Here is a 72,089-nt window from a genome sequence, read left to right as displayed (position 1 = left end):
TCTTCTGTCCTTTTGTTCCTCAAACTTAGGAACTGAGTGACAAAATAGTTATCCCCACTGAACAACCTCACCTCCAATGCTTGGGTCTGATGGGTGATCTAGATCCCACTGACATAATAAACACCGAAACCAATAGGATTCTGTTTAGAGCTGGAAATTTTTCTCTAGATCTGTGCAAAGACACCTTCCGATCTTGGCCAAAACCCACTAAGGGATGGAAGGACTGGTTTCTGAGAGTTAGTGGGGCTAATGAGGTGTACTGGGGAGAGTGCAAAATAGACCAGTGTATCAGACTGTCTATTGTCGATATGGAGAAAAACGAGTCGATGATGATAGCAGCCGCATTCTTTTGGTCAGACACCTTCAATGCTTTCATGTTTGGTCACAACCCGGCTTCCTCCACACTTGCCGATGTTCTTATGCTCACTGGTCTAGACATCTCGACTGTCGATGATGGTAGCCTTATTAATCGGAAACTCGAGCATAGGGTAGATACCCGTAACATTGGCGGTTGGTTAGGATATATTCAGAAGTATCGGCAAACCGGATCGGTTGGCCAAAGAGAGCAGACCATTTTCTTAAATATGTGGCTGGACAAGTTTATCTTTTACGGCTGATCGGTAGGGCCAACTTGTGTTTACTTATCGACAGTCGAGCGACTAGCCAATGGTCACTGATTCCCCCTTCGCTGATACCTTCTGAGTTCCTCCTATCACCTCCTTCATCAAGTGGTCGAGAAGCTCTTGCTGGGTGATCCCATCGGTAATTTAGGAGGCCCTTGGTGGTTCGTCAACATGTAGCTCAACGCCCATATGCACAAGCGCCTACAGTGGAACTTCTTTGCATAGCAGTTTCCTCAGGACAATGCCGAGGATTATGAGTTGGCAGAAGATGAATCGGCAACTCGTTCGCCCCTCAATTATGGGGAAGCTATCATAGTCCTTCCTAGAACTGATGCGAATGAGAATCAGATCGGCCAATTCTTTCAAACTCTCTACAACGGTCTTTCCTAGGATCATCGGGCTTGGATGCCTTACGTAGACGAGGAGTCCAGATTCCCTCTCCTCTTTCATCCTGCCGATGAAGCACTTAACAAGTACAATGACCTGATGATGGCTATTATTACCCCAAGAGCAATTCCAGTGAACCCCTTTGGTGGTGGAAAGAGCACCAATACAACTTATGAATTCTACAATCCATCGACACTGTCTCGCCAATTAGCTTTTGGTCAACTGCCAATCAAACTTTGCTACACCGATGTGGTTAAGCCAAGGGAGACAATTACTAGTGGCCTTGAGTGGATCAGAGTAGCCCAGCTCCTACTAGATGCTGATATAGTAGATGTCGATCTATCGGCCTCGGTCCCAACTTCCTTCATCACTAAATCCTACAAGTTTTGGTGGGAGGAATGGAAAGAATAGTTGTTCACGGTATCGGCTGACATATACCGAAACATGATCAACCCCGAGCATGAAATTCCCGATAACATTGTAAGTTTCCTTCCGATACTTGATTCCTTCTTTACCTTTAATTTTATCGGCAACTCAATTCTTTATTTTGACAGGTCGATGACCTGGCACCATCGGTGAGGAAAAGCGGGCGACCGTTTGATTTTTGGCCAGAATCTCCAATTTCTCTAATCATCCACAACCCTACCGGTCTAGTAGCCTTGATGCCCCGGGGAGTTTGTTTCAAAAAGATGACCACCAAATGATCAAAGGCCGCTCCATCGGTTGCTGCTGCCACCCTAGCACAAGCTTTCAAGGTAAATCTTCAATGCTATACCGATTTCAACCTATACTTATATTATTTTTCTAGGGCGCATAGACTATAATGGGAACATCATCGGTAACTCTGCTCTACATCAGATACTTTTATTCTTAATGAATTTCAGAAACATTCTCCTGCTTTCACACTTAACTCACCAAACTTTACATTTCATAACAGCGAACCAGCGCATCGGCAAGGGTTCAAGATGTTCAACCATCAGTTGCCAATGCCCCCTAGTCAACAGTCGGCAAAGCCCAGTCCAAGAGAAAAGCTCCAACAAGCACTAAGACCCAGCCAAAACGGCACAAGGCAGCACCATCTTCCTCACCTCGTCCGGCACCCCAGATTCAAGCAGACCCGGCCGATGCACCTAAACAAACCACCGATCCATCTGATCAAGGTACGTCATCGGCCGTTGCGCCTGAGAAAACAATCATCGCTCCCTTTCAAGGTAAAATATCAATCCTTAGGTCATTGTCGATGAACTTTTTACAAGAACATCATCTTTAATATTTATCCGACTTTGTAGCTAATGATATTCCATCGGTAGACCCAGCCGATCAGGGCACAATCCAAGCCATATCACTCAGCCAAAGGCAGGAGATCGCCTTAAAGCAAGTAAGTCATCCAATTTTATCAACTCTGTATTATTCATCCGTGACTCTATTTGACTCACTTTCTTCTTTGCTTTTAGGAACAAGACTCCCTTGATAGCTTGTTTTCTTTCGTCATCGACATTTTCAATGATGAAGGAGAAGGGGCAAGTTATTCTTTGGCACTTGGAATTGCATCAGCAGAGATTAAATCCAAGTTAGAAGACCTGTTGGGCCTACTACAAGAAGACACAACTCAGCTGTTAGACGACTCTGACCCGGCTAAGTCTATTTTCAAAACTCTTCGTGGTCAGATCCTTGACGATGCTCTTCCAAGCTGCCCACCTAGAGAGTCACCAGCTCCAGTACCAAAAAGCTGTTCAACGCCTTGCTGATAGAGCTGCCTATGCCCCACTTAAAGAGAAAATGTTGTAGGTAAAGCATGCTGTCGATGAGAAGCACAAGAGCATCGACACTTTGCAATCCTCAGGCACCGAATTAAAGCAGAAAATTTCTGATCTATCGGCAAAGAGAGAGGCTCTACTCGCTGAACATAAACAAGTTGAAGAAGCGTTAATCCAGGCCAAGCAAGAAGAAATCCAACTACCCGATGTGCTCAAAAATCTCTAGCAGGAAAGGGATGCCCAAGCTCGCAAGGCACTGCAGATGAAGAAGAAGCTAAAACCAGTAGAAGGCTCAGCTGATGAAGACACCCGAGAGATAGAGGAAGCCAACCAGATTCGCCTGCATGCAATATTGGCTATCCAAGCTCTGTTAAATTTGTAAACCTCTCCATCGGCAACACATTTTACCAGTTCTCTTGAAAACACTAGTATTTGATCTAGCCGATAGGATTGTTATCAGCACATAAACTTCTTATGCATCGACCCAGACACTAGGGTAGTACCTTTTTAAATACTTTCCATTTAATGCCCTGGGAAATTCAACTCCTTCAAGAGTCTCTAGAATATATGCATTGCTAGGAGCGGAACGATTTAACCGATAAGGACCCTCCCAATTAGGAGACCATTTTCCAAATTTCGATCTTTTAGTCCCAATCGGTAGAATTAATTTCATAACTAAATCACCATCGGTGAACTCCTTGGCCTTTACCCTTTTATCATACCATCTAGCTACTCTCTTCTTATTCTCTTCTATATTTACCAAAGCCTTAATCCGATAACGTGCCAAATCCTTCAACTCATCTTTCATTAGAGTAACATAATCATCGGCAGCTAATTGATCTTGAGAAAATATCCGCCTAGAGCTAGCTTTGATTTCCCAAGGTAACACAGCGTCATGCCCATATACCAACTGATAAGGCGATACTTTAGTTGCACCATGACACGGCATCTGATACGACCACAGAGCTTCATTTAACACTGTATGCCATCGTTTAGTGTTTCCTTCAATCTTTCGCTTGATGAGCTTAATGATTCCTTTATTAGAAGCTTCGGCCTGCCCATTTGCTTGAGCATAATAAGGAGAAGAATTCAACACCTTAATTCCCATACCGATTGCAAATTCATCAAACTCTCCCGATGTAAACATAGTACCCTAATCGGTAGTGATTCTTTGAGGAATACCAAATCAGTAAACAATATGCTCCTTAACAAAATCAATCATGTTAGCCGATCTCACCTTCTTTAAAGGAATAGCTTCAACTCATTTAGTAAAATAATCAGTAGCGACAAGAATAAACTTATGTCCCTTGCTACATGGCGGAAAAATCTGACCGATGAGATCAATAGCCCATCCTCGGAACGACCAAGGCTTGATAATAGGATTCATAGCCGATGTGGGTGCTCTCTGAATATTACAAAACTTTTGAAATCCTTGACACCCTTTGAAATACTTGAAACAATCTTCAAGAATAGTCGGCCAATAATACCCATTTCATCTAATCATCCATTTCATTTTAAAAGCTGACTATGTGCTCCACATACTTTGTCATGGATTTCACCCATCAAAGTTTTGGATTCATCATCACAGTACGATAACATAACTCGTCATCAAGGAGTACATACTTGGTGGCTTGACACCTAACGCGTCTCTCAACTTTCTTAGATGGATCTCTTAAATAATCAATGATTTCCTTTCTCCAATCATCGGCATTGATTGTTGATAAAAACACATTCTAGATTGGTTGATACCCCGAAGCATGTTCAGCCAATCGATTAGCTTCCTCATTATGTAATCAGGGAACATGTTCTAAATGGAAATCTTTAAATTCCCTCAATAACTGCAAACTTCTTTCATAATATGATATTAAAATTTCACTTCGGCATTCATAAACTCTAGTCAACTGATTTATAACAAGCATAGAATCAAAAGATTTCAACAGTATCGGCACGAACTTCCCTCAATAATTCTAATCCTTTGACCAGAGTTTGGTACTCAGTTTGATTGTTTGTCAATGTAGCAACCATTGGCAAAGAAAACTCATACTTCTTTTCTCGAGGAGAAATAAACACTATACCGATACCTGCTCCTTGATCGCATGTAGATCCATCAAAGAAAAGCATCCAAGTAGCATCCTCCAAAGAACCCACCGAACCATAATGTTGGGTAATAAAATCGGCCATAACCTGTCCCCTAACTGCTTTAGCCGATTCATAACATAGATTAAGTTCTGACAATGCCAGTATCCATTTACCGATTCTACCACTCATAATCAGCATCGACAACATGTCTCTGACTATGTCATCTTTGCACATGACAGTACATTCAGCCGATAACAAATAATGCCTTAATTTAGTACAAGAAAAGTACAGACTTAAACATAATTTCTCAATAGACGAATACCTCGTCTCGGCATCTACCAACCTTCTACTTAAGTAATAAATCACACGGTCTTTCCCTTCAAATTCTTGGATGAGAGCTGAACCGATAACTGCATCATCGGTCGATAAGTATAATCTGAAGGGTTTCCCATGCTGAGGTGGAACTAATACTGGAGGTTTCATTAAATAATTCTTAATTTTATCTAAAGCCAACTGTTGTTCTTTTCCCCACACAAACTCTTGATCAGCTTTTAATTTGAGCAAAGGACTAAAGGCCTTGATCTTACTCGATAGGTTGGATATAAATCGCCTAATAAAATTAATCTTGCTGATCAGAGATTGAAGTTCAATTTTATCGACAGGAGGAACTGTAACACTCCTAGTGTTAGCTTGCATGTTAATCATGAGCATTGCATCCACACAAGCATCATCATGCTCATTCATAACCATCCATCATGATCACATGTCATCTTATGTATGCCAAGTATGATTAAATTGCTTGTGTGACTTAATTTGAGTGACTATATTGGGTGACCAATGCATGTAAGTGTACAATCTCTTCCAAAATACTTTAATCATGTTTAGAATAACATTTTGAACAAAGTTTATGTGGGAGGTTTTGTCCAAAAATGTCCCTAAGTCATGGTTAGCCCTAGGTTGACCTAATTGACCCCCTAGACCTCTTTTCAAAGATGTTTATGAAACTGGTGTTAGAGACCTTGCATGTAAATGACACCTAAAGCACAGTTGTAGTCAATTTCATAAGCTACAAAAGTTATGTTGATGACTTTTTATGAAAAATGCTTTGAACACATTCAAAATTAGCTCACAAGGAAAAAATCAGGGCTGTTTCCACACTTAGCCAAATTTGCCTAAGTCAGAATCGACACAGTTTCGAGGTAGGGTACTTGGGAGCTTTGTGGTTTGAAATCCAGGCCAAACTAGACTTTGATCCTGTAAGCATACTTGTAGATCTAGTGTAGCTCTACCCAATGGAACAAATCTGAGCCAAAACCGTCGAGTAGATCAAGAGTAAAACGTCGACGAACTTCGGGATTCAGTCGCTGCAATCGGGCGATTCAGTGAACGGTTCAGTTTGGACAGAGCTCACCCGCCGCCGCGTGTCCGGCCACCTGTCGGCCGTACGCCATCGACGGCCCCTCCTGTCAGCTCCAACAACGTCCACAAGCTGCCACGCACCGGGTGGACGCCTCAGACGCGACCTCCACTCGCTCAGAGCGCTCCATTTTGCTCTGCCATCGCCTCGGCGAGCTCTCCCGGCCGTTCCACCGCATCTCCGGCCAAGCCAGTCCGCCCAGATATCCGCCTCGACGTCCTCTACCTCGACATCCACTTGTTTCCCGCAGCCGAGCACTGGTGAGGCCGCATTGCCAACTCCGTCGTGAGCTCCACCTCGCCGGAGTTCGCAGAGATCACCGGTAACGTGGCCAGACCTCTCTGGTCCACCTCTGGCCGTGATTCTTCTTCCTATAGCTTCGCCTTGAGTCACTCTTGCTCGTCCGCAACCTCTACTGCGTCGCCGTTGCCCAGATTTGCCGGCGTACCGCCCGCAGTGCCGCCGAGCCGCCATTCACGCCGGCGAGCCCCCTAGGGTCCAGTAGAGCGCGGGTAAAGTAGGTCAACGAGTTCGCCTTGAGGAGAGGAACACGTAGATACCCTTGGTTTCCCCGGAGACTTCGCCGTCGTCGAGCTTCGCCGGCGACGAGCTTCTCCCCTGTCTCTGTGTCGCTGTAAAGCGGGTCCCACTGACCAGTGGGTCCCCCTGTCAGTCTCTCTCCCTCGCAACCTTGGTTTTCTTTTTTGCAGATCCTGTGTTGTTTTTATAAAATCCATATCTCAAGTTTTACAGATCCAAATGGAGTAATTCCAATTTTTCTAGGTTCATGTGTTGATCTAGTTTTTATTAGAAATATGGAACATGCCTTGTCTTTGTAGAAATAAATAGATATGATTTAATCTTGATTAAATGGGAGGTAATTATCTTGTGATCTGTGGATCTGCTGGCCATGAAAATTTAGGATGTTGTTACTTATGACATGAATAGGCTCTGATAATTTTGTCATGATTTTTGTATGTATGTCAGTGAAGTAATAAATATTTCTTTTTTAAAGAGGAGATTGTTGTAGTATTTTTAGTAAATAAACTATAACTCCTTTTATGGTGAAACTTGCTGAGTATTTTACTCATGTGTAAACAAAGCTAGGAAAAATCTGAAATCTGTTGTTTGACACATTTTAATAAGGTTTCACAATTATGCCTTTAATGCCATTGCTAGCTTGTTATTTTTGTATCTCACAATCTGCATGTTCAAGTGCCCTGAAATGTTTACAGTGAACTGGTGGTAGTCTAATTAGCTCGCTGTAATTTTCTTATGATTTTTGGAGCACTTGTGTTATATGATCATTAAATCACCTTAATAATTAAATAAATAGAAAAGGTGATAATAGAAATGAGTTTAGACCTTGACGTGATATTTTCTGGTGTTTCTTAGACGTGTTCTATCCACTGGTGCATTTGGTTTGAACCAATGTTACATTCTTAATATGTGTAAGATATTATTTTTGCTATTTATGTCTTTCCTAGTGTATTTCTGTGTGGCTGATAGAAATTGATTAAGAACTACTTGTTTTCTAGGAAACTTGTCTACAACAAACTTGTAGCTAACTTACTTATCTACTTCGTGTCCATGTTTCATGACTTTTGGCAGAGTAGTTTAAAAGCTATAACTGTTGCAAGTAGCTGCTGCGAAGTGCTTGCTCTCTGGATTTTCCAGAACAGCCAGCACACTTTGTCTGTTTCACCCTGTTTTCGTTGGGAATCTTTCTGAAGTGTCTAAAGATGTTTTGTAGAAAATTTGCTAAGCTTTCCAGAAAGTGTCTATTTGCTTAGTTTGGCCACCTGATGCTTAAGTTATAGCTGAAACTTGTGACTAGTTGATCTGTCCATGAAATCAGTGACTAAATAGGAGTAGCTAAGGTTGATTAACTTGTCTAGTTAGCCTCTCTACCGGAGAAGAAGTATGCACTTACTTGTTATTCTGTGATTCACATAATTTTAGAAGTTTATGCTCATGTCTATACCTTGTTATGTGTTCCTTGGCTCAGCATCATGACATATTGCATCCTATGTGCATTCCCTATGTTTATCACTTGTCATGCATACATAGGTGCACCCAAAGGAGTGACGGTATTGGAGTACGAACTGACCGAGCCGGAGGAACAACAAGGGGAGCCACCTCAAGGAGCTGAGGAGGAGGACTTGCCAGAGTGTCCCGACCACCACCCGTCCACTTACGTCGAAGGCAAGCCCCGGAGCATTATAAGCCTCCTACTATTTTTGTTATCATGTCCTGCTATCATTTGACTATGGTTATGTATTGTTGCATTAAATGTTAGGTGTTGATATGACACCCTTGCTGCATGATGACTACCTTGTCCACCTTATACATTGCCTAAGTAGGTCTAGGATCGAAATGATGCTTAGCCATGCTTAGCTCGGTAGAAGCCGGGTGATTTCCTGTCACCTGCGAGAGATAGGTGGATACTGAATCACAGTTGGCTGTATTTGCTATCGTGGAAATAACCATGTGCTAATAATAAACTTGTGACCGGGCGGGATGACGATAGTGCAGCAACAAGGCATGGAGGTCTTGGGTGTGAATCTATCCCCGTCTGCATTGTTTAAGGACCGATACACTGTATGTCCTCGTGTCATGTTGAACGCATGCCTAAGACTTAGCTGGCTGGATAATTCGTTCCGACCGCAAAGCCTACGAGTGCATCTCCGGCCGGATACCCCGTTCGGTTTAAGTGCGCACCCCGGTTGGTAGCAAGGATGTGCGGGGAGTCAATGGCGTAAGACCGAGGTGTCAGGTTAGAGTCCTGACCCTGGCAGATTGACGGTCACTGGGGGTGCGGCGCTGTACGGACCCGAGAATGGGTCCGGAGTTGTGCTAAAGGTGATCTGAGCTGCTCTCATGAAGTATGCTCGGGTGAGTGCTAGGAATACTCCTCCAGCTGGATAGGAATCGATTCGAATCGCCGTCTCTCCCGGATAGTGAGAACTTGACTCGAGCAGCGGCAATGTAGAACTCACTTAATAAACTTGATGGTTATGATGAGAATGTTGATAGCTAAGCGATAATCTGGATATGGTTATTATTGTGATGCTTAAATACTAAAGTGTGTGATTAGGACATGTGCTAATCTAGTGGATAGTTGTTAAGTAATGAACCTGCTGCTGAAATGTTATAAATGTGTAACTTACAACTAAAGCTTTTTATGCAAAAAGGTGAGTCAAACCAGTCCACAAAGATCAGCCTTGCATACTCCTTGGTGTCACTTTATTTTTGGTTTATGACGGGTAAGTCTAGCTGAGTACATTCTCGTACTCAAGGTTTTATTTACTCTTGTTGCAGATGATGTCGTTTACCACGGCTACTGTGCTAACTGTCATCATCCGGCCGCGGACGATGAGTAGATCATGGGCATGATCACCTCCTTTATCTTCGGTTGGGCTTTTGTGGGTTGACTATGAATCTGTCATGTAATTAAATTGAGTGTGTGTTGGTTTCAAAACTACTTTGCTTCCGCTACTAAACTGGTTTGTAATAACTTTAATTGAACTCTGATGTGTTGTAAAACTAGTTTTGTGATGAATGTATGTAATCTGTGATGGCGGTGCTTGATCATGTACGGTCTTGGTTGTATGTTGGTTGAATCGAGGTCTGTTGAGATTTCGTTGGACTACCGGGTTTATATGGGTTCAAGTCCATTGGCTTGACTGCTTTGTGGTCGCTAATTTACTTGAATTCTTATAAATTGGACGGTTCTGTTACAGCTGGCATCGGAGCAAGATTAATCATTTAACCATCATAGATGTAGTTAAAAACAAATGAATTTGATTTTCCCAAACTAATTGGCAAATTAGACTATGCATAGGGCTGTTTTAAAAATGTTTCAATAACCTATACCATGCCAGTGGTCATACCCGTTATGCCTATTTAAGGATATTTAGGTGGCTTAATATTACTAACATGGGGGTTTTTCCTTTTCGTCGTCCATATGGCGTGCAATAATATGGATGCCACTTACTTAAGTGGTAATGAATGGATCATATACCTCGACGCCATGGTAAGCAATGATTGTTTTCTTTCGTCGTCCATACGGCCTGAAATTGTATGGATGCCACTTGCTTGAGTGGTAATGTATGGATCTATGTGCCTCTACGCTACGGTAAGTGTGAGCTGTGAGAGCATGACCGTCCAACCGTCGGTCTTGGGGATTGTTAGTTGTGGATACTGGAATATTTACATGTTGCACACATGTATTTATGAAGGTACTTAATTGTTGGTAGTAGGTGCAGCCACATATACATGTTCGATGTGTATATGGGTGTATCCCAAATGGGTAGTGTGCTGCGATATATGTTCGGGGATATATATCGGAGTACCTAGCTTGAATACAGATGATTGGATTTTCATTTCTGCTTATATACTCTTGTGGGGTTGGGCTGAAATGAAATTTTCTGCAGGTACACTAACAACGAAACGTGTAGACCGTGTAGTTGCGTATAAAGAGTGCACGTATGTATGCCACCGACTATACCGTTTGAACTTTCTTCTAGGAATGAGAAGGACGTACGGAACGTGCATGCATCATGAATCATTCATACATTCCTTATGCACTACTCAATTCTTATAATTCTGAAACTATATCTAATTATGTTCCCTTGTAATTAATCTCCCTTACTCAAGTTGTGGTCTTTCCTACAGATGGCAGCCCCACATGCAAGTGAGACTTTTCTAGACATGTTTGGCACTCCTACCTTGTTGTGGAGGGTGCTAAGTTCAGTGGGATACGAGGAACCGCCTCAATACACTTGGACAGAGGCCGAGCATGCAGGATCCTTACCTTGGGTAGATGTCCAAATTACAGTTCCCCCTTGTCCAAACAACCCACAGTGGCTAGGATGGATAGTAGAGTCCGATGGTCAAACTCCTTGGGAGGGTGCCCAAGTAGCAGCTTTAGAAGTACTATTGGAAATATGCCAAGACTATGGGGATGAGCTAATTAATGGCCCAGCTGGATCTTTTCCTAGAGTGAGTGTGACTGACACTTTTGTATCCCAGATAGGAACTGAGCCTCTAGAGACGAGAGAGACCATATTAGGATATAGCTCTAGCCCTGCTATGAGTGCCATGCTGGCGGTACATAAGCTGTACTATGTACGCCAAGACACCTACATAGAAGTCATGCTAGCGCTCCAGCAAGCTCAAGTTGGGCAGCGCAAACTGCGCAAGCGCGTGCGTAAGCACCGCAAGGCCTTTAGCAATGCACAAGCTGAAATCCAAAACTATCATACCGCTTTGCAAGCCCGCCGCAACCTAGTTGAAAATGCGGTTAGAGAGCGCAATGAGGCACAAGCCTGCATGATGCAAATGACTAGAGAGCGAGATGAGGCTATGCGCTTGGCTGAAAATAGAGAAGCTGCTAGAGTTAGAGCTTTGTTCCATGCTGAGATTAGAGAGAAAGAGCTGATCACTAGGATTGCTGAGCTGCAGCTAGATGTTCATCGCCTAAATAATATTATAAATCCTATCCCACACTGTGTTCCCTTTAATCATGAAGAAGTCCCCAGGGAGGAAGATCAGGATGATGGCATCATTTCTAATGGAGAATCTGAGGAAGATATGTTGCTTAACAATGATTTCCATGCTCATATATCAGTTTCCATTTCTTTATGTAATGGACATGTAATCTGAATTTCAGCTGAAACTCTATGTATTTGGCCATGATGCCCCTGACCTGTAAGACTTAAGTTGTGGCAATGACTCTATGTAACCCTATGTACTTATTTGTGATGCTCCATGGTTATGTTGAGCTTAAATAATTTCCAGCAATGTCTTTAATCCTTGTGAATTGTGGTTGTGGATGATCGCAAGAATAACCAGTGCCGTGGATGATATTCTCTCGTTGTACATGGATTATTGTGCCTTGTATTATGTGAATTTACTTCATTAAATTCCGTATGGCAGCAATCGAGATTCATGGCAATTATATCTGTTATCCTAAACGGTTACTTGGTATGCCTTGTGCAGATGGCTCGCAATACTCGCTCCGGTCACAATGAGGTGCCGCCACCACCACCTCCTCCCCCGCCTACGCCTGCTGAGCTCCTAGCAACTCTTGTTGAGGGCCAGCGGATGCTCAATGAAGCCATGCAGACTATGGCACAGTAGAACCGGGTGGTCGCCATGCCCGCCAAGGCGGAGAAGCGAATCAGAATAGCAACTTCAAGGATTTTCAGGACACGAAGCCACCGGTTTTCAAGGAGGCCGTTGAACCTCTAGAAGCTGATGAATGGCTAAACACTCTAGAGTAGAAGTTTCGCTTGTTGAGGGTGACGGAAGAATTGAAGGCGGAGTATGCAGCACACCAGTTGGAAGGCAAAGCAGGTGTCTGGTGGAGTCACTATAGGACCAGCTTGCCTGCCAATGCTGTTGTGACCTGGGATCAGTTCAATACTGCTTTCAGGAACACTTATATTCCGCAAGGCTTAATGACTATCAAGCATACCGAGTTCATGAATGTGACTCAGGGCACCAAAAGCTTGACTGAGTATCTTCATGCTTTCAATAACTTGTCTCGCTCTACTCCTAAGTTTGTCGATACTGAGACCAAGAAGCTTGCTAGTTTCAAGAGGAGGCTTGGGCCCAAATTGTCCAAGAACATGGCTGGAAACAAGAGCACCACTTTCAATGAGTTTGTGAGTGATGCGTTGACCCAGGAGAACTCCAATGTTGTTTATGCCGCGTCCAAGAACCGCAAGAGGGCATACGAGGCATGTGCTTCACAGTCCAAGACTCCGGTGACAAGCAAGTCGGCCTATCGCCCGCCCAATGCTGTGACAAGGTACAAGCCGCCGCAGAAAAAGTCGAATGTGAAGACGGGAGTTCGCAAGTCCTTCATAGTTGCTCTCCCTAGGGGTGGTACAGGTTAAGTAGGTCCCAAGGCTCCCCCTGATAACCGTCCCTGCTTTAAGTGCAAACAAGTTGGTCACTGGGCAAGGGATTACCCTTATCCAAAGAGGAACTCTGCAGCTGGGGGTAATAACCGTACTGGCCGAGTGCACTGTACCACTGTCGAAGAAATCCCTGAAGGTGAAGTGGTCACCGCTGGTATGTTTCTTGTCAATCTACACCCTGCAGCTGTCTTGTTTGATTCTTGAGCTTTGCATTCATTTATGAGCCAAGCATTCGCATCTAAGCATGGACAACATGTAGTTGATCATGACAATGGCAAATTTTGCATTAGTGCTGCCGGGAATCAAATTTCCACCAACCAATTAGTGAAGGATGTGAATATTGCTATTGAAGGTCGTAACATTTCAGCAAATCTTGTAATTTTGCCGGGCCTTGGCATAGATGTTATATTTGGAATGAATTAGATGAGTAATAATGGGGTGTTAATAGATACCTCAACGAGGGTAGTCATGTTGCGGGAGCCTGATAGCAAAGAAGCCTTCTTAGTCCAACTCCCCAAAAATGATGACATCCGTCACGCTGCTAATGCTCTTAGACCACTCATAGTGGCAAAAATTCCTGTAGTGTGTGAGTTTCCGGATGTCTTTCTAGAGGATCTACCCGGGTTGCCTCCGGATAGAGACATAGAGTTTAAAATTGACCTAATTTCGGGTACTGCACCTATCTCTAGAAGGCCATATCGAATGCCACCCAATGAATTGGCAGAATTGAAAAAGCAATTGCAAGAACTCCTAGAGAAAAGTCTAATTCGGCCTAGTTCTTCTCCATAGGGTTGTCCGGCTCTCTTTGTCAAGAAGAACGACAAGTCTCTACGTATGTGCGTAGACTATCGTCTGCTGAATGCCGTGACTATCAAAAACATGTATCCCCTGCCTTGCATTGATATCCTGTTTGATCAATTAGCTAAGGCTAAGGTATTCTCAAAGATTGATCTGAGATCCGGGTATCATCAAATCAAGATTCGACCCGAAGACATTCCTAAAACGGCTTTCTCTACTAGGTATGGGTTGTATGAGTATCTAGTCATGTCCTTTGGTGTGACTAATGCCCCTGCTCATTTCATGTACCTGATGAATTCGGTGTTCATGCCTGAACTAGATAAGTTTATGGTGGTGTTCATCAATGACATATTGGTGTATTCTGAAAATGCCCAAGACCATGAGAAGCACCTTCGGATTGTACTCACTAGATTGCGAGAACATCAGTTCTATGCCAAATTCAGAAAATGTGAGTTTTGGCTGAAGAAAGTGCCTTTCCTAGGCCATATTTTATCTGAAGATGGTATTTCAGTTGACCCGTCAAAGGTAGAGGAGGTTCTAGACTGGAAGGCCCCGACTTCAGTGCATGAGGTTCAGAGTTTTCTCGGTCTGGCGAGATATTATCGTCGTTTTATTCCAGACTTCTCCAAGATAGCCAAGCCTATGACCAAGCTGTTGCAAAAGGATGTGAAGTTTGTGTGGTCTCCAAAGTGTGAGGTCGCTGTCACTGCTTTACGTCATTTACTGACCACCACTCCTATTTTGGCACATCGTCGTTTTATTCCAGACTTCTCCAAGATAGCCAAGCCTATGACCAAGCTGTTGCAAAAGGATGTGAAGTTTGTGTGGTCTCCAAAGTGTGAGGTCGCTGTCACTGCTTTACGTCATTTACTGACCAACATTCCTATTTTGGCACAGCCTGACATTGAAAAGCCATTTGATGTCTTTTACGACGCATCTGGCACTGGCCTAGGGTGTGTACTTATGCAAGAAGGCCGCGTTATTGCCTATGCCTCTCGGCAGCTGAGGAAGCATGAAGCTAACTACCTGACTCATGATCTAGAGTTAGCAGCAGTTGTACACACATTGAAACTCTAGAGGCATTATCTGTTGGGTAATCTATGTCACATTTATACTGACCATAAGAGCCTCAAATATATATTCACTCAGCCCAAGTTAAACATGAGACAAAGGAGATGGTTGGAATTGATAAAGGACTATAACCTGGAAGTACATTATCATCCAGGCAAAGCCAATGTTGTGGCTGACGCTCTTAGCCGGAAGCAGCATGTTGGACCTCTCCTAGAGGAAGGTTTCAATTTATTGCATCCTGTGGTCCTGCACAACATAGTAGTTAGTTGCTCATTAGAGAGTCAAATTATAGAGCTCCAAAAGACTAACCCTGGTATCTTCCATATCAAGAGAAAAATGCAAGAGCAAGACACCAAGCATTTCAGGGTAGATGAGAAAGGTGTACTGTGGTTTGACGATCGACTAGTTGTACCTAAAGACCGCGACCTACGCAACAAAATCTTAGATGAAGCTCATTCTTCCAAGTTGTCCATTCATCCTGGTAGTAGCAAAATGTACCAAGACTTGAAACCTCATTTTTGGTGGACCAAGATGAAGAAAGAGATAGCAGCTTATGTTGCTAGGTGTGATACTTGCTGCAGGGTAAAGGCAGTTCACCTTAAACCTACAGGTTCATTGCAACCCTTGTCGATTCCGGGTTGGAAGTGGGAAGAAATTAGCATGGATTTCATTGTTGGACTTCCCCCCTACTCAAAAGGGGCACAACTCTATCTGGGTGATTGTTGACCGCTTGACCAAGTCAGCTCATTTCATTCCCGTACATTCTACCTACCGACCATCTGATTATGCTGAGTTGTACTTCTCTCAGATTGTTAAATTGCACGGAGTACCGCCGCACTATTATTTCTGATAGAGGTCCTCAGTTCACTGACCGCTTTTGGGAGCATTTGCATTCACTCCTTGGTACAAAGTTGGTTCGCAGTTCAGCCTACCACCCTCAAACCTCCAGTTAGACTGAGCGTGTGAATCAAATTTTAGAGGGTATGTTGAGGGCATGTGTCATCTCTTCCAAGGGCGCATGGGAGAACTGGCTACCCTTAGCTAAATTCTCCTACAATAATAGCTATCAAGAAAGTATTCAAATGGCTCCTTTCGAAGCTTTGTATGGTCGCAAGTGTAGAACTCCTCTAAACTAGGTCGAACCTGGTGAAAGGAGGTACTATGGAACTGACTTTGTCAAAGAAGCCAAAAAGCAAGTCCTCATTATCGAGAAACATATGGAAGCCGCCCAAGCTAGACAGAAAAGCTATGCCGACCGAAGAAGGAGACCTCTCGATGTTGAAGTAGGCGACTTTGTGTACCTAAAGGTATCACCCATGAAGGGAGTAAACCGCTTTGTTGTGAAAAGAAAGCTAGCTCCTAGGTATGTGGGTCCCTATCGAATTATTGAGAAAAGTGGCAAAGTGGCTTACAATGTGCAGCTACCTCCAGAAATGATAGCTATTTTCCCTGTATTCCGTGTGTCTTAACTCAAGAAGTGTCTTCGTGTACCCGAAGAAAGAGTTGAAACGGGAGGTCTTAAGTTGCAGTCCGATCTATCCTATGAGGAGAAGCCTGTACAAGTTGTAGATGTCAAGGAAAGAGTTACTCGCGGGAGGGTGATCAAGCTTTTTAGAGTTTTGTGGAACCGCCAAAGTGAAAGAGATGCCACTTGGGAAAGGGAAGACTATTTACAAGTAACTTACCCCGCATTCTATAAAAAATGGTACGTCTTTCAAATCTCAGGACGAGATTTTTTGTAAGGGGGGAGGGCTGTAACACTCCTAGTGTTAGCTTGCATGTTAACCATGAGCATTGCATCCACATAAGCATCATCATGCTCATTCATAAGCATCTATCATGATCACATGTCATCTTATGTATGCCAAGTTTTATTAAATTGCTTGTGTGACTTGATTTGAGTGACTATAATGGGTGACCAATGCATGTAAGTGTACCATCTCTTCCAAAATACTTTAATCATGTTTAGAATAACATTTGGAACAAATCTTATGTGGGAGGTTTTGTCCAAAAATGTCCCTAAGTCATTGTTAGCCCTAGGTTGACCTAATTGACCCCCTAGACCTATTTTGAAAGATGTTTTATGAAACTGGTGTTAGAAACCTTGCATGTAAATGACACCTAAAACAAAGTTGTAGTAAATTTCATAAGCTACAAAAGTTATGTTGATGACTTTTTATGAAAAAGCTTGGAACACATTCAAAATTAGCTCACAATGCAAAAATTAGGGCTGTTTCCACACTTAGCCAAATTTGCCTAAGTCAGAATCGACACAGTTTCGAGGTAGGGTACTTGGGAGCTTTGTGGTTTGAAATCCAGGCCGAATTAGACTTTGATCCTGTAAGCACACTTGTAGATCTCGTGTAGCTCTACCCAATGGAACAAATCTGAGCCAAAACCGTCGAGTAGATCAAGAGTAAAACGTCGACGAACTTCGGGATACACTCGCTGCAATCGGGCGATTCAGTGAACGGTTCAGTTTGGACAGAGCTCACCCGCCGCTGCGTGTCCGGCCACCTGTCGGCCGTACGCCATCGACGGCCCCTCCTGTCAGCTCCAACAACGTCCACAAGCCGCCACGCACCGGGTGGACGCCTCAGACGCGACCTCCACTCGCTCAGAGCGCTCCATTTCGCTCCGCCATCGCCTCAGCGAGCTCCGCCGCGCTTCGGCGAGCTCTCCCGGCCGTTCCACCGCATCTCTTGCAAGCCAGTCCGCCCAGAGTTCCGCCTCGATGTCCTCTACCTTGACGTCCACTTCTTTCCCGCAGCCGAGCACTGGTGAGGCCGCATTGCCAACTCCGTCGCGAGCTCCACCTCGCCGTAGTTCGCAGGGATCACCGGCAACGTGGCCAGACCTCTCTGGTCCACCTCTGGCCGTGATTCTTCTTCCTATAACTTCGCCTTGACTCACTCTTGCTCGTCCGCAACCTCTACCGTGTCGCCGTTGCCCAGATTCACCGGCGTACCGCCCGCAGCGCCGCCGAGCCACCATTCACGCCGGCGAGCCCCCTAGGGTCCACGAGTTCGCCTTGAGGAGAGGAACACGTAGATGCCCTTGGTTTCCCCGGAGATCTCGCCGTCGTCGAGCTTCGCCGGCGACGAGCTTCGCCGGCGACGAGCTTCTCCCCTGTCTCTGTGTCGCTGTCAAGCGGGTCCCGCTGACCAATGGGTCCCCTGTCAGCCTCTCTCCCTCGCACCCCTGGTTTTCTTTTTTGCAGATCCTGTGTTGTTTTTATATAGTCCATATCTCGAGTTTTACAGATTAATTCCAATTTTGCTAGGTTCCTGTGTTAATCTAGTTTTTATTAAAAATATGGAACATGCCATGTTTTTGAAGAAATAAATAGATATGATTTAATCTTGATTAAATGGGAGGTAATTATATCTTGTGATCTGTGGATCTGCTGGCCATGAAAATTTAGGATGTTGTTACTCATGACATGTATAGGCTCTTTATCATGATTTTTGGATGTCTGTCAGTGAAGTTATAAATATTTCTTGTTTAAAGAGGAGATTCTTGTAGTATTTTTAGTAAATAAATTATAATTCCATTTATGGTGAAACTTGCTGAGTATTGTACTCAGGTGTAAACAAAGCTAGGAAAAATCTGAAATATGTTGTTTGACACATTTTAATAAGGTTTCACATTTATGCCTTTAATGCCATTGCTAGTTTGTTATTTTTGTATCTCACAATCTGCATGTGCAAGTGCCCTGAAATTTTTACAGTGAACTGGTGGTAGTCTAATTAGCTTGCTGTAATTTTCTTAGGATTTTTGGAGCATTTGTGTTATATGATCATTAAATCACCTTAATAACTAAATAAATAGAAAAAGTGATAATAGAAATAAGTTTAGACCTTGCCGTGATGTTTTCTGGTGTTTGTTAGACATGTTCTATCCACTGGTGCATTTGGTTTGACCCAACGTTACATTCTTAATATGTGTAAGATATTATTTTTGCTATTTATGTCTTTCCTAGAGCATTTCTGTGTGGCTGATAGCAATTGATTAAGAACTATTTGAAGATAATGTTTTCTGAGAAACTTGTCTACAACAAACTTGTAGCTAACTTACTTGTCTACTTCGTGTCCAAGTTTCATGACTTTTGGCTGAGTAGTTTAAAAGCTATGAATGTTGCAAGTAGCTGCTGCGAAGTGCTTGCTCTCTGGATTTTCCAGAACAGCCTGCACACTTTGTCTGTTTTACCCTGTTTTCGTTGGGAATCTTTCTGAAGTGTCTGAAGATGTTTTGTAGACAATTTGCTAAGCTTTCCAGAAAGTGTCTATTTGCTTAGTTTTGCCACCTGATGCTTAAGTTATAGCTGAAACTTGTGACTAGTTGATCTGTCCATGAAACCAATGACTAAGTAGGAGTAGCTCAGGTTGGTTAACTTGTCTAGTTAGCCTCCCTACCGGAGAAGGAGTATGCACTTACTTGTTATTCTGTGATTCACTTAATTTTAGAAGTTTATGCCCATGTCTATACCTTGTTATGTGTTCCTTGGCTCAGCATCATGACATATTGCATCCTATGTGCATTCCCTATGTTTATCACTTGTCATGCATATATAGGTGCACCCAAAGGAGTAACGGTATTGGAGTACGAACTGACCGAGCCGGAGGAACAACAAGGGGAGCCACCTCATGGAGCTGAGGAGGAGGACCTGCCAGAGTGTCCCGACCACCGCCCGTCCACTTACTCGAAGGCAAGCCCCAGAGCATTATAAGCCTCCTACTATTTTTGTTATCATGTCCAGCTATCATTTGACTATGGTTATGTATTATTGCATTAAGTGTTAGGCGTTGATATGACACCCTAGCTGCATGATGACTACCTTGTCCACCTTATACATTGCCTAAGTAGGTCCAAGATCGAAATGATGCTTAGCCATGCTTAGCTCGGTAGAAGCCAGGTGACTTCCTGTCACCTGCGAGAGATAGGTGGATACTGAATCACGGTTGGCTATATTTGCTATCGTGGAAATAACCATGTGCTAATAATGAACTTGAGACCGGGCGGGATGACGATGGTGCAGCAACAAGGCATGGAGGTCTTGGGTGTGAATCTATCCCCGTCAGCATCATTTAAGGACCGATACGCTGTATGTCCTTGTGTCATGTTGAACGCATGCCTAAGACTTAGCTGGCCGGATAAGTCGTTCCGACCGCGTAGCCTACGAGTGCATCTCCAGCCGGATACCCTGTTCGGTTTAAGCGCGCACCCCAGTTGGTAGCAAGGATGTGCGGGGAGTCAATGGCGTAAGACTGAGGTGTCAGGTTAGAGTCCTGACCCTAGCAGATTGGCGGTCCCTGGGGGTTCGGCGCTGTACGGACCCGAGAATTGGTCCGGAGTTGTGCTAAAGGTGATCTGAGCTACCCTCATGAAGTATGCTCGGGTGAGTGCTAGGAATACCCCTCCAACTGGATAGGAATCGATTCGAATCGCCGTCTCTCCTAGATAGTGAGAACTTGACTCGAGCAGCGGCAACGTAGAACTCACTAAATAAACTTGATGGTTATGATGAGAATATTGATAGCTAAGTGATAATCCGGATATGGTTATTATTGTGATGTTTAAGTACTCAAGTGTGTGATTAGGACAGGTGCTAATCTAGTGGATAGTTGTTAAGTAATGAACCTGCTGCTGAAATGTTATAAATGTGTAACTTACAACTGTTGATGCAAAACTGATCTGCAAACACAAGGGCTAATACCCGATTTAAACCTTAAGGCGTGCCAGCCGATTTGACCTTACAATCGACAAAGGTGCTAACTCGACCACTTTGGTCGTGACAACAGCGATGCGCCCGGATGTCACGGCCAAGAGGTGATCACGCGGAACTTGAGAACACGCCGAGCTTAAGTCGACCAATTCCTAAGAACTCGTAATAAAAAGAAAATATTGACGAAGTCGTCGAAAAAGTAGATGCTGGAATATGAGTAAAAACTTGTGTTTGATTGATTGATCGATTCTTCATTACAAGGCCCCAGTGTCTACATTTATACCCTGCACAAAGAGCTACAATCAGACACGACTAGGACTCGAATTCCAAATTAAACGGAATCTGTATACAAAACAAATTTAAATAACTATGGAAAACATAAAACTATCCCGTTGTAACCGACCGGGACACCGCCACAGATCAATCGGCAATCTCCACGCTTTCCTTCAGAGTCATCGGCAGACATCCTGTTATGGCCATCGGCAAACACTAATACTGATCATCTGCACGAACACGTCACCACCTCTGGACTTAGTCACATTCAATCGTCTCTTCATCGGCAACCATCCTCATCGGCAACTTCCCTGCAGACTAGTTACCGTTGCTCCATCTACCGATCTATACTTTATTGATCCCCGGGTACGTGTCCAAAAATGGTGTCAACACATGCCCCCCAATTTTGGAGTATAAAATCATTAATGCTCTGAAATTCTCTGCAGTAATGATGCCTTTCCGCGATTAATTCTCCCAATTTGGTAACCGCTCGTCAAATCCGAACAACCTTGGCCCGATTCTCTTGCATATTCCTCGAATTCCTCAACCTCCCAAACCAAATCTCTCCACTTTATGCGCCCATCGACAATATCACCATTAGAGGGAACTATCGATGGACCGACCAAGAGATCTTGTATAGTGAAATATCTCCAAAATCATGACCGCTTGCTGTCAAATCACCTGCGCAATCCCTTGATTACCGTGCGAACAGTTACCATATCCACCTGGGCACCCTCGGATTTCACGGATGCGGCAAAGAGATAAGTCAGATTTGCCCCTGTCCGTTTTGTCCTATAAATACTTCCTTCTCCGGTACTATTTCTCCATCTTGTCATTCTACAGCCCAAAATTCACTTTCACAGCGGCGGCATTACCCGAGGATTCCAAGAACTTCAACAAGGGCCTTTCTTCACCAATCCCCAAGTCTTCGATCTTCTTCCCCATGAGGAGATGGCCATCAACTTCATCGTTCCTGAGGTCAGCTTACCACCCTTTCTCCTGCACTTTTACTGTACTCCTGTTCATCCGCAATTTGTCTTACTGAATATTTGTTTTCCTTTTTGTTCTTTTTACCCCCAAAAACTTCTAGGATTTGGCCGATAAGATCGTTATTCCTACCAATCAACCTCACCTCCAATGTCTTGGCCCACTAGGAAACCCAGATCCCACTGATCTGATAAACACAGAGACAAACAGAGTTCCTTTTAGAGCCGAAAACTTCTCCCTAGATCTATGGAAAGATGCCTTCCGTTCCTGGCCCAGTCCTACCAAGGGATGGAAGGATTGGTTCTTGAGAGTCAGCCACTCAAATGAGGTTCAATGGACTAGTGCATTAGGTTGTCCCTTGCCGATATGGAGAGGAATGAGTCACTGCTAATTGTTGCCTCATACTTTTGGTCAGACACGCTCAACGCTTTTGTGTTTGGCCATGTCACTGCTTCTCCTACACTTGCCGATGTACTCATGCTCACCGGCTTAGATATATCCATCGCCGATAACAGTCATCTATTTGACACCAAACCTAGCGCCAAGGTGGAAACTCGCGCTATCGGCGGTTGGTCTGGGTATATTCAGAAGTACCGTAGAACAGGACCTGTTAATGTAAAGGAACAGACTACTTTCCTGAATATGTGGCTGGATAAGTTTGTGTTCTGTGGCCGATCGGCAGGACCAACTTCTGTTTACTTATCGGCAGCAGAAAGACTAGCCGATGGCGGCCGATTTCCTCTTGGCCGATACTTGCTCGGCTCGGTTTATCACCTCCTCCACCAAGTAGCCAGGAAACTTCTGCTCGGCCAACCCATCGGCAACTTACGGGGTCCTTGGTGGTTTATTAACATGTGGCTTAATCTCCACATGCACAAGCGCCTTGAATTCAACCTCTTTGCACAGCGCTTCCCCAGGGACATAGCTGAGGATTATGAACTGGACGAAGAAGAATCGGCAACTCGCTCTCCCTTGAACTTTGGCGAAGCTGCCATAGTTTTACCTGGCACTGGTGGTAATGAAGACCAGGTTAGTCGATTCTTCCAGACTCTGTATGAAGTTCTGACCAGAGAATAGCGAGCATGGATGCCTTATGAAGATCCAGACACTAGATTCCTCCTGACTTTCCATCCCTTCAATGATGCTCTCAACAAGGACCGTGACGTGATGATGGCAATTATCACCCCAAGAGCCATACCAGTGAACTTCTTTGGTAGTGGGAAGCTTCAAATCTGACCTATGAATTCTATAACCCATCGGCACTAGCTCGCCAACTAGCTTTCGGCCAACTGCCGATTGCACTTTGCTACGCCGATGTCATAAAGCCTAGGGAGACCATCAACAGCAATCTCGAATGGATCAGGATAGCTCAACTTCCCCCAAACGCTGATACAGATGTCGATCTATCGGCCTGGATCCCAGCCCTCTTCATTACTCAGGCATACAAACAGTGGTGGGAAGAGTGGAAAGAGCACCTGTTCTGCAGATCGGCACTCACATATCGTGGTATGATCGATCCCAAATACAAGGTCCCTGATAATACTGTAAGTATTTTAACCGATGTTTCAATCCTTTCATTCCATTTTCTATCGGTAACTTACTCTCTTTGTTTTATTTAGGTCGATGATACACCACCATCAGTCAGCAGAAGTGGCGAGCCGATCGAACTCCTTCCCTCGGGCCCGATCTCTTTGATCGGCAACAACGCTCCAACCTTGGCCACTTTAATGCACCGGGGTGTGCGTCTCAAGAAAATCACCACCAAGTGAATGAAAACATCCCCATCGCTAGCTGCCACCGCTTTGGCACAAGCTTTTAAGGTAAATTCTTGAATTCTTTAACTTATACCGATTCCATTCTTACATTCACAATTTTTCAGGACACATCGGCTAGCATGGGAACTTCATTGGTAATTTTTATTGTTTCAATCAGAACTTCATCAATACCCTGTTACACTTGTACTCACAAAGCTTTCATTGTTGTATCAGCACACTGGCAAATCGGCAAAGACCAGAAGTACGACTACCAATGCCCCCCAGTCCAGCCAACCAAAGAGAAAAGGTTCCAAGAGTACCAGATCACAAGCGAAGCGTTAGAGAACAGCAACGCCTCCCCCTCCTCCAAGGTCACCGATCTCGGTGGAATCATCCCCCTCTTCTCCAGAAGTTAAGACACAACAAGTACCGTCTCCTCCTCGGCCACAAGAAGAACCCCATCTAGAAGAACCTCAGCCAAAAGAAACATCGGCTAATGTACACGAGCAGACCGCCGATCCAGCAAGCTTAATCATAGCATCGGTAGTTTCCTTAATTTAGACAAGTACTGCACCCCCTCAAGGTAACATACTCTCTATGAAATTATTGCCGATGAATCTACTCTTCCGTTTTATAATTACCTCTATTAACTTTCAGCTGACATTGTTCCATCGGCAACTCCAGCCGATCAACCCATAGTGCCACCGGTCTCAACTAGCCAGAGGCAAGAAATCACTCTGAAGCAAGTAAGTTATTTGATTATCATTCTGTATTTTACTAATACTTCGTCATCAAATAACCCATCTCTTGTCCTTTTTCAGGAACAAGATTCTCCTGATAATCTATTCTCCTTCGCTATTGAAATTTCTGATGACGAAGGCGAAGAAGCAAGTTCTTCCCAAGCGATTGGGATCTCATCGACAGAGATCAGAGCAAAGCTGGAGGACCTGTCAGCCCTACTTCATCAAGATACAGCGCAATTGGTCGATGATTCTGATCTAGCCAAGGCTATGTTTAAGGCTCTCAGAGGTCAAATCCCTGCCGATGCCGAGGAAATTCTTTTTCAAGCTGCACACTTAGAAAGTCATCAGCTACAGTACCAAAAGGCTGCTCAGCACCTTGCCAATAGAGCCACATATGCCTAGCTCTCAGAAGAGGTGATGAAAGTGAAGCATCTTGCCGATGAAAAGCATAAGAGCATCGGCATTCTGAAATCCTCCGAAGATATGCTAAAACAAAAGATCTCTGACCTATCGGCAAAGAGGGAAGCTCTGCTAGCGAAACTTAAACAAGTAGAAGAAGCTCTTCCCAAGCCCAGCAGAAAGAAAGCCAGCTGCCCGAGGTGATCAAGACTCTCGAATAAGAGCGGAACATTCAAGCTCGCAAGGCACTACAAATGAAGAAGAAACTAAGGCCAGTGGAGGGCTCTGCTGATGAAGACATGAAGGAGATAGAAGAAGCCGATCAAATTCGTCTGTGCGCCATATCGGCAATCCAGGCTCTGCTAAACATGTGAACTCTTCATCGGCGGCGTGTCTTGTTCTTTTCTTTTAAAAACTCCTGATTATTTTGGTCTAGCCGATAGGACTGTTATCGGCCCCCTTTTAAAACATTGAGTCCGGCCCCAGATACACTTTGATCCAGCCGGTAGGAATGTTATCGGCACTTAAACTTTCATGCATCAACCCATATGCTAGGATAATATTTCTTTAAATATTTTCCATTCAATGCCCTAGGAAATTCGACTCCTTTGAGAGTTTCTAAAATATAAGCATTGCCAGGAGCAGATCGATTTATCCGATAGGGACCCTCCCAATTGGGAGACCAATTCCCAAATTTTGAACTTTTAGTCCCGATCGGTAAGATTAGTTTCCATACTAAGTCTCCATCGGCAAACTCCTTAGCCTTTACCTTCTTATCATACCATCTGGCAACACTCTTCTTATTTTCTTCTATACTTATCAAAGCCCTCAACCGATGCTCTGCTAAATCATCCAACTCATCTTTCATCAAAGTAGGATAGTCATCGGCATTCAGCTAATCTTGAAATGAGAGTCGCCTAGATCCAGTTTTAACCTCCCATGGCAATACAACATCGTGCCCAAACACCAACTGATAAGGTGAAACTTTGGTTGATCCATGACAAGCCATCCAATATGACCACAAAGCTTCATTCAACAACGTATGCCATCTCCTAGGATTTTCTTCAATCTTCCGTTTGATGAGCTTAATAATTCCTTTGTTAGATGCTTTGGCCTACCCATTGGCTTGAGCATAATAAGGAGAAGAATTCAACACTTTAATCCCCATACCGATTGGAAATTCATCAAACTCTCCTGATGTAAACATAGTACCCTGATCGGTAGTAATCGTTTGAGGAATACCAAATCGGTAAATAATATGCTCTTTCACAAAGTCAATCATATTGGCCGAGGTGACTTTCTTCAAAGGAATAGCTTCAACCCACTTGGTGAAATAATCAGTTGCAACCAAAATGAATTTATGTCCTTTGCTAGATGGTGGATAAATCTGGCCGATCAAGTCAATAGCCCATCCCCGGAATGGCCAGGGTTTGATAATGGGATTCATGGCCGATGCGGGTGCTCTTTGAACATTGCCAAATTTCTGACATCCTTGACACCCTTTGAAATATTTAAAACAATCCTCAACTATGGTTGGCCAATAATACCCATTTCTCGTAATGATCCATTTCATCTTAAAAGCCGACTAATGTGCTCCACACACTCCTTCATGGATTTCTCCGATCAAACTTTTAGCTCCATATCAGTCTTGGTCAAATCTTGATCTCCTTTTCCAAGCTTCCGATAGACTATATACGGTATGATATTAATAGCAGCCCCACCATCAATTAATATCTTGGTCATTGGCTGACCATCAACTCTTCTTTTGACGAACAGAACTTTAAGATGTTGCCTTTCATTGTCGGCAGGCTTTTCAAAGATAGCCGTCATTGGATCCAGAGCCAACTGAGCTATCTGGTTGGAAAAATCCAGCTCCTCATCATCACTAGACGGCGCAAGGAACTCCATCGGCAACATAAATACCATGTTAACATCTGCCGATGGCCCCTTTCCCTTAGGATCCGGTTGCTGGTGATCTCCAGATTGGCTAGAATTCTCCCCTTTTTTCAGCTCTTCTCGTCTTTCGCGCTGCAGCCTCCTTTTCTAAGTCCTAGTCAATCCCTCTGGACACCATGGAGGAAGTTGTGGCTACCTTGCCAATGGGCGACGGCTTTCCCTTAACCCCATCCGATAAGTATTAGCATCCCTACAAAATATGAACTCATCGGGAACTCGTGCATTGGCCATCTCTTCAAGCTCTTCCTGGTTCCTGGGAAAATATTCAACACGATCACCAAGCATATCGTGTACATTGAGTCTGCCCCACAGCCGATCATGAACTGACGCTCTCACCCTAATCGGCCCATTAAATCGGCAATCATCATCTTGATAGCGCTAATCGGATCTATCATATCGATCATAACCATTGCATTCAGGGCAATCTCTAACAGTGGGTAATTTAATGTTATGCTCCCAGCAATGGATAAAGAATGGGCAGTTCCAATGATCCTTGTGCCGATTCCACTCCTGTCGGTGTCTTTCTTCTTCCCGACGATAATCTTCCTGCTGGCGCCGATACCGATCTTCACGCTGCTGCCAAGTCTCTCGATGCCTTCTATGAGTTATTACAATGCCAGATCGGGGAGGCCTCCCTGAGCTATTTCCTTCCTGGATCAAACCCTTTTCTTTAGCATCGGCAGCAGTGATCTGATGCTGAGGATCCACCGATGCACTCCTTTCAGCTGCTTCTGACGTTAAGACAGTTGATGGTCCTTAAGTACTAAAATTAATAATCAAATAAACATGAAAAAAAGGATCAATATGAAACAAACATCTAGAATTAGGGTTTTATCTGACAGAATTCCACGAGCTTTGGTGTTTATATATTTCTGCAGGGGGTTATCAGTGAATATGGAGAGAAGGCCCACATGTCATGTTTACAACGAGATAATTACGTGCCGCGCAATTTTCTTCAATCTAGAAGAGTCCATAAGCCACGGGAACGAACGAGAAGAGGATCGGGCTCGGGGACACGGAGCCCACCCACCCCCCTTGGGCGCCCGCCCTGGCCAGGAGTTGGATGAGGACTCTGCTTCGGGGCTAAACTCCACCGACCTAAAGGATCAATCTAAACCACACAATCAATGTCGGTTTGATCCGACGGCTCAAATTCACTTGAAGGGACTATAAAACCAAGGCCTCTCCCCCCTGGAGGAGGGAGGAGAAGAGAAGAAATCATTATTCAGAGGTAGCCATCAAAGTTAGGGTTTAGAGCTTCTCTCCCACAGAGAATTAGAATTAGCTACTCCCTAATCCTTCAAGTTTAGAGGTTTGATTAGATAGCAATTAGAGAAGTAGAGCACTACGCTCTGGATTCGGATCTTCGGTAATAAAGATTGGTATTATTCATATCTTTCTCTAATTCTTTGTTCTAATTGCATTATGTCTCTAATTATTATGTTCTTAGTTTGTTCTAGTTCTATATTTGATATAGTTCTAATTGATAATGAGTTTATGTATAAGTTTGCAAAGCGCTTAGCTCTTGACGCGAGGGAGTTAGGTGATAGATCACATGTGAGCATGGTGCTTAGATGTTATTTATCTGCAAATGTATCCTATTGGCCGGGTCGTGTGGTAGTTCGCGATAGTGACAGCTTCGTTGATTCTTATATAGTCCACCCTCCGTTGATAGGACAGGCAGAACCGGTATTGTGGAGTAAGTCGTGCGATGCTCTGATTTACTTTATCAATGTTCCTTATACATGAATGAAGAGTCTTTTATGCTATATATGGTCTTGTAGATAACTAGAGTAGATTATGACTTAATAGTTAGTAGATAACTTAGAATCCATTCTCTAACTAATCCGACATCACCTACATATATGAGGAGTAGTCTATTTTCTAATTGTTGTGTTCTTTATCCCTTGAACTTATAATTCATTATCATTATCTTTATGGTTTACCCCCTGCCAAAGTAAGTACTGTGTGACGAGTTTCTCATTAGTAATCATGTTCTTGCAAGTTTATCTCTAGTCTATGTCTTGATAGATTTTGTCCTTAATTTAATTTCATCCCTTTTGTTCTCTTAAGCAGAATTATAAATAACGATACCTGGAATACTTATCCTGGTGAAATTCTACAATGAGGTGTTTTATCTGTGCGCTTGCGGATAGAATAGATTATTTTCTAGAGAGCATTTACATTTATAAATACCTTTGTACACTCTGGCACCATGCTGGGGATGACAACTTAGTATCTAAGTGGTGTTAGCTAGTGTCAACAAGCATTTCTGGCGCCGTTGCCGGGGAACAAAAGGGAACACATAGGAACGGTATGGGAAGCCAGTAAATCAGTCAAGGTTATTCATATAAAATTTTAGACTAGACAATAGAGAAATAATTGCATAAAACAGCTACTAAGTGAGAAATCATAACAAGGCACCTCTACTTTGGCAGGTTCACCCTGTTGTTTTTCTGTGTTTATATTTTTATACAGGGTATATCAGGATTGACTTTGGGTACATTCAACTCTTCATCATCAGAACCAAAGAAATCAAGAAAAGAAGAAGCTAGCTACCAATTGCTGAAGCTATGGCACAAAAGACCTTGCAAGAATTCTCTGCTCCAAGTCTTGAGAACATTTCAACTAGTCCATGATTTGCAGTAGAAGAAGGAGTACCCGAGTTCGAGCTCAAGTCAAGCCTCATCAATTTGGTACAAGCTACACAATTCAGTGGAAAGGCACATGAAGATGCTAGTGCACACTTGCAGAATGTTTTAGAGATTGGAAGCACAATCCACATCAACTGAGTTGACAAAGACGTCATACTACTTCGCCTTTTTCCATTCTCACTAGAAGGGAAAGCGAGGAAGTGGTTCTACACTCATCAAGATAACATCAACAACTGGACGAACTTGTTAGATGCCTTTCTATCAAAGTTTTTCCCTATAGGCAAAACAACTGCCTTAAGAGGAAATATTGTCAGTTTTCAACAGCAGAAGACAGAAGCCATTTCAGAAGCATGGGAGCGTTTTCAAGGATACATATCAGATTGTCCTCACCATGGAATGGCCACATGGTTACTTATGCAGACCTTCTACCACGGATTAACCCAGAAGGCTCGTGAGTGTCTAGATGCATATGCTAAGGGATCATTTTTGGAGCTTACAATTGGAAAAGCAGAGATACTTTTGGATAAGATAGCAGAAAATCAAAGCTGGTTCCCAGATAAAGCTCAACAATGTCATCAAACTGAAGAAATACGAGAAGAAGTAAATGCATTATCAACTAAGATGGAAAATTTGCTCCATTGGATTGACCAGAGGGCCAAGTTCAAAGAAGATCAAAGGGCCATTGAGACAGCATACAAATATCAACCAACTTCGAGTCAACCCAATAGCAAAGGTATGAATTCAGGTAATACTTTCAAGCAACTTTCATTAAAAGAGATAATTGCTCAACAAACCAAAATTAATGATGAAGTTAAACAAAGACTAGATACAAATGAATCATCTCTAAAAGATATACACAATAAAATGGATTTTCTACTAACTGCCTTGGATGAGCAAAACACTCTTAATAAAAGGGTAGAGCTTAAATTAATAAAGATAGCTGTTGCACTGCCTGTTGCTACTAACATTGAGCAGGTAAAGAACATAACTACTAGAGGAGGCAAAGCCACCAGAGATCCCCCATACCCAAAAGAGAAACAAAGAACATCAGCACCAGTGCAACCAGCAGTGATAGAAGAAGAAAGCCCAGTTGAAGCAGAAGATCTGCTACAACCACCAAGAACTGGAGAAACGAGGAAAGATTTTTATGACACCAACTATTTGCCATTTCTCAAAAGAAACAGAGGATTGCAGTCGGATGAGCAGTTTGGTAAGTTTGTAGAGGTCATTCAGAAATTATATGTCAACATACCTCTGTTGGATGCCATACAGGTACCTACATATGCGAAGTACATCAGAGATATTCTTAACAAGAAGAGACCACTGCCCACCACTGAGGTTATCAAGCTGACAGAAGAATGTAGTGCGGCCATCCTCAACAAACCACCAAAGAAGAAGGAAGATCCAGGATGCCCCACTATTGATTGCTCGATCGGAAACCAATACTTCAACAATGCACTCTGTGATCTCGGAGCAAGTGTCAGTGTGATGCCAGCATCAGTCTACAAAAAGCTTGAGCATGCGACCCTAGAACCAACATCAATGTGCCTACAACTAGCGGATGAATCAGTTCGACATCCGTTGGGTATCGCCGAGAACATTCCAGTCAAGATCAGAGATTTCCTGGTGCCAGTAGACTTCGTAGTACTGGACATGAGTCCTGACTCAAAAGTGTCCATCATCCTTGGAAGGCCATTTCTGAGCACTGCCAATACCCACATTGATGTCGGGAAAGGAGAAATCAAGTTCAACATAAATGGACAAGAAGAACACTTTACATTCAAACCCAGACCAGAGAGAGACTTGACAGTGAAGGAAGTTCATGAAGAACCACTGGAGACACCATCTCCGGAGGAAGGTAATTTAGAAGATTAAAAGATTTGGAGGTCCAGCTTGGGGGACCTAAAAATCCCAAACCCTCACCGGGAGGTAAATCGGTATTTATCCGCATTATTAATTTTCTCATATTTAAATTCTTACATAATTAAATCTTGCATTAGTCGCATTTATTCATAGCATTATTATAATAATCAAAAGCCCCATATAAATAATATTCATGGTGTGTAACAACCCATATTTATTAATTATTGTGCAGGCACAAAAATATTTTCCATAATCATTTTAATTAAGTTTCAATTCTCATATATTTTCCTGCATTATATTTAATTATAGTAACCTTCTAGAAGCATGACCCACACGCCTTGGGTCCCACATGTCATACACTTCACCTCACATACATCCCATCACATAATTTCATCCACCAATATGTTTCCACTCACCAGACATCTTTCCACCGTCCAACCACCACCAACACAATATTATTCTGCGTGAGATCAAAGCAAGGAAGCAATTGGAGGAGGCACACCTAGGATGGACACCAGGGGTGGGCGCCCGCCCTGTTCCTTGCTCAGCCTATAAATGGCCACCTCCAGCTCTCCTTCTCTTCACACACACATTTCAGAAACCTTGCAAGCTCGTAGTTCTCGGTTTCCAGAGAATAGCTCTGATTGTGAGAAGATTGAGAGTTCTTTTGAGTGAGAGAGTGAGTATCACCTAGTAAGTAGTGATCCCGTTGTCTAAGCGGAAATAAAAGTTGTTTAGGGGGAGGCTCTACCAAAATAGAAACTTGTCTTGAACGATTAACCCCTGGACTACTCATATTCCGGACAGCTGACCACTAACATTTTCTCTCACATTTTCCACTAGTTGAGTTTTTGCCAACTTTTGTTTGCAGGATGTTTAAGAAGGTGAAGAATGCAGGGAAGGCTCTCAAGAACATTGGTACAAGGAGTTCATCCCGACACTCCTCACAGCCATCAGAGATGAGCGTCGACCCAACGCCCACACAAGCTCCGTCATCTTCATCTAATCAGCAAGTCAAGGTCCTTCTCAAGATAGGAGACCTTGGACTAAAGACCCGAAGAGAGAAAGAAGTATATCAGCAATTAAAGAACAAAGATTTTATTCACACCCCTACTCTCGATCCAATCTTACTACAAGAAACAGGTATGGACACTGAATTTGACTTAATTTTCCAAATGATAGGTTGGACAAATTTTTGGAATATAACTGAGCTGGGTTCTCGTCTTCTCACCCTCGAATTTCTTTGCACCTTACAATATTATGAGGGGGGAATTGTTTTTTGGATGTTCAAACAGGAGATTATGTTGTCTTGGAGAGAGCTGAGCGACCATCTTGGTTTCTCTTCAAGATGCATCCTGAACATTGACTCCGACCTACCTAATTTTGAGAGACTCCAGTTTTGGAGAGAAATATCTAGAGATAATTTTTATAGTCAAGCCTGAACCAGTGACATGGAACACCCCACTCTTAGGATGTTCCACAAATGGCTTGGGTACAATCTTTTCTATCGTGATGATATTAGGAAAGTAAGAGTAGGAGATTTACAACTTTTATATGCTGCTATTAATAAAGTACCTGCTTCACCTGTTACACTTTTAGTTTCTCATTGGCTTAGTGTACCTAGTCTACAGGGACCAGTAGGATGCACTTCACTTATCACTCGTCTAGCCTCTAACCTTCATTTACTAGAAAACTCATCGTTGGACTTCATAGATGAGTTAAGAATTTATCATGGCTATGACACATTTAGACAGGCTCGGATGTTAAAGAAAGAGGGGAATATAATATATATGCTTTATGATGATAGAGGCAAGATTCGGTTACCTAACCCAAACCTTGGCCTCTACGTTGTTCAAAACTTTTTGATTGAGATTGCAGCAACACCAGTGAACCAGAGAGCTCCACAGCGAGTGGCATCTGAAAGGATGACCACCCATCGAGAACGCACCTGGTATGGAGCTGATCCCGGACCAGAAGAAGCAGCGCACCTATATTATTGCGATTACAACCCCCGAGTCTGTTGATATTTGGTAACGCAATAAGGAAATGATCCGCAAGCGCACGGATATCGGTGAGCATTTCACCCGGGAGGTTTTCCAGAGTATCATATTTATATTTTTACCACTGGGAGAAAGGGTGCATCTGACTAACCAAATCTATTGCTACTATCCCTTTAGGCTACAAAGAATGTCTCTCGATGTGAGTGATGTATAGAGAAGACTGCAACCTTAGTCTCGTTCTAACCTTGGTAAGGATAATCTACTGTTCTATTGGGGAGGCTCACGGAATCTAGACAACACAAAGGATGTTCGACCCGCACCTATAACCCTACCCGTCCTGCAAACGAGATGTGATCTGCAAAGGTAACTCGGAATTGTCACGTTCCTCGCTACTACCACGGTCCAGCTAGTCATGGGATATCTATGAGTACCCTAGCCTAAACACCACGTTTACGCTAACAAGTGATTACTCTAATACTCAACCGGAAGAGGATTAAAGTAAACTCATAAACCAAAGAACAATAAAACAAGAACTTACTAGAATTAGAAGTCGAGTTACTGAATAATCTTAGAAGCAAGCCTCGGGTTAGGAGACTTGATCCTGTAGGTACAACTCGGAGTAGACACTGACAGGCCGGCCTTCCTCCGATCCACACTGTAACAGAACCGACCAAATTATAAGAGATTAAGCCTAATAGTGACCATTTGCATAGTCAAACCATCACGCTTAAGCCCATATAATCCCGGTAGTCCGTGAAATCTCGAAGGATTTCAAACCACACATCGCACAACAGCCAAGATCGTAATGAGTTTAGCGGTCGCCATTCACAAATACATCCAGATTACAACATTCATAAAATACATCGGAGTCCTTAAAATTATTACAAACCAAGTTCTTCAAGTAGCGGAAGCTTCATAGTTCGAAAATACAACACACACGCTTAGTCTGATACAGTGCCATAGTTCGGTCATTCCCACAAAAGCAAAAGGAGAGACGGAGTGACCATCGCCCTTGGTCTAGTCATCACCCATGGCTGGGTACAGACAGAGGATGCAATAACCATAGTACATTTGACCATCTGCAAAACAACATGGGAGTAGAACCCTGAGTACGAGAAGGTACTCAGCTAGACTTACCCGTCATAAACTTAAAATAAAGACTCATCAAGGATCATGAAGGCTATATAGTGGGGTAGCTGACAACCATTTTGCAAAACCACGAAATTTTACTATCATAACCTACATAAATCTTTCTCCTTTTAATTTTCTCAAGTTGAAAGTATCATTTCCTATTATCTAGGTTTGCACCTGCACTATTACAAGCAAGTATAGGGATATCATAGTACTTCATCATAGCATCATAGCATCCTTAATCGACACAGGCAGGAGCACTATGGTCAACCCACCATAAGACCCTGCCCGGCCTCCAATTTCATTCCGCACTTGGTTATTCTTTTCCCAAAGCAATCACTGCTTAAACAAGTAGGTATCCACCTATAGCTCGCAGGTGACAGGAAATCACCCGACTTCTACCGGACTAAGCAAGCTAAGCATAGACTCCGCGCCTATCTACATAGGACAAGGATGGTAATGATTAGGGATAACAAGGAGTACATATGCATCAACGGTATCAAGCAACTCCTATCACTTAAATGCAATATAGTAGAACAAGCATAGTATATTCTGTATGTTAGCGAGAATAGGGAGACTTAGAATGCTCCGGGGCTTGCCTTTCTCAAACGTGCTTGGTCGGTGATCCGGGCACTCCTATAGTTCCTCTCCGGGTTCCTGCGCTTCCGGAGGTTCCTGCTCCTGAATCTCCTCGGGTTCCTCGGGCCCCACCTCGTTCTCCTGCGAGCCTGGATGATGCATGGGTGCTCATGAGTGGAGTGCGAGATGCCCGAGTGGATGCTTGTATGAGAGAGTACCAAAGGAGTCATGACATGATGCATAAGTGATACACTTGGCCATGCTCATTACAAGGTAGTCAACATCATCCAAGAACAAACAATTGAATCAAACATCTATTGCATTCTCTTTTACAATTATTTTCCAAATGTGACCAGTAACCCACAAGTTGCTTCACAGATATACCAAACCCAACTTATCCTATCCAACCTATATACACAACAATTCATAATTTTCTTTATTCATTTCTAGGCCCATTACAAATCACATGCAATTCTGTTCATCAATAAATTCCACAAAAATTACAGGCGACTACCATCTAAGCATAAAGTTTACTGTAAATTTTTCATAATTTTTGGATACTTATTTTGAGCCACAAAAATCACAAGATTAATTCATAAGGTAAGTATAATCACTCTACTGTGATATAAGTGTCAAACGACAGATTTTATATTTTTACAATTTGTCTACTATCATAGGAAACACCCACAAAATTTTCCAGATTTATTGCATGATCCAATTAATTATTAAAAATCATAAACCACTGCCATGCAAGCATTTAAAGTACCATAAATTCATTTATACACCAAATAATGTGTAGCAATATTTTCCCACTGAGTAAACAGACATGCAAAGCCCCTAAAACAAGTTTCATATTTTTCTGAGTCATATTTTAATTACTGTGCATTTTCCAAGTTTAGCAAAAACATGGATTAAATATTTTCATACAGAAAAGTTACTCAAACATGACATGCAATTACATCAAACTGTAGACCTAGAAATATAGAGCACACCAAAATTTATTTCATCAAATTTGGAGCTGTAGAACTCAAGATATGAATTTTACAAGTTTTGAATCAATTTCTGGAAATCATTTATTCAAGAAAACCGACGAAAAAGGCTACGCGCACCCAGATCTACACCCACCGGGGTCCCCCTGCGACTGACAGTGGGTCCCCGACCCCACCGGTCAGCGAGACCGAGAGGGAGCTCACCTCCGACGAGCAGATCTCGCCGGCGGTGAGGTCTCCGGCCACGGGGTAAGCACCAACGTGCTCCCCGCAGCGAGGCGCACCCAACGGTACCCTTGGATTGGCCGGAGGATGACCGGAACACCTCCGACGAGTATGCATGGCGGCACAGCGGCGCTGCTCGCCGTGGCCAGGCCGCTCCGGCACGGTAGAGCGTGCGCAAACGCCCCTCCGAGCTTCCTCACCACCCTACCGACCTAGCGCACCCAAAAACCAGCGAAAAGAGGCAGAGAAACGCAAGATCCGTCGCGGCGGAGTACTCCGGCGAGCTCGGGGTAACTCCGGCGAGCGATTCACGGCGCTCGACGGACTCTCACCTCGGTAGAACGCGCGCACAAGCTTACCCTAACGATGGCGAAGGCGCTGGTGCTCTCGGCGGTGAGCTTGAGGCTCTGGTGCGGTCGCCGGCGAGCGGCGGGGCTTTCTTCGGCAATGGCGCGCGGAGGAGCTGCTGCTGCTGCGCGGTGCGAGCGGAGGGAGGAAGGAGAAGGAGGGCGCGGGGGACAGAACGGAGGAAATGGCCTGGGAGCCTGAGCCGGCGTCCCGACCAGGGGGGGTTGGAGGCCGGCCGCGGCGCGTCCAATGCCGGCGTACGGCCGCCACGTGGCCGGCGCCGGGTGGAGCGAGGCGCGTCCGCGCGCGGGAGAGAGAAGGAGAGGGGGAGCAGGCCGGGCCGCTCGCTGGGCCGAAAGGGAAGCGGGGTTGGCCCAGCAGCGCCTGCCCCTTTCTTTTTTTTGAATTTCTTTTCTCCAAATTCTTTCTAAATTTATTTGGACCAATTTAAAACCATTTTCACCTCTTGCTCCCAAAAACAAAGTTGTTCCAAAACAAAAACTCTACAACTTTGCTTTAATAAGCAAGACCAAATTCCAGATAGAATTTGAAGTACAAATGAAAACTTAGTTCTAGGTTTTTAAATAAATTCAATTTCTCAAATTCCATAGCTCCAAAAATTACACAAAAATACTCTAAATTCTTCTTACACATAAATCAACCTAGTTTGAATATTTCATATTTTCAGAAGCAAGCATCATATTTTTAGCATAATTAAAACACATGAAATAAAGCACATAAAATCATGTTTTGGGATGAATGACATGCTCATGATGCTATGCTTGATGAGAATGCTTATGCATGTTGTGATATGGCTAAATGCATGCTTAACACCTAGGGTGTTACAGCCCTTCCCCCCTTAGGGAAATCTCGTCCCGAGATTTTGGGTTACTAACCATTTCTTATGAAATTTTGGATAAACTGTTTTCAAGTAATCCTCTGTTTCACAGGTGGCATCCCTATCGTCATGATGACTCCACACCACCTTATATGTTCTGACAATTCTGTTTCAGGTCACTCGTTCCTTGGTATCCACAATTCCCACTGGCTACTCCTTATACTCTAAGTCTGCTTTTATCTTGATCCCTCTAGGTTCAATTCTTTGCTCAGGTACTTTCAAGCATTTCCGCAGTTGCGACACATGGAAAACAGGAAAGATTGAGCTCAACTCTTCAGGTATCTGAATCTTGTAGGCCACTGGGCCTTTCCTCTCTAGTATTTGATACGGTCCCACATATTGGGGTGCAAGCTTGCTTCGAACTCGGAAACGTTGAACTTTCTTCATTGGCGTAACTTTGAGGTACACGTAGTCACCTACGTTGAATTCAAGTGGCCTTCTTCTCTTGTCAGCATAACTCTTTTGTCGTGATTGTGCTGCTTGCATATGCTGCTGTATGATTTGCACCTTCTTCTCGGCCTCATTCACGAAGTCGATACCATAGTATCTTCTCTCACCGGGTTCAACCCAGTTTAACGGAGTTCTACACCTCCGACCATATAAGGCTTCGAACGGAGCCATCTTGATACTCTCTTGATAACTGTTATTGTATGAGAATTCAGCCAGAGGTAACCATGATTCCCATGATCCCTTGGATGATAGCACACAGGCCCTCAGCATATCTTCTAATACTTGGTTTAGCCTCTCCGTTTGACCTGAAGTCTGGGGATGATACGCCGTGCTTCTTATCAGACTGGTCCCCCAATTCTTATGCATTCGCTCCCAGAAGTGAGCGGTGAACTTTGGTCCTCTATCTGATATGATGGTCTTGGGAATACCATGCAACTTGACAATCTCAGCCATATATATATCGGCATACTCGGGAGGTCTGTATGTGTTCTTAACTGGAATGAAATGAGCCGACTTGGTTAATCGATCTATGATTACCCAAATCGAGTCATTCCCCTTCCTCGTGGTCGGTAAACCTGTGATAAAATCCATACTGACCTCTTCCCATTTCCACTCTGGAACTGATAACGGTTGCAACAGACCTGCAGGTTTCATATGGATGGCCTTAACTCTGCAACTCGTGTCGCAACGGGCCACATATGCGGCTATTTCTTTCTTCAGCTTGGTCCACCAAAAGTGGGGTCTTAGGTCCTGATACATTTTACTCCTGCCAGGATGAATAGAAAGCTTTGAGAGATGGGCTTCATCCATGATACGATTCTTCAATTCACGATCTTTCGGGACAACTAACCGATGTTGAAACCACAGTACCCCTTTTTCATCAACTCGAAATTGAGTCTTTGGGTCATCTTTGATCTTCTCCTTGAAGTGGAAAATACCCTTGTCTGCTTTCTGACCTTCAATGACTTGACTCTCGAGTGAACAACTGAGTTGTATGTGGCATAAGACTTCAGGATGCATGAGATTGAAACCATCTTCAAACAGCGGTTGAACCACTTGGTAGTGCAGTTTACGGCTCAAAGCATCTGCTACTACATTAGCTTTGCCTGGGTGGTAGTGAACTTCCAGATCATAGTCCTTGATTAACTCTAACTACCGTCGTTGCCTCATATTCAGCTCGGACTGAGTGAAGATGTACTTCAAACTCTTATGATCGGTATAAATGTGACACTTATTCCCCAGCAGATAGTGTCTCCAAATCTTCAAAGCGTGCACTACTGCTGCTAACTCGAGGTCGTGAGTTGGGTAGTTGACTTCGTGCTTTCTCAACTGTCGGGAAGCATAAGCTATCACCCTGCCATCTTGCATCAACACACACCCCAAGCCACTTTTCGATGCGTCACAAAACACATCAAAAGGCTTCTCTATATTGGGTTGTGCCATAACGGGAGTAGTGGTTAGCAACTTTCGCAAGGTGCGGAAGGCTAACTCACACCCCTCCGTCCAGACAAACTTATGATCCTTTTGTAGCAAACTTGTCATTGGCTTAGCAATCTTGGAGAAGTCAGGTATGAATCGACGATAATACCCGGCCAGACCAAGAAAACTTCTAACTTCCGAAACAGAAGTTGGTGCCTTCCAGTCCATGACCTCTTGCACTTTTGACGGATCCACAGCAATCCCTTCTTCCGACAGAATGTGCCCTAGAAAAGGAACTTTCTTCAACCAGAACTCACACTTGCTGAACTTGGCATACAACTGATGCTCTCATAATCGCGCAAGCACGATTCTCAGATGCTCGGCGTGGTCTTGCTCATTTTCTGAATAAACTAGGATATCATCGATAAACACCACAACAAACTTATCCAATTCCGGCATAAAGACTGAATTCATCAGATACATAAAGTATGCAGGAGCATTTGTCAACCCAAAGGACATGACAAGGTACTCATACAACCATATCTGGTAGAAAAAGCAGTCTTCGGGATATCTTGCGGACGAATCTTGATTTGGTGATACCCAGACCTCAAATCTATCTTGGAAAACAATTTTGCCTTGGACAACTGATCAAACAGGATATCAATCCTTGGCAGTGGGTACTTATTCTTGATTGTCACTGCATTGAGTGGACTATAGTCCACGCACATGCGCAACGATTGATCCTTCTTTTTCACAAACAACGCCGGACAACCCCATTCCGACGAGCTTGGCCGGATGAACCCTTTATCCAGTAACTCTTTTAGTTGATTCTTCAACTCAGCGAGTTCGTTGGGTGGCATCCGGTACGGCCTTCTAGATATTGGTGCTGTACCTAGTATTAACTCGATTGCAAACTCTACCACGGGTATGTGTTCTAGTGGAACCACCTGTACTGCACACGAAAGACTGGCAAAGTCTAACCGTCGGGGTAGCTTGACTTGAAACACACCCTTCCCTTGCGGGTCTCTAAGGGAAAGAGTTCTATTCCCGGCATCTATAATCGCGCCCTAGTCAGTCATCTTGTTCATTCCAATGATGACATCCAAAACCAGCCCTGGCATGACCACAAGGTTTACACGAAACCTCCGGCCACTGATATCCAAAGTAACTCCTGTTACTGTTTTATTAGTCAACACATCGGCTCCGGCTGAGCTGATGCGATAGCCATAACCCAACTCAGTAACTGGCTAGTCATGCTTTTGTGCAAATGCTTGACTCATGAATGAATGCGATGATCCAGAATCAAACAAAACAACTGCAAGATGTGGTTGACAGGAAACATACCAGCTGTTACCGGTTCTCCTTCCGGGATCTCCTCGATCGAGGTATGGTGCACACGAGCTGGATAGGTTGGCTGCTGTCTCTAGGGGTAGGGACATTCCTTCGCAAAGTGCCCCATCTTGTGGCAGTTATAGCACGGACCCTTGGGCGCATTGTTGGCGGCAGGTGCTGCAGCTTGAATTGCCTTTGGCTTGGCAGGGGCTATCGCCACCTTGTACGGCTTCTGCTGCGTTGGATGCCCGGTGTTCCTTCTCTGTGGTGGTCGGAACCTAGCACCTAGGGCAGGAGAATGATACTGCTGCCGCCCTGTCACGGGTGCCCTGGACTGGGATGATCCGGCTTCAAAAGCCCTCTTACGTGACTTGGATGCACTGTAGTTGTTGTTATTGTTCTCCTGGGTCAGACAGTCACTGATATAGGCATTGAAGGTAGCCCTGGCTCCTGTACCCATGGTCTTTAACATCTTTGGATTTAAGCCTCTCTGGAAACTAGCAATCTTCTTGGCCTCCGTGTTCACAAACTCAGGGGCATAGCGAGCGAGATTATTGAAAGCGTGTAAATACTCCTTCACCGATTTCGTCCCCTGGGACAGCCTCATGAACTCCCCAACCTTCATTTCAACCACGCCCGGAGGAATGTAATTTCCCCAAAAAGCGGTGGTAAAGCGGTTCCAGGTGATTGGGGTCCCCTCTGGGTAGGTGGTACGGTGATGGGACCACCAAATCCCAGCGGGTCCTTGCAACTGATGCGCCGCATACTCAGCCTTAAGCTCTTCTGTCATTCAGAGAAGACAAAACTTCTGCTCCATAGTGTTGATCCACTCATCTGCCTCAAGTGGTTCCAAAGCCTCTTTGAAGATTGGTGGCTTGGTATCCATGAAGTCCTTGAACGAACTGTACTGGTTGACTTCTCGGCCGCCCTGGTTATCTCCACGACGGGTGTTGTCAGCTATGTTGCGCAGAGCCTCTTCCATGTTGCGCTGCATCTGTTCCATGTTGCGTTGGCTCCCCAGAAACTGCGTGAAAAACACGTCCGTAGTGTACGGAGGAGGCGGTGGTGGTGGCGGTGTTGGTGCCCTGTCCTCATTCCATTGAGCCCCACCTCCGGACGTACCCGCTCCAAGGCCTGGGTTGCTGTTACCCCCGCCACGTGTTTGCACCATCTGCATACGTGAATGATAAGCAATCGTTAGGAGTTGCCATCAATGGTAGACATGTGTAGAATTAAGCCGTACTGAATTTACTGAGGGAATAAATTCGCACAATAAACAGAGGCACAACAATTCATCATCCACGCACAACATCACCAACATATTACTTAACATTCAAGCAACAAGGTTCGCATGCATCCAACTTGCCAGCATACACACACTGGACTTTCAGCATTAACTCATAAAGTTTTACATAGCCCAGATCCAAAAGTACAGGACATGCCATGCAACATACAACAACAAAAGAAGAAGGACTAGCTCTAGAGCCCTAGCATCTACTCGCTATGATCATTGTCCATGCCGGAGCCATCCTCATCCTCATCTCCACTAGCAGCTGCTCCTATCTCGGGATCCTCATCCATCTCGTCCTCAGAGTCTAGCTCAGCTGCTCCAGGCAGGGGGTGAGGATGGAGCTGGTTATGCAGCTGGTGGATATCCTCATGCAAGTTCTCATTGTACTCCTTGGCATTAGCTAGCTGCTGCTCTAGCTCTAGCTGTCGGGCCCTCAAAGTGTCCTCCTCGTGCTAGGCTTCATTCCTCTGACCAAGCACATGGACTAGCATGCGCTCGTAGTTCCTGTGAGCAGTAGTCACCCTGTCCTTCTGCTCTCGCACTGCAAGCAGGTCCTGGCTCAGCTCACTGTTCTTCTGAACTGCCTGGTCTCTCTCTCGGGTCACACGGGCTAACTCTGCCTGTAGCCTCTCGACCTCAGAGTCGAACTCACGCTGCAACTGACGCTTCTCATCCTGGACGGTGAGAAGAGACCCGGACAAGCGACCCAAACAACGCTCCAGGCCTCCATAGGTCTTCATCAACGCGTACATGGCACTCATAGCTGCACTGTCACTGTGCTGGGCCTCATCCGCACTCCTCTCTAGAGCATTCACCTCGGACTGATCCCACACCGAAGTGTAGGGGTCACCCCGGGGAAACACCCCAGCGAAGGCGTGGGCCAGCTCCTGTGGAAACCTCTCCATGAGATCCCTCAGAACTGCGAAAGCTGCCCTGCTGGCACCGTGGAAAGGCGTGACACCTCGGGACTCGTACACCCAGCCGCCCCAAGCAGGGTCTCCTCCACTAGTAGGGACAACTGCCTCGATCCCCACCAGGGTCTCGTCACCAAGCGGCTCCTTATCCCAATAGTAGCGAGGCTCCCTTCCTTCGGGATACCCCATCGAACTGAGCACCCACCAAAGCAAAGTGGGCATCCCAAACTCCTCCAGGAACTTGCTCTTATGTCGCGAGCTCCTAGCTGCCAACGGATGGCGGGGGGCCCGCCCACCAGTGGACTTGCGAGCGGTGAGCCTAGTGCGTGCCATCTGCTGCAAATGGAATACCGTGGGTAAGAGCGAGGATTACCTTTAATTATTTTATTTAGAATTGGGACAGATTAAATTAAGGGGGAAAGTAAGCAATGATATGACATGAACATGATGCATGCACGAACTTACGATCTCACAAACTTAGAAACAAAGGTTAACACTAAGCGGTATGTGCGGTGGCACACAACGTTCGCTCATAACGTAACTAGCGTTCTAAGCGAGAACGTGGTTAGTGTACCTGCAGAAAACTCATTTCAGCCCACCCACAGTATGCTAATGCAGAACAAGAATTTTAAAACTATCCACCCCACATACACAGACACCCGTCCATGCATATGACATGTGGCTACACCCATCATCGCCCTAATGACGGCATCGCCTCTCAGGACGGAATTCCCAACATGCGGTACTGTTCCCAACACACACCCAAAACATGTGTGCATGACACAGTACCTAACAACACTCCCCTAGACCGGCAGTGTATCCGATCATGCTCTCACAGCTCCCACTTACCGTGGCGTAGAGGAAAAATGGATCCATACATTACCACTCAAATGAATGGTACTCATACTATTGCACGCCGTATGAGCGACGGAATAAAAATATGATGCATTAACCCCCAAGTCAGTACTTAACTAGCCACCTTAGAGTCCTTAATTGGGCATAAAGGATATGACCATGGCACACTAGATAGTTTTCCCAAAACTCGGTTTAACACCTTGATCATTATCGATTAATTAATAAAATCTTTTTATTAAACCGGTTTAGGTTTTTGCCTAGAACGTACTTATGAACAGTAATTCGCTAAACCTTGCTCCGATACCAGCTGTAACAGAACCGACCAAATTATAAGAGATTAAGCCTTATAGTGACCATTTGCATAGTCAAACCATCACGCTTAAGCCCATATAATCCCGGTAGTCCGTGAAATCTCGAAGGATTTCAAACCACACATCGCACAACAGCCAAGATCGTAATAAGTTTAGCGGTCGCCATTCACAAATACATCCAGATTACAACATTCATAAAATACATCTGAGTCCTTAAAATTATTACAAACCAAGTTCTTCAAGTAGCGGAAGCTTCATAGTTCGAAAATACAACACACACGCTTAGTCTGATACAGTGCCATAGTTCGGTCATTCCCACAAACGCAAAAGGAGAGACGGAGTGACCATCGCCCTTGGTCTAGTCATCACCCATGGCTGGGTACAGACAGAGGATGCAATAACCATAGTACATTTGACCATCTGCAAAACAACATGGGAGTAGAACCCTGAGTACGAGAAGGTACTCAGCTAGACTTACCCGTCATAAACTTAAAATAAAGACTCATCAAGGATCATGAAGGCTATATAGCGGGGTAGCTGACAACCATTTTGCAAAACCACGAAATTTTACTATCATAACCTATATAAATCTTTCTCCTTTTAATTTTCTCAAGTCGAAAGTATCATTTCCTATTATCTAGGTTTGCACCTGCACTATTACAAGCAAGTATAGGGATATGATAGTACTTCATCATAGCATTCATAAACCCTTTCATTATAACCCAAGTGTTCCATAGTCCTTACTACGAGGACGAAGCTCATGTCAATTGCTCACTATCCAGGAGCGATGGCGATTCGAATCGATTTCTAACCAGCTGGCGAGTTTATTCCCCATACAAACCACACTCACTGATCAAGTCAGCTAAAGGTCACCGTGTTGCACTATCCAGGACCAAATCGCGGGTTCGACAGGCACCGCCCGTACCCGAGGACCGTTCCGGCGACCGAGGTATCCAAGGTATACCAAGGTTGCGCGCCGCGCCCTCGTCGTTCTCCTCAACCATCACCAATACAGCGTGTACATCGGGCCGATTCCCGGCCCGGATAGTGCTCAGGCTTCGCGATCGGAACGACTTATCCTTCCAGCTAAATGTGGGGCATGCGTTCAACATGACAAGAGGGCCGTCAACGATCGGTCCTTAATCGACACAGGCAGGAGCACTATGGTCAACCCACCATAAGACCCTGCCCGGCCTCCAATTTCATTCCGCACTTGGTTATTCTTTTCCCAAAGCAATCACTGCTTAAACAAGTAGGTATCCACCTATAGCTCGCAGGTGACAGGAAATCACCCGACTTCTACCGGACTAAGCAAGCTAAGCCTAGACTCCGCGCCTATCTACATAGGACAAGGTAGGTAACGAGTAGGGATAACAAGGAGTACATATGCATCAACGGTATCAAGCAACTCCTATCACTTAAATGCAATATAGTAGAACAAGCATAGTATATTCTGTATGTTAGTGAGAATAGGGAGACTTAGAATGCTCCGGGGCTTGCCTTTCTCAAACGTGCTTGGTCGGTGATCCGGGCACTCCTGTAGTTCCTCTCCGGGTTCTTGCGCTTCCGGAGGTTCCTGCTCCTGAATCTCCTCGGGTTCCTCGGGCCCCACCTCGTTCTCCTGCGAGCCTGTATGATGCATGGGTGCTCATGAGTGGAGTGCGAGATGCCCGAGTGGATGCTTGTATGAGAGAGTACCAAAGGAGTCATGACATGATGCATAAGTGATACACTTGGCCATGCTCATTACAAGGTAGTCAACATCATCCAAGAACAAACAATTGAATCAAACATATATTGCATTCTCTTTTACAATTATTTTCCAAATGTGACCAGTAACCCACAAGTTGCTTCACAGATATACCAAACCCAACTTATCCTATCCAACCTATATACACAACAATTCATAATTTTCTTTATTCATTTGTAGGCCCATTAGAAATCACATGCAATTCTGTTCATCAATAAATTCCACAAAAATTACAGGCGACTACCATCTAAGCATAAAGTTTACTGTAAATTTTTTCATAATTTTTAGTTACTTATTTTGAGCCACAAAAATCACAAGTTTAATTCATAAGGTAAGTATAATCACTCTACTATGATATATGTGTCAAACCACAGATTTCATATTTTTACAATTTGTCTACTATCATAAGAAACACCCACAAAATTTTCCAGATTTATTGCATGATCCAATTAATTATTAAAAATCATAAACCACTGCCATGCAAGCATTTAAATTACCATAAATTCATTTATACACCAAATAATGTGTAGCAATATTTTCCCACTGAGTAAACCGACATGCAAAGCCCCTAAAACAAGTTTCATATTTTTCTGAGTCATATTTTAATTACTGTGCATTTTCCAAGTTTAGCAAAAACATGGATTAAATATTTTCATACAGAAAAGTTACTCAAACATGACATACAATTACATCAAACTGTAGATCTGGAAATATAGTGTGGCAGAACCTCCTAAGTGTTTGGGCCCACCGACACCTGCCATTGTCCTAAGGACCTCTGACGGTGATGTCGGGAGTCCTCCCACTTTAGAAGTCCGATGAGCATTGCTGGATGCTCATTCCACTGCTACCCGTGGCGTACCAAGCTGGCTCGTCCTGACCACTGGTAATGGTCAAACAACGAGAACTGTTTCTTCTCGCCCTTACAGGATAGCAAGTGGCCACCTTAACACCAGGATCATTCGTTGCGAAGATAAAGCAGTAACTCAACAACACAGACCAAAATAATATTTCAGAGTGAAACAGCGGAAGTATTACATAACTTAATTTACAAAAGGAGTTCTTCCAAATAGTAGAGTGTTATTACAAGCCTGGTCCAGCGGAGCAACTGAAACTTTAATATAGACAGAATAAATTACAGACCCTGCCCATGGGTCACGCTCACTCTTCTTCGTCGTCAACCTCGACGACGGTCACACAACAGGGTCCGAAACAAGTCGGCTCCTGTGCTTCACCTGCAACAGGGGTATTGAAACCCTGAGTACGGGAGTACTCAACAAGACTTATCCGACGGGAAAAGAGGAGAATTTAGGGATGCAGGCTTAGGGTAGACAAGGGGTGGCTGAGCAAGGAGCCAAAGTGTTTTGCGTAAAAGCTTACTAGTAGTGCATCCTTATTTTTAAGTTTTACTCCGAATTCCTCCCTCGCAGAGGCAGAGGAATTCGAGGATAGTCTAACTGGTTGTTCCCCACAGACGAATCCGTGAGTTCCTAGTCCTATCATAAAGTATTATTTATCGATGGTCATAGCTTCATGTCGCTATGAGTCCGGGAATTGGGATCCGAACCTCATGAGACATTTTCCCTTTTCTCATTTTATCACTTAGTTGCATATTTAACTACGATGAGGGTCGAAGGAATTGAGTCTCCCAATCGGGGAGCAACGACGATTCGAATCGCTTAGCAATCCAGCTGGAGTTCCTAACCACCCGACATATGTAGAACTAAATCTTGCATATGTCAACCCAAATCAAGCTCTCCCCAAATCTGACCAGGTTCGCGGCACCCGAGAGCACAGTACTCCACCATCCTACAGCCGATCTAGATGTTTTCCGGTCATCTCAGATCCGTAAGGTGGGTACACACTACTCTCGCCATCTTTCCACTCCCAGTGCGCGAGTAGCTGTTCGCGTCGAGGGATCACAGGACTGGGCTTACCGTAGGCAAGTGGCTAGTACTATAAATTCTCAACCCAGCAGGCCATCAACGGAACGGTCCTTAATCGACACAGTCGGAGACACTACTTTAAGACTCCATTCTTAGAGCAAGTCCACCGACCGGTCTCAAATTGAAACATCATTGATCATAAGTGTATCCCACAACAACCCTTCAAACTTTCTTGTTTGAAAACCTATCTAGTAGCAGGGCTAAGCATCGCTACGCAGTTTTAAAATAAAACAGGTGTCAAGGACAGGATACAGATATCAAGGTAGTAAATGCAGCAAGTAGGTTAACCCAATTCTCAACTACCTAATGCAGCATTTTCAATTCATAAGTGATAAAAGATTTAAAACATCCAAGGAGGGGTTAATGCATCCGGGGCTTGCCTTGGTTGCAGGGCAGAGAGGGACCCTCGGAGACTTCCCAAGTCTCGGATCCGACTTCCTCGAACGGAGCACCGACCTCGGGGTTCGGTTCAACGGGCGCTCCTTCGGTCACGTGCACTATACGCAAAATGATGAATGCTCATGATATGCGTATGACAATTATGCAAGAAGGGCCAAATCAAGTACAATTTGTCTTCCCAATGCAATATAGAATAATCAATAAATAAAGTTGTTTAATAACCTATTGTTTTTACCCAAGAGGTTGCATCTGTAAAATAAAATCTCTTTTAATTCATAATTAACCTGAATTAACTAATTATTAATCTTATTTACCTTAATTAATTCTTAATTAATTACTAATGACAATAATTAAGCATTAAGGTCAAACAATAATTAAATGCCAAAGGTCATTAAGGTCAATGACCTCAGGTCATCACATAATCCCAAAATCATTCAACCTTAATCATGAGAACTTAATTAATTATTGATTAATGGTTTTGGAATTATTATTTAAGTATTAAATAAGGGTTTATTACTATTCTAATCTAACAATACCCAAATGCCACCAAATTTTGTGTGGAGCCAGGGAATAATATTTAGAGGCTCCCCACAATTTTTGGTGATTTTTGAACATACAAATAAATTATTAAAAATCATACAAGTTTTATTTGCTAATTAAAAGGGCCAATTTTTGTATCCTTGCAAACTATTAGAAAGCAGAACCTAGTATTTTTCTTGGATCCTACATATTTCAGAGAGTTTATACAAAAATTCTCATTATTTTTGGATCAGCACAGAATTCACCATTCAAATTCAAACATTAAGCACTTTTAAACAAAAAGAAAAAGAAAAGGGCACTGTGCCACGCTGGCGGCCCGCTGGGATCCGGCCCAAGTCGGCCCGAGAGTGCTCTCCCGCGCGGACCGCGCGCGCGCTCTCTCTCACGCGGCCACTGACGGGCGGGTCCCGCCCGTCAGAGGCGTCTTCAACCTCCCACCACCGCTCCGGTGAGCTCCGGCTCCACGCCGGTGAGCTCCCGGCCTGCGCGGCGGGGTGGGTTAGCATCTCCAGCGTCTCACGCAACCTCTAGGACACACGAGACCACTTCTACTCCCTCCTACCCTCCCTGTCCACGCTCATGGCGGATGGCCGCCGCGGCCGAACCAACGCCGGCCGCTTCAGGCGAGTAGAGCGTGAAGTAAGCGGCGCAACAGCACCAGAAGCTCACCGTGACTTCAACGAAGCAAGAAACAGCAGCGGGGAGGCGCGGGGTGAAGCTGGCCACGGTGACGTGCTTGCGGTGGCGCTCGGCCGGAGTTGGGGGAGAAACGGCTCGGGTGGAAGCTACGGTAGGATAGAGCGTGTGTTTGGGGGCGCAATCGGTGGCGGGGCTCACGGCGGAGCTGCTGGGGTGCTCAGGTGGCTTGAAACGGCAGCGAGTGAGGCGAATTGGAGAGGCGCAGGGAGCTCGTCGGCGTCGGGGTTCAAGAAAAGGAAGAGGGGACTCTGGCCACTCGGGGCTTTATCCCCACAACGGAAGGCGGTTCGCGGATGAGGACGTCCACGCGAAGCACAGCAGCAAGCAGCTGCGTGGCCAGCTGCGTGGCGGCGCGCGCGGAGGCGGCTCTGCCCCGGCGGCAGAGCACCCCCCCTGCCGATCACTGTAGCCGGCCTCATCCACTCAGTTTGTCTTTTTGTGAAATCCGACCAAAATTTGAACTAAAGACAAATTTCCACCAAAACAAAAGTTGTGCCAAATTTTGCAAGCTACAAATCATATTTAGGTGTCCCAAGCTGATTCTCACTGGAAATAGGTTAATTTTGCCAGACAGTTTGAAAATCAAACTCAAACCAAAGAAATTCCAAATTTTTGAATTGGGGCAAAACAGAATTTCCAAAATTACTTTTGATTTTGTATAACAACTTGAAAAACTCCCAACATGAAAGTTGCTCAACTTTTTGTGCTCTACAACTTTCATGTTGACCACTTTTCAAAATTCCAAATGGATTTTGAATTGGGCTTTTAAGTTGGAAAAGGGGACACTTTCTGGAAATCTGTATTTTCAAAATTACTTTGAATTTTGTGTTGAAACTTCAAAAACTCAAAACACCAAAGTTGTACATCTTGCCAAGAGCTACAACTTTGCTTTTGAACTCAACCTCAAATTTTGCTTAGTTTTTGACTTAAGCAAAAAGGGACAAATCTAGGATCCAGAAATCAGGGTTTTCCCCCCCCATTTTCTCGGAAATCTTTTACCCTAGGGTTTTAGCAACCACACAAGCAACAACACACCACAGAAGCACACTCTACTTCCCTAAGCTCAAGCAATCAAAGTAAACTTATTTTAAGTTGATGCATACTACTGTGCTTTAACAATTATGGTTTGCAATGCTTATGATGACATGATCCGTTTTTAGTAACCGTAACATCAGGGATGTTACAGCCCTTCCCCCTTAAAGAAATCTCGTCCCCGAGATTTAAAACCTTAGGGTAAGTAATGGAAAAGGAAATTTGTCAAAACTCTTTCATCTTCAACTTTTCTATAAGGCAAGGAATTGGGGAAAAATTACTTCATTATAAGCATATATGTACATTAAGTACATGGCTTTGGCGACTCTGTTTCTTCACTAAAGTACATCCTCTGGTTATCATATATTGTCCTGAAGAGAAGCATGGAATTCAGGAAAATTCTCTAGCAAGTAATCTTCAGATTCCCAGGTGGCTTCTTCTTCAGAGTGCTGGCTCCATTGTACTTTATACCATTTAGTGGTCGTCCTTCGAGTAACTCTAGCTTTTTGATCCAGTACTCGGATAGGATATTCCGAATAAGTTAGATCTGGTTCAAGCTTTACATCTCCAATATCTTGAACTCGATCTGGTACTCGAAGACACTTTTTCAGTTGAGACACATGGAACACATTATGTACCCCGGATAATCGTTCGGGCAGTTTAAGGCGGTAAGCGACTTGCCCACATCGGTCAATAATTGGAAATGGACCAATGTAACGAGGCGCTAACTTGCCTTTAACACCAAAACGATTTACTCCTTTCATTGGGGATACTTTCAAATACACATGATCACCTTTGGCGAACTTTAATGGTCGACGTCTTTTATCAGCGTAACTTTTCTGTCGGGACTGAGCAACTTTCAAGTTATTTTGGATTTGTTTCACTTTGTTCTCAGTCTCTTTCACTAAGTCAACTCCGAAGAACCATCTTTCTCCAGGTTCTGACCAGTGTAACGGAGTTCGACATCGGCGACCATACAGTGCCTCAAAGGGAGCCATTTTGATACTCTCTTGATAACTATTATTGTAGGAAAATTCTGCTAGAGGCAAGCAGTCATCCCACTTATCTGGAAAATTCAGGGCACAGGATCTTAATAGATCTTCTAGGGTTTGATTTACCCTTTCAGTTTGCCCACCAGTTTGAGGGTGGTAGGCTGTGCTGTATAAAAGCTTAGTGCCCAGGGACTTATGTAAACATTTCCAGAATTGGGAGACAAATTGTGTGCCTCTATCTGACACTATTGTCTTTGGCACCCCATGCAGACTTAGGATACGGTCGAAATAAATCTTAGCATAGGTGGAGGCAGGATACAATAGCTTTACCGGCAGAAAATGTGCTGTTTTGGTGAGACGATCTATTATGACCCAAATGGAATCAAAGCCCTTGGCCGTCTTGGGCAATCCTACTATGAAATCCATACTTATGTCATCCCATTTCCATGCGGGGATAGGCAAAGGTTGCAACTCCCCAGCGGATTTGAGATGAATGGCTTTGACCTTTCGGCAGGTGTCACACTGGGCCACATAGCGAGCTATTTCTATCTTCATTTTTGTCCACCAAAACCTTTGCTTCAGGTCCTGATACATCTTATTGCTTCCCGGATGAATGGAATACCTCGTGGTATGAGCTTCATCCAGGATTTGCTGACGTAGCTCAGGTACCCTTGGAACCACTAACCGGTTCTTAAACCAGATTACTCCCGCATCATCCACCTTTAAGTCTGTGGGTGCTCTATTAGAAATCTTCTCTTTAAGATGTCTCATGCCTTTGTTTTCTTTTTGTGCCTTTATGATTTGAGCCTCGAGATTGAAATCAATCTTTAAATTGGAAAGGCTTCCTTGGGAAATCATTTCTATTCCCAAGTTCTCTAGCTCTTGGCACAAAGTTATATCCCTAGGCGTCACTGTTAAGCAATTACAGTGAGCCTTACGACTGAGGGCATCCGCTACTACATTTGCCTTGCCAGGGTGATAATGCACCTCAAGGTCGTAATCTTTAATTAGTTCTAGCCACCTTCGCTGGCGCATATTAAGCTCAGCTTGAGTAAAGATATACTTCAAGCTTTTGTGATCTGTATATAAATGACATGTGTTCCCCAACAAATAATGACACCAGATCTTTAATGCATGTACCACGGCGGCTAGTTCAAGATCATGGGTCGGGTAATTCTCTTCATGAGGTTTGAGTTGTCTGGAAGCATATGCAATTACGCGACCCTCCTGCATCAGCACACAACCTAACCCGATCCCTGATGCATCACAATATACATCAAAGGGTTTTTCAATATCTGGCTGGGCTAAGACAGGTGCAGTTGTCAACAACCTTTTCAGAGTCTGAAAAGCTTGCTCACATTGGGGTGACCAAACAAATTTTGTTTGACTTTTGAGCAAGGTTGTGATTGGTTTGGCGACTCTGGAAAAGTCCGGGATAAAACGACGGTAATATCCCGCCATGCCCAGAAAACTACGGACCTCATGTACCGTAGTCGGGGGTTTCCAATTCAACACATCTTCTACCTTGCCTGGGTCTACAGCGACTCCTTCCGCTGATAATACATGACCCAGGAAATGGACTTTGTCCAGCCAGAACTCACATTTGCTGAACTTGGCATATAGCTGATGCTCCCTGAGACGGGTCAGCACGATTCTCAAATGTTCAGCATGTTCCTTCTTAGTTTTGGAGTAAATCAAGATGTCATCGATGAAGACGACCACAAATTTGTCTAGTTCTGGCATGAAGACAGAGTTCATCAGGTACATAAAATGGGCCGGTGCGTTGGTCAACCCAAACGACATCACCAAGTATTCATACAGCCCATAACGGGTTGTAAAAGCTGTCTTGGGTACATCTTCCGGCCTAATTTTAATTTGGTGGTACCCTGATCTCAAATCAATTTTTGAGAACACTTTGGCCCCAGCTAGCTGGTCAAACAATAAGTCAATGCGGGGCAAAGGGTACTTGTTCTTAATCGTCACCTCATTTAGAGGACGATAGTCGACACACAGCCTTAATGTCTGATCTTTCTTCTTCACAAACAAGGCTGGGCAACCCCATGGAGAAGAACTAGGCTGAATAAAACCCTTCTGCAACAACTCTTGTAATTGAGTTTTTAATTCGGCCAGCTCTTTCGGTGCCATTCTGTAGGCCCTTCGAGATATTGGGGCCGTTCCTGGTTTCAATTCTATACTGAATTGTACATCCCGGTCCGGAGGCAGACCTGGTAAGTCTTCAGGAAATACATCCGGGAAATCTCGAACTACCGGGATATCTTTAACTTCAGACACATTAGCGGCATGAACTTGCCCAATTGTCCGTTTGGGAGTAACTAATTGGATTAGCAAGTAGGAATTCTCATTGGGCAATGGGATTTTAATAGTTCGGTGCAAGGTGTCTAGCACAACCCCTCGTTGCGCCATCCAGTTCATGCCTAAGATGACATCAATCTCTTGGTCCTTAAGAACAATCATGCTAGTTGGAAAATTGTGCCCACCAAATTCGATGGGTACTTGGTGAACCATTTCTTTAGACATCAGCCGTCCTCCTGGCGACTGTATATAAAAATGATCTTGCGTTTCCCCAATGGGTATGTCATGCTTTAACACAAAGGTGCGATTGATAAATGTATGAGATGCACCAGAATCAAAGAGCATTAAAGCAGGATGCTTCGCAACAGGAAACGTACCCATCATCACTGGTTCACCCTCTGGAATTGTCTCCACTTCAGTATGGAAGACTTGCCCTGTCTTCTTTACCGGTCTACCTTTCTGTACCTGTTGCCCTTTTTGAACCCCAGTTCTGAACTGACTCGGCTGGGGTTGGCCCATAGGTGGCCTTGGAAAGGTAGGGTTGGTTTGGCGGGGAAAAGGGCACTCTTTAGAGAAATGCCCAGGCTTACCACAATTGAAGCAAGGGTAATTGTGGCTGGGCGGAGCAATAGGGCGAACACCCGGGGCGTTCGGCTGGCGTGGTGCAAAAGCGATGGCAGTAGGTCGAGAGTATACCTGCTGCCCGGGTCTGTACTGTGGAGGGGAGAAAGGACCACGATAAGATGACGGCGCTTGGAAACGTCCGTGGCCCTGTGGATGATAAATGATCCTCTGGCGCTTTTGACCGCGACCAGAGAAAGAAGAGGAAGCAGCCTTCTTCTTGGCTTCCTTATGTTTCCTATTCTTTTCCTCAGAGGCGATGGCAATATTTACCGCCTCATAGAAAGTAGCATTTTGGCAAGTGGTCATCATGGTCTGAAGTTTAGTATTTAGACCACGCATGAAACAGGCTTTCTTCTTTCTGTCAGTGTTCACATGATCCGTGGCATATTGAGAGAGATGATTAAACCTTGCCACGTATTCCATAACACTCTTATCGCCTTGCTGCAAGGCGAGAAACTCTTCGGCCTTCATGGCCATGAGCCCTTCGGGGATGTAGTGGGCGCGAAACGCGTCCCTAAACTCGGTCCAGGTAACTTGGTGTCCGGGAGCTTGAATAGCTAAAAAGTTCTCCCACCAGGCACCTGCAGCTCCCCGAAGCTGCTGAGCTGCAAATAAGGGTTTCTGAGTTTCTGAACACTGAATCAAACTGAACTTATGCTCCATGGTTCGGAGCCAGTCGTCCGCTTCTAAAGGCTCATCGGCCTTAGTGAACACCGGGGGCCTGGTCTCGGTAAAATCCACATACCGAGCCTCTCCATCCCCGTTGCGCGATGCCCTAAAGTTTGGAGCAGGGTGTGGTTGACGCTGTGCTAGCTCGCGCAGCAAGCGAGCATTGTCAGTTGTGGCACTTAACAAGACAGCAATGGCGTCAGCCAAAGAAGGTGGAGCAGGTGGAGGGTTGGGGATATCATCCCCTCCCTGGGATGTCCCAGCCCCATCGGATCCGCGAGTACGCATCGGCATCTGTTACAAGAATCGTAGATACCTGTTATCACGTAAAATTCATAACCCAGAACATATCTTACATTCTTTCATTCACTTATTAAACATTAGTTCGACACACCCAGAGTAAACAGGTTCAACTTCTCAAACCAAAAGAAAACTTATATGACAAACCCGAACCCCACTACGGCAAGCTAAGACCCCTACAACGACGTTGCCCTCGGTTTCACCGAACTAATCGGTGTGGCCAGAACTGTAGCCCGGGTCGTCATTGCCATCATCTTGATTACCCCCTGGGTTGTGGTCATCGGGGTCGGACTCCTCTTCATCACTGAGGCCTGGGTCGGGTTCTCCATCATCTGCCAACTCACCATCTGTATCCATTTCTCCTTCGCCAGGAGGTGGGTGGAGTTGATGATACAGATCAAATGCAATATCACGATACTGCATAGCCAAGTCATTGACTGTATCCAAGTGATGTGCCAGCTCCAGTTTCTCCAGCTGGAGCTGGTCCTCTCGTTGCCACGCGACATCCCGTTGTGCGGTGACCGTGGCCGCCATCTTCACATACAAATCCTTAAGATACTTTGCCTTGCCCAACTTTGCGTTCATCCTAGTTAGCTCATGCCTATGGGTGCTCCTAGCTTCTTCCTCTCGGGCAATGGCTGCATTCCGCTCCTCCACCATCCGGGACAACATAGCTTCACAATTTTCCGTAGCTTGTTTTTCTTTGGCCAGTTGAGCTTTAAGTTTGCCAATCTCCATAACATTATACATTCTCTCTCTCATCACCTCAGTCAACTCGGCGGACAACCTGTCCACCTCCTGCTGAGGCGGTGAACGGCTACTACTGGCTTGATCACTGCGTGGAGCTAGCTGATGTCGGGGAACTCCTTTTGGACCGGTCCGCTTACGCGGGGTCTGCTTCTGACGAGCCATCCTGTAGAGGGTAAGTTTAGATTAGTAAGAGAGACCTTAAAGGTTAGCAAGAATAGGATTGATTCTATTCACCTAACCCAACAAGGAGGAAGGAACTTAACCAGTTAATACATCATGATGCATGCACGAACTTACGATTCCTACTAACAATTCGTAACATTATTACTTTAAACTTTTACATCATAGGGCAATACTTTATGTTGCTCCTCCATACCACTTCAAAAATTCTAAGAAAGCCTATAGACAGGGGTAGGTTAGGACTAAGCACTTGGACTCAAAATAGGCAGGTTCATAGTATTAGTTCCAAACGAATTTTTGAAGTTTTTCAAAAGGTTCAGCAGTCATCTTAGCAACGAATGCTCTGATACCAGCTGTGGCAGAACCTCCTAAGTGTTTGGGCCCACCGACACCTGCCATTGTCCTAAGGACCTCTGACGGTGATGTCGGGAGTCCTCCCACTTTAGAAGTCCGATGAGCATTGCTGGATGCTCATTCCACTGCTACCCGTGGCGTACCAAGCTGGCTCGTCCTGACCACTGGTAATGGTCAAACAACGAGAACTGTTTCTTCTCGCCCTTACAGGATAGCAAGTGGCCACCTTAACACCAGGATCATTCGTTGCGAAGATAAAGCAGTAACTCAACAACACAGACCAAAATAATATTTCAGAGTGAAACAGCGGAAGTATTACGTAACTTAATTTACAAAAGGAGTTCTTCCAAATAGTAGAGTGTTATTACAAGCCTGGTCCAGCGGAGCAACTGAAACTTTAATATAGACAGAATAAATTACAGACCCTGCCCATGGGTCACGCTCACTCTTCTTCGTCGTCAACCTCGACGACGGTCACACAACAGGGTCCGAAACAAGTCGGCTCCTGTGCTTCACCTGCAACAGGGGTATTGAAACCCTGAGTACGGGAGTACTCAACAAGACTTATCCGACGGGAAAAGAGGAGAATTTAGGGATGCAGGCTTAGGGTAGACAAGGGGTGGCTGAGCAAGGAGCCAAAGTGTTTTGCGTAAAAGCTTACTAGTAGTGCATCCTTATTTTTAAGTTTTACTCCGAATTCCTCCCTCGCAGAGGCAGAGGAATTCGAGGATAGTCTAACTGGTTGTTCCCCACAGACGAATCCGTGAGTTCCTAGTCCTATCATAAAGTATTATTTATCGATGGTCATAGCTTCATGTCGCTATGAGTCCGGGAATTGGGATCCGAACCTCATGAGACATTTTCCCTTTTCTCATTTTATCACTTAGTTGCATATTTAACTATGATGAGGGTCGAAGGAATTGAGTCTCCCAATCGGGGAGCAACGACGATTCGAATCGCTTAGCAATCCAGCTGGAGTTCCTAACCACCCGACATATGTAGAACTAAATCTTGCATATGTCAACCCAAATCAAGCTCTCCCCAAATCTGACCAGGTTCGCGGCACCCAAGAGCACAGTACTCCACCATCCTACAGCCGATCTAGATGTTTTCCGGTCATCTCAGATCCGTAAGGTGGGTACACACTACTCTCGCCATCTTTCCACTCCCAGTGCGCGAGTAGCTGTTCGCGTCGAGGGATCACAGGACTGGGCTTACCGTAGGCAAGTGGCTAGTACTATAAATTCTCAACCCAGCAGGCCATCAACGGAACGGTCCTTAATCGACACAGTCGGAGACACTACTTTAAGACTCCATTCTTAGAGCAAGTCCACCGACCGGTCTCAAATTGAAACATCATTGATCATAAGTGTATCCCACAACAACCCTTCAAACTTTCTTGTTTGAAAACCTATCTAGTAGCAGGGCTAAGCATCGCTACGCAGTTTTAAAATAAAACAGGTGTCAAGGACAGGATACAGATATCAAGGTAGTAAATGCAGCAAGTAGGTTAACCCAATTCTCAACTACCTAATGCAGCATTTTCAATTCATAAGTGATAAAAGATTTAAAACATCCAAGGAGGGGTTAATGCATCCGGGGCTTGCCTTGGTTGCAGGGCAGAGAGGGACCCTCGGAGACTTCCCAAGTCTCGGATCCGACTTCCTCGAACGGAGCACCGACCTCGGGGTTCGGTTCAACCGGCGCTCCTTCGGTCACGTGCACTATACGCAAAATGATGAATGCTCATGATATGCGTATGACAATTATGCAAGAAGGGCCAAATCAAGTACAATTTGTCTTCCCAATGCAATATAGAATAATCAATAAATAAAGTTGTTTAATAACCTATTGTTTTTACCCAAGAGGTTGCATCTGTAAAATAAAATCTCTTTTAATTCATAATTAACCTGAATTAACTAATTATTAATCTTATTTACCTTAATTAATTCTTAATTAATTACTAATGACAATAATTAAGCATTAAGGTCAAACAATAATTAAATGCCAAAGGTCATTAAGGTCAATGACCTCAGGTCATCACATAATCCCAAAATCATTCAACTTTAATCATGAGAACTTAATTAATTATTGATTAATGGTTTTGGAATTATTATTTAAGTATTAAATAAGGGTTTATTAGTATTCTAATCTAACAATACCCAAATGCCACCAAATTTTGTGTGGAGCCAGGGAATAATATTTAGAGGCTCCCCACAATTTTTGGTGATTTTTGAACATACAAATAAATTATTAAAAATCATACAAGTTTTATTTGCTAATTAAAAGGGCCAATTTTTGTATCCTTGCAAACTATTAGAAAGCAGAACCTAGTATTTTTCTTGGATCCTACATATTTCAGAGAGTTTATACAAAAATTCTCATTATTTTTGGATCAGCACAGAATTCACCATTCAAATTCAAACATTAAGCACTTTTAAACAAAAAGAAAAAGAAAAGGGCACTGTGCCACGCTGGCGGCCCGCTGGGATCCGGCCCAAGTCGGCCCGAGAGTGCTCTCCCGCGCGGACCGCGCGCGCTCTCTCTCACGCGGCCACTGACGGGCGGGTCCCGCCCGTCAGAGGCGTCTTCAACCTCCCACCACCGCTCCGGTGAGCTCCGGCTCCGCGCCGGTGAGCTCCCGGCCTGCGCGGCGGGGTGGGTTAGCATCTCCAGCGTCTCACGCAACCTCTAGGACACACGAGACCACTTCTACTCCCTCCTACCCTCCCTGTCCACGCTCATGGCGGATGGCCGCCGCGGCCGAACCAACGCCGGCCGCTTCAGGCGAGTAGAGCGTGAAGTAAGCGGCGTAACAGCACCAGAAGCTCACCGTGACTTCAACGAAGCAAGAAACAGCAGCGGGGAGGCGCGGGGTGAAGCTGGCCACGGTGACGTGCTTGCGGTGGCGCTCGGCCGGAGTTGGGGGAGAAACGGCTCGGGTGGAAGCTACGGTAGGATAGAGCGTGTGTTTGGGGGCGCAATCGGTGGCGGGGCTCACGGCGGAGCTGCTGGGGTGCTCAGGTGGCTTGAAACGGCAGCGAGTGAGGCGAATTGGAGAGGCGCAGGGAGCTCGTCGGCGTCGGGGTTCAAGAAAAGGAAGAGGGGACTCTGGCCACTCGGGGCTTTATCCCCACAACAGAAGGCGGTTCGCGGATGAGGACGTCCACGCGAAGCACAGCAGCAAGCAGCTGCGTGGCCAGCTGCGTGGCGGCGCGCGCGGAGGCGGCTCTGCCCCGGCGGCAGAGCACCCCCCCTGCCGATCACTGTAGCCGGCCTCATCCACTCAGTTTGTCTTTTTGTGAAATCCGACCAAAATTTGAACTAAAGACAAATTTCCACCAAAACAAAAGTTGTGCCAAATTTTGCAAGCTACAAATCATATTTAGGTGTCCCAAGCTGATTCTCACTGGAAATAGGTTAATTTTGCCAGACAGTTTGAAAATCAAACTCAAACCAAAGAAATTCCAAATTTTTGAATTGGGGCAAAACAGAATTTCCAAAATTACTTTTGATTTTGTATAACAACTTGAAAAACTCCCAACATGAAAGTTGCTCAACTTTTTGTGCTCTACAACTTTCATGTTGACCACTTTTCAAAATTCCAAATGGATTTTGAATTGGGCTTTTAAGTTGGAAAAGGGGACACTTTCTGGAAATCTGTATTTTCAAAATTACTTTGAATTTTGTGTTGAAACTTCAAAAACTCAAAACACCAAAGTTGTACATCTTGCCAAGAGCTACAACTTTGCTTTTGAACTCAACCTCAAATTTTGCTTAGTTTTTGACTTAAGCAAAAAGGGACAAATCTAGGATCCAGAAATCAGGGTTTTTCCCCCCCCCCATTTTCTCGGAAATCTTTTACCCTAGGGTTTTAGCAACCACACAAGCAACAACACACCACAGAAGCACACTCTACTTCCCTAAGCTCAAGCAATCAAAGTAAACTTATTTTAAGTTGATGCATACTACTGTGCTTTAACAATTATGGTTTGCAATGCTTATGATGACATGATCCGTTTTTAGTAACCGTAACATCAGGGATGTTACATATAGAGCACACCAAAATTGATTTCATCAAATTTGGAGCTGTAGAACTCAAGATATGAATTTTACAAGTTTTGAATCAATTTCTGGAAATCATTTATTAAAAAAACCGACGAAAAAGGCTACGCGCACCCAGATCTACACCCACCGGGGTCCCCCTGCGACTGACAGTGGGTCCCCGACCCCACCGGTCAGCGAGACCGAGAGGGAGCTCATCTCCGACGAGCAGATCTCGCCGGCGGTGAGGTCTCCGGCCACGGGGTAAGCACCAACGTGCTCCCCGCAGCGAGGCGCACCCAACGGTACCCTTGGATTGGCCGGAGGATGACCGGAACACCTCCGACGAGCATGCATGGCGGCACAGCAGCACTGCTCGCCGTGGCCAGGCTGCTCCGGCGCGGTAGAGCGTGCGCAAACGCCCCTCCGAGCTTCCTCACCACCCTACCGACCTAGCGCACCCAAAAACCAGCGAAAAGAGGCAGAGAAACGCAAGATCCGTCGCGGCGGAGTACTCCGGCGAGCTCGGGGTAACTCCGGCGAGCGATTCACGGTGCTCGACGGACTCTCACCTCGGTAGAACGTGCGCACAAGCTTACCCTAACGATGGCGAAGGCGCTGGTGATCTCGGCGGTGAGCTTGAGGCTCTGGTGCGGTCGGCGGCGAGCGGTGGGGCTTTCTCTGGCAATGGCGCGCGGAGGAGCTGCTGCTGCGCGGTGCGAGCGGAGGGAGGAAGGAGAAGGAGGGCGCGGGGGACAGAACGGAGGAAATGGCCTGGGAGCCTGAGCCGGCGTCCCGACCAGGGGGGGTGGGAGGCCGGCCGCGGCGCGTCCAACACCGGCGTACGGCCGCCACGTGGCCGGCGCCGGGTGGAGCGAGGCGCGTCCGCGCGCGGGAGAGAGAAGGAGAGGGGGAGCAGGCCGGGCCGCTCGCTGGGCCGAAAGGGAAGCGGGGTTGGCCCAGCAGCGCCTGCCCCTTTCTTTTTTTTTGAATTTATTTTCTCCAAATTCTTTCAAAATTCATTTAGACCAATTTAAAACCATTTTCACCTCTTGCTCCCAAAACAAAGTTGTTCCAAAACAAAAACTCTACAACTTTGCTTTAATAAGCGAGACCAAATTCCAAATAGAATTTGAAGTACAAATTAAAACTTAGTTCGAGGTTTTTAAATAAATTCAATTTGGAAATCTTGTATAAATTCCATTTCTCAAATTCCATAGCTCCAAAAATTACACAAAAATACTCTAAATTCTTCTTACACATAAATCAACCTAGTTTGAATATTTCACATTTTTAGAAGCAAGCAACATATTTTTAGCATAATTAAAACACATGAAATAAAGCACATAAAATCATGTTTTGGGATGAATGACATGCTCATGATGCTATGCTTGATGAGAATGCTTATGCATGTTGTGATAGGGCTAAAGGCATGCTTAACACCTAGGGTGTTACACACACCTCCACTCTATCTCTCTCAATCTAGTAGAAACTAGAAGATCTATTTCTACCTTACATTGGTTGCTAAGCCTAAAAAGAAATATTATTTAGAGAAGAGGTTTTCCTTCGAGGGCACCCCTCAATCTCTATGATAATTTCTTGTCTCCTCCAGGGGCCAGAGGGGGTCTCCTTATATAGTCCTCCCCTTCTATGCGTTTTTGGGTCGATAGGCGAGGTGGTACTATGTTATTCTGGATCCAATAGGTCGGTGGAACGTCGTGTGCGAAGAGAGTCCGGAACGGAGTCCAGAGGTGGGCGGGCGCCCTGGGCCTGGCCCCTTTCGGGCTCTGCTTCCTTCCCGTGGCTTCTGGAGTCTTCTAGATGGTAGAAAATTGCGCGGTGGGTTGATATCTCTATGTAATCCCGACGTGTGGGCCTTTCTTCCTTATTTCCTGATAACCCCTGTAGAAATAGACAAACACCAAAACTCGTGGAATTCTGTCAGATAAAACCCTAAGTCTAGATGTTGATTTCATTTAGATCCTTTTCTTTATTTATTTGATAATTAAATTTGATACTTAAGGACCGTCAACAAACTCCCCCAAGCTTACCTCTTGCTCGTCCCTGAGCAAGGATAGACTCAGCTATGGATCATAAGTAGTTGCAATATCTTTTTTTTTAAAAAAATTTGACGGTACACATGCTTTTAAATAAGATCTCATCTCTGAGTTAGAGTAAACTGTCAAGACTTAAAACTTACTTACTTTACCTTCACCATGGGACTTGTAACTGTCACTTCTGTCTTGAGTGGTTAAAATATAGAACAGTCTAGCCAAGTGCCATGTCTCTTATTCTTGATCAGATATAGCTCTGGGGTTTTTGCAGATTTTCAAATAAAACTCAGAAATTCCTTGTATGATTCTCTCAGGTCTCTCTTTTGTGGTATTTTTGGATCCTTACCAAGGCATTGATGGTATATGCCTTCTCTCACGATATGTAGTATTTGTGGTATGAGGCATAGTGACATTGCCTTCTCTCTCACCCTACTCTAATAAGGCTTTAATATCTGGAGCTCATAGGTGGGAGATAAAGTATACATACTTACAAGACATTTATTGCATAGTCAAACCATGGATCCAAAGAAACAAATCAATAAGCCAAATCAAGATGTGCATGTGTGGCGAATGAATGGTTGTTGATGCAAAACTGATCTGCAAACACAAAGGGCTAATACCCGATTCAAACGTTAAGGCGTGCCAGCCAATTTGACCTTGCTATCGGCAAAGGTGATAACTCGAATACTTTAGTCCTGACAACAGCGATGCGCCCGGATGTCACGGCTAAGAGGTACTCACGCGGAACTCGAGAACACGCTGAGCTTAAGTCGACGAATTCCTAAGAACTCGTAATAAAAAGAAAAAGGTATGACGAAGTCGTCGAAAAGTAGATGCTGGGATATGAGTAAAAACGTGTGTTTGATTGATTTCTTGATTGATTATTACAAGGTCCTAGGGTTTATATTTATACCCTGCTCAAAGAGCTACAACCAGACACGATTAGAATTCGAATTCCAAATTACACGGAATCCGTATACAAAACGATGCAAATAATTAAGGAAATAATAAAACTATCCTTCGTGACAAACCGAAACTCCTCCACATGACAACTGGCAGCTTCCATACTCCTCCCTCGCATCATCGGCAATCCCCTTGCCATAGTCATCGGCAGACCTTTTTATCCAGCTATCGGCACCATATTACTGCCTGTGGACTTAGTCACATTCAACCTCTCCCTCATCGGCAACCATCCTCATCAGCAACCCACATCGTACTGCCACCCTATCCTGCCATCCTAGACACGTGCCCAAAAATGGTGTCAACACATGCCCCCCAGTTTCGGAGTATAAAACTATTAATGCTCCGAAATTCTCTGCAGTAATGATGCCTTCTCCGCAATTAATGCTCCTAATCTGGTAACCGACAACCTCAATCTGGACAACTCTGATCCTAATCCTCCGCAGATTCCTCGAAATCCCCAACTTCCTAAACGGGCATCTTTCTTGGTCGTACATCGGCAACAATACCGTCACAAAGATCTGCCGATGCTCTGACCAGGATATTCGCAAAAACGGTTACCTCCCCTCTATCCGCCCATCGGCAAGATGACCGTTATAGAATATCGCCGATGGACCGACCAGGAGATCTCGCACATTAAAATATCTTTAGATAATGACCGCTTCCCGTCAAATCACCTGCACAATCCCTGGATTACCGTGCGAACAGTTACCATATCTACCTGAGTACCCTCGGGCTTCTCGGATGCGGCAAAGAGATAAGTCGGATTTGCCCTTGCCCGTCTTGTCCTATAAATAGTTCCTTCTTGGGTACTCCTCCCCCATTACACCATTCTACTATCCAACTTTGCTTTTCCAGCGGCGGCGCCATTTACAACCCTCAAGATCTCCGACAAGCATTCCTCTTCATCAACTCCGGTGCCCTCCAACGTCCTCTTCACGACAAGATGGCCATTGGCTTCGTCGTCCCTGAGGTCAGACTTCCATCTCATCTCCTGTACCTTTTTCTCACATTCCTGTTCATCTGCGATTCATCTTACTGAATATCTTCCTTTTCCTTTTTCTTTGTATTTTTATTTCCCAAAACACTAGGAGTTGTCCAACAAAATTGTCATCCCTACCGATCAACCACACCTTCAGTGCCTCGGCCCTCTAGGGAATCCAGATCCAACCGACCTTATCAATGCAGAGACCAATAGGATTCCCTTTAGAGCCGAAAACTTTTCTTTAGATCTGTGGAAAGACACCTTTCGCTCTTGGCCCAGTCCTACTGTAGGGTGGAAAGATTGGTTCTTGAGGGTCAGCAATTCTTATGAAGTCCAGTGGGGTGAGAGGAAGCTAGCTCAATGCATTAGTCTATCCATTGCCGATATGCACAGGAACGAGTCACTGCTGATAGCTGCATCCTACTTTTGGTCAGACACTCTCAATGCTTTTGTTTTTGGCCACGGCCCTGCTTCTCCTACCCTTGCCGATGTAGCCATGCTTACTGGGCTAGATATATCTTCTGCCGATAGCACCCACTTTTTTGATACTGCCCCCAGTGCCAAAGTGGAGACTCGCGCTATCGGCGGTTGGTCAGGGTACATCCAGAAGTACCGCGGGAGAGGGCCTGTCACCATAAAGGAGCAAACCACCTTTCTGAACATGTGGCTGGACAAGTTTGTATTCTGTGGTCGATCGGCAGGACCGACTTCTGTCTATCTATCGGCAGCAGAAAGACTGGCTAGCGGTGGCCAATTTCCTCTCGGCCGATATTTGCTCAGCGCTGTTTACCACCTTCTTCATCAGGTAGCCCAGAAACTCCTGCTTGGCCAATCCATCGGCAACTTGGGAGGCCCCTGGTGGTTTATTAATATGTGGCTCAATCTGCACCTGCATAAGTGCCTTGATTTCAACTTGTTCTCACAGCACTTCCCAAGAGATATAGCCGAAAATCATGTGTTGGGTGAAGAGGAATCGGCAACGCGTGCCCCCTTGAACTTTGGCGAAGCCGTTATAGTCTTACCCGGTTCAGGGAACAATCCGGATCAGATCGGCCGATTCTTTGAGACTCTGTATGAGGGTCTGGCCAGAGATGAACGACCATGGCTGGCTTATGACGACCCAGATAGCATGCTCCCTCTGACCTTCAATCCATTTGATGAAGCTCTCGACAGGGACAATGAGGTGATGATGGCAATTGTGACTCCCAGAGCCATACCAGTGAATTTCTTCGGTAGCACAAAAACCTCTCCCCAAACCTATGAATTTTATAATCCATCAGCATTAGCTCGCCAGCTAGCTTTCGGCCAGTTGCCGATTGCACTTCCTTATGCCGATGTGATAAAGCCCAGAGAACCCATCGCCAACCTTCTCGAGTGGACTCGAGTAGCCCAGCTACCACCAAATGCCGATACAGATGTAGATCTGTCAGAATGGGTTCCAGCTGCCTTTATCACTCAGGCATACAAGCTATGGTGGGCAGAATGGAAAGAGAATCTATTCTGCAGATCGGCCCTCTCATACCGCGGCATGATCGACCCCGAATACGAAGTCCCTGATGACACTGTAAGTATTTTAAACCGATGTCTCATTTTCCAATACTATTTCCATCGGTAACTTACCCCTGTATTCCTTTTGCAGGTTGACAACACCCCCCCATCGGTTAGCAGGAGTGGCAAGCCGATCGACTTGTTCCCATCAGGCCCGATCTCCTCAATCGGCCATAATGCTCCCACTCTGGCTTCCATCGTGCATCGGGGTGCGCGCCTCAAGAAAGTTACCACCAGGAAAACTCAGACATCGCCAACGGTAGCTGCTTCCACTCTGGCGCAAGCTTTCAGGGCAATTTGTCAAACCCTTTTCATTTATGCTAACTATCTTTGTATTGGCTATCTATGCTCATAAACTCCTTTTTGTTGTTGCAGCAAACTGGTGCATCGGCAAAAGCCAAACGCCAAGGTACCGATGCCCCCCAGTCTAGCCAGCCAAAGAGGAAGGGCACCCAAGGTGCTAAGGCTGGAACAAAGCGCCAGAAAGTGGCAACTCCCCCTCCTCCTCCGGTGTCTCCAATCCCGGTGGAATCTTCCCCTTCTTCTCCAGAAGTCCAGACACAGCAAGCACCATCTCCCCAACCAATGCAGGAAGCACCACAGATGGAAGAACCCCAGCAGGAAGAACCTCAAACAGAAAGTACATCAGCTGACGTGGGTGAACAAACAACTGGCCCGGCAGGTCCAGTTATATTATCGGCGGTTTCCCCGATTCAGACAACTGTTGTTCCTCCTCCGGGTAACATATCTCAACAATACTTCTGCCGATAAACTTATTCTCATTTAGTCTCATAACCCTTCCTGTCTTCTTTCAGGCGATATCGTTCCATCGGCAACATCTGCCGATCAACCTGTAGCTCCATCGGTATCTCTGAGTCAAAGGCAAGAAATTGCCCTGAAACAAGTAAGTCATCCAATTTTTCCACCAGCATCGTCTGCCGAAGCCTTGACCATAAAAATGACTTATTTCATTCTCATTTTCAGGAACAAGGTTCTCCTGATAGCTTATTCTCCTTCGCCATTGATATCTTCGAAGAAGAAGGTGAGGAAGCAAGCTCCTCTCGGGCAATTGGGACTGTATCGGTAGAAACCAGGGCTAAGCTGGAGGAGCTATCGGCCATACTTCATCAAGACACTGCTCAACTGGTCAACGATTCTGACCCAGCCAAGGCCCTGTTCAAAACCCTCAGAGGCCAAATTCCTGCCGATGCTGAAGAAACCCTCTTCCATGCTGCATACCTAGAAAGCCGCCAGCTACAGTACCAGAGAGCCACTCGACGCCTTGCCGATAGAGCCGCTCAAATCCAGCTTTCTGAGGAGATGATGAAAGAAAAACTCTTAGCCGACGAGAAACATAAGAACATCAGCACCTTAGAGTCCTCAGGTGATGCACTGAAGCAGAAAGTATCTGATCTATCGGCAAAAAGAGAAGCTCTACTGGCCGAACTCAAGCAAGTAGAGGATGCTCTGTCCCAAGCCCAGCAAGAAGAGAGTCAACTGCCGGAGACCATCAAGCACCTTGAACAAGAACGAAACGTCCATGGCCGCAAAGCGCTGCAGCTGAAGAGGAAGCTGAAGCCGATAGAAGGTTCTGCCGATGATGATATCAAAGAGATAGAGACAGCCAATCAGATTCGGCTGCGCGCCATATCGGCAATCCAAGCGTTGCTGAACATCTGAAGCTTTCATCGGCAACACACCTTTGTTTTCCCGCTTTTAGCTTTTAGTCTAGCCGATAAGATTGTTATCGGCATCTTTTGAAACATTAAGTCTGCCCCCAAACATTTAAATCCAGCCGATAGGAGTGTTATCGGCACTTAAACTTTTATGCATCGACCCATATGCTGGCGTAGTACTTCTTTAAATATTTGCCATTTAATGCTCTGGGAAATTCAACTCCTTCGAGAGTTTCTAGAATATAGGCATTACCAGGAGCCGAGTGTCTTATCCGATAAGGACCTTCCCAATTAGGAGACCACTTCCCAAACTTCGAACTTTTAGTCCCGACTGGCAAAATCAACTTCCATACCAAATCCCCATCGGCAAACTCCTTAGCCTTTACTTTCTTATCATACCATCTAGCAACTCTCTTCTTATTTTCTTCTATACTCATTAAAGCCTTTAACCGATGCCCTGCTAAATCATCTAACTCATCGGTCATCAAAGTGGCATAATCATCGGCAGCCAATTGATCTTGAAAAGATAATCGCCTAGATCCAGCCTTAATCTCCCAAGGCAACACTGCATCATGTCCATACACCAATTGATAGGGTGACACCTTGGTTGATCCATGACAAGCCATCCGATAAGACCATAGTGCTTCATTTAACAATGCATGCCACCGCCTAGGATTTTCTTCAATCTTTTGTTTAATAAGCTTGATAATTCCTTTGTTAGACGCTTCGGCCTGCCCATTGGCTTGAGCATAGTAAGGAGAAGAATTCAACACTTTAATTCCCATACCGATTGCGAATTCATCGAACTCCCCTGACGTGAACATGGTGCCCTGATCGGTAGTAATCGTTTGGGGAATCCCAAATCGGTAAATAATATGCTCCTTCACAAAATCAATCATATTGGCCGATGTGACTTTCTTCAAAGGAATAGCTTCGACCCACTTAGTGAAATAGTCAGTGGCAACTAGAATGAACTTATGCCCTTTGCTAGATGGTGGATAAATCTGGCCGATCAGATCGATGGCCCATCCCCGGAACGGCCAAGGTTTTATTATAGGATTCATAGCCGATGCGGGTGCTCTCTGGATATTACCGAACTTTTGACAACCTTGACATCCCTTGAAATATTTAAAACAATCTTCAAGTATGGTTGGCCAAAAATATCCATTCCTTCGAATCATCCACTTCATCTTAAAAGCTGACTGATGCGCTCCACACACTCCTTCATGGATTTCCCCCATCAAACTTCTGGCTTCATCATCACCCAAGCATCGGAGAAGAATTCCGTCGACAGTTCGATAATACAATTCATTTTCAAGGAGCACATACTTGGTCGCTTGAAATCGAACCCGTCTTTCAACTTTTTTGGATGGATCTTTTAGATAGTTAATAATTTCTTTCCTCCAATCACCGGCACTGACTGCCGATGTCGCATTAATCATTGGCTGATATCCCGAGGCATGCTGGGCTAACCGATTAGCGTCTTCATTATGCAATCGGGGAACATGCTCCAATCGGAAGTCCTTGAATTCCTTTAACAGTTGCATACTTCTCTCGAAATAGGTTATGAGAACTTCACTTCGGCATTCATAGCTTCCGGCCAATTGATTTATAACCAACATAGAATCCCCGAATATTTCAACAGCATCAGCACGAACTTCTCTTAACAACTCCAATCCCTTGATCAGAGCTTGATACTCAGCCTGATTATTTGTTGATGTAGCAACAATCGGCAAGGAAAACTCATACTTCCTCCCCTTAGGAGAAACTAATACAATGCCGATTCCTGCCCCCCGGTCACAGGTAGATCCATCAAAGAAGAGCGTCCAGGGTGCAATTTCCAAGGTTTCCACTAGACCGCAATGCTGAGTCACAAAATCGGCCATAATCTGCCCTTTGACTGCCTTAGCCGATTCGTAACGCAAATCGAACTCCGACAGCGCTAAAATCCATTTACCGATCCTACCACTCATAATCGGCATAGATAGCATGTATCGGACCACGTCATCTTTGCAAACAACAGCACATTCAGCCGACAACAGGTAATGTCTCAGCTTGATACATGAAAAATATAAGCATAAGCACAGTTTCTCAATGGCCGAATACCTGGTTTCAGCATCAATCAACCTCCTACTCAAATAATAAATTACTCTCTCTTTCCCTTCAAATTCTTGAACTAACGCTGAACCGATAACCGATCCATCGGTAGATAAATACAATTTGAAGGGCTTCCCTTGTTGAGGTGGAACTAAAACTGGAGGATTTACTAGATACTTTTTGATTTCATCCAGAGCCAACTGCTGTTCTTCTCCCCAAACAAACTCTTGATCGACTTTCAAATTAAGAAGAGGACTGAAAGCACGAATCCTCCCAGATAAATTCGATATAAATCTTCTGATAAAATTCACCTTGCCGATCAAGGATTGGAGCTCGGTTTTATTGGTAGGAGCCACTATTTTATTGATGGCATCAATAGATCTTCGACTAATTTCAATACCCCTCTGTTGTACCATGAAACCAAGAAACTGCCCTGCCGATACGCCAAATGCACACTTGTTGGGATTCATCTTCAATCCATGCTTCCTTGTGCACTCCAACACTTTTCGTAAATCGGCAAGATGCTTTGAGAAATCTCCAGACTTAACCACCACATCATCAATATAAATTTCTACGAGCTTGCCGATGAACTCATGAAATATAAAATTCATAGCCCTTTGATAAGTAGCACCAGCATTCTTTAACCCAAAAGTCATGACTATCCATTCAAATAGTCCAACATGACCAGGACACCTGAATGCGGTTTTTGGAATATCCTCCTCTGCCATGAATATTTGATTGTAACCCGCATTACCATCCATGAAGCTGATGACCCGATGGCCAGCCGCAGCATCAACCAGTAGATCGGCGACAGGCATTGGGTATCCATCCATCGGCGTAGCTTTATTGAGATTCCTGAAATCAATGCACACCCAAAGCTTCCCATTCTTCTTGTAAACCGGAACAACATTGGAAATCCATTCGGCATACCGACACTGCCGAATAAACTTAGCTTCAATAAGTTTAGTGATTTCGGCCTTAATATCAGGTAGAATGTTAGGATTACATCGGCGGGCTGGTTGCTGATGTGGCCGAAATCCAGACTTGATGGGTAACCGATGTTCGACAATTGATCGGTCTAAACCAGGCATCTCTGTATAATCCCAAGCAAAGCAATCTTTATATTCCTTTAACAAACTAATCAATTGTCGCTTACACTCAGGATCTAATTTAGCACTAATAAAAGTAGGTCTAGGCTTATCACCACTACCTATATCTATTTCTACCAAATCATCGGCCGATGTGAATCCCTGGCCTAATTTTCCATCATCGGCGAATCTATCCATTAAAAACCATCGTCAGAACCGACTGCTTGGATCGGTGGAATCTCATAATCGGCAACTTTGAGAAAATCTTTCTCCCAAGCTTCTCCTGAAATGCACCTGGTCCTTTCGTAAGTATCCGCTTCTGCCGATGCGATAACATAAGAAGAATCTCCTGGGACGATCTCAATCTTGTCACCTACCCACTGAACCAAGCACTGATGCATTGTAGATGGGACACAACAATTGGCATGAATCCAATCTCTCCCCAATAATAAATTGTAGGCACCTTTTCCGCTGATCACGAAAAAAGTTGTCGGCAAGGTTTTGCTGCCGATGGTCAACTCTGCACATATCGCCCCCTTGACTGGAGACACGTTTCCTTCAAAGTCTTTGAGCATCATATCGGTCTTGGTCAAATCTTGATCCCCTTTCCCAAGCTTCCGATATACTGCATACGGCATAATATTAATAGCAGCTCCACCATCAACTAGGATCTTGGTCATTGGCTGCCCATCAACCCTTCCTTTGAGGAACAAAGCTTTAAGATGCTGCCTCTCGTCATCGGCAGGTTTCTCAAAGATAGCCGTCATCGGATCCAGAGCCAACTGAGCTATCTGATCAGAAAATTCCAACTCATCGTCACTGGCTGGTGCAAGAAACTCCATCGGCAACATGAAGACCATGTTGACGCCTGCCGATGGACCTTCCCTCTTAGTGTCTGACGGCTGCCGACTTCCAGAGTTCTCTCCCTTGTTTAG

This window comes from Sorghum bicolor, chromosome 1 (assembly GCF_000003195.3).
Source record: "Sorghum bicolor cultivar BTx623 chromosome 1, Sorghum_bicolor_NCBIv3, whole genome shotgun sequence".
Taxonomy (NCBI): Eukaryota; Viridiplantae; Streptophyta; class Magnoliopsida; order Poales; family Poaceae; genus Sorghum; species Sorghum bicolor.
Note: the sequence above shows the minus strand (reverse complement) of the source record.